The sequence below is a fragment of the Pinus tabuliformis genome, chromosome 2_2, assembly GCF_031772625.1.
Source record: "Pinus tabuliformis cultivar Carrire ecotype Pingquan chromosome 2_2, CPIR1, whole genome shotgun sequence".
Taxonomy (NCBI): Eukaryota; Viridiplantae; Streptophyta; class Pinopsida; order Pinales; family Pinaceae; genus Pinus; species Pinus tabuliformis.
In genome coordinates this window covers 309,860,581-309,932,669 of record NC_142300.1, presented here as the reverse complement: position 1 = coordinate 309,932,669, position 72,089 = coordinate 309,860,581, and the positions used below count along the sequence as shown (strand labels likewise).

The 72,089-nt window shown below is 36.8% G+C and overlaps 1 pseudogene; it reads left to right on the top strand.

The window, feature by feature from the left end:
• Positions 1-22,256: 22,256 nt before the first annotated feature.
• On the top strand, positions 22,257-53,899 carry LOC149192524 (glutathione S-transferase F10-like; annotated as a pseudogene).
• Positions 53,900-72,089: the final 18,190 nt, after the last annotated feature.

Here is a 72,089-nt window from a genome sequence, read left to right as displayed (position 1 = left end):
GAGTATCATAAGAGATATCAACTAAAGGACTTATGTTGAACTTGTTGGCGACACTTTATGGAGTTATGGGCATTGATTCAAAACTAATTATGGAGGCTTACAATATGGTTTGATGAATCAAAGAGGCAAGAATATCTACGAACCCAACATTCACATAGATGAAGTGAAAGAGTGTCATGTTCAAGAGTGACTCGGTGCCATTTATAGGTCAACTACTATGTTCTCCCAATTTCCGAGCCATTTTCGGCTAGTATCTATTTATTTTTGATAATATTTAGGAGGATAACATACTATAAGTTCATCCTTCGGATGAATCCTTCTAAGTATATTTAATGAACCTTGAGAAGTAGTGGTTCAGTATAGTCATGTTCGACAAGTCTAGTGTTGTTTGATGCTTTTACGAGTTCAATGAAGGTGGAACTCAACTTCTTTTTCATGTTTAGAGAGTTTGAAAAAGAGGTGAAAAACAAAAATCCGAAGGTTCATTTTCATAAAATTATATCTTCAGTCTGAAAATGGAGAAAATGATACTCAAGAGAACCTCATAGCTATGTTCGGCTAAGGTATTCCTTTTTCATAAATAGTTTATGTCAGTCTCGAAATGGGTTAAACTTATACTCAATAGACATATTTTCATTTAATCTAACGAGATTGAAAATAGAAGTGCTCAACAATATTTTCATGTTTAGGGAGTCTAAAAAGAGCTGAAAGAGGAGTCTTCCCAAAGGAACGAGTGGTATAAAGTGTTGATCCAGGTGGATCTTTAGATACAATGGCATGGAAAACCTCAAAAAAGGCAAAGTGCTGAGAATGAAGTCGACCCTAGACCATAGAGTAGATCTCGTCATCCTGATACCAACAGCATGAATGGTACTTCAATCTGAGTCTGGATGATGAAGTTATTACAAAAAGAAGGTTGCTTTGTTCCTTAGAAAAATGAGGCATTTTCCTTTAAAAATGGACTTTTAGAGCCATTAAAAAGGAATCGCATCAAAAAATGTGCAGAGGGCAGATTCCACAACCCCCCATCAGCGATCACTAATCTATCGGGTCGAAGGAAGGCAAGCAATCGGGGCGTGATATCAGAACTAGGCAGGACCGAGGAGCGATTACGATCAGTAATCGGCATCGGCATCGACGATTGGTGGTTGGAAAAGTTCCCTAATATACAGGACTTTGGACCTCAGTGACTTGCGATTGCGATATCAAGCCCAGACCCGATAAGTATATATGCCCGATTTAATATTTTTTGAAATCCAGGTAAATAGTTTTTGGTCAGATTTTAGTGTTTTACGGGGTTTTTAGTGTATTATCGCTTCAACAATAAAAAGACTATTATGAAGGCTTCGCTGTACCCGCCAACCCTTCCATTCAAACAACCGCTATTTTATGCCAAACAACCCCCGATTTAAGAGGGATTTGTCCTAACAAAGGCACTATAATGTTTGATGATTGGAAAAAAAGCAAGGGAGAGGAACTTCAGCATGTTGTTCGAGGTAGGAGAGCTTTCAGGTGGCTGATAGTACATTTTGTCTTTTATGGACAAGTTTTAGATGTTTTCAGCCCCTCTCAATGCCCTGGATGCATTGGTGCTTCCCACTTCTCCATCTGAACTGTTCTGTTCTCAGCCATCTTTCAGAATGGAGGTGTAAACCTCTTTTGATGTATTAGATGATTGCATTCTCTTATTTTTATGCCATTTAATATAAAGGCCTCCCCATTGATTGAGCAGGGCTCAGAGACATAGTCCGAGTTGGACGAACTCTGTTATCAAGTCTTTGTGTCATCCTTCATGCTTTTTTATGCGTTTCTTCTTCTTTTCTTGTGTGTACATTATAATTCTGTGTTAAGCTACAATTTTTATATGTGATTCTTATCATACATCTATAAGAAAAAGTATCCTGGATCAAGTGGTATCAAAGCAGGTCTTTTTAGATGTGAATTGCATGTTTGTATGCTAACAAGAGACAGACTTCGAAGAGGCGAAGGGGAATTAGAGCCTTTCGATCCTGAAGTGGGGTGTGCACATCGAAGGAGAAACATAGCAGAAGATGAAGCTCATCTTGAAGAGGAGCGTAATTTCTGCAAGACTTTCTATTCAATGGCAGAGAATATCAGTCAGCTCGTTTTAAGGCTGGAGAAAGCAGAGGAAAGAAACCTAGAAGGACAAGGTTCAACACGTGGGAATGGTGGAGAAGAGCACCCTCCTTCTCCTTCCGGGAGTGAAAGTTATCCTTCCTCTCACCACCATAATCGTAGAAATTCAAAGGATGCGTCTAAGAAGCCTTTCTTTAAATTAGATGTTAAATTTGATCTTCCCATGTTTAATGGTGAAAGCAGTGCAGAACATCTTAATAATTGGATTAGGCAGATTGAGGTCTACTGTAGGATTCAGCAGATCATGGAGGATGAGGAAAAGATTCAGTTGGCCTCTCTACGGCTAAGCAACACCACTCTCGTTTGTTAGGAGAGAAAATTACAGAGCAATAAGAATGTGGGTAAACTCTTTTCCTCATGGCCTGCTTTTATTTCTGCGTTAAAGGAACAGTTTTATCCCTTAGGATACAAGAAAAAAGCTTTAATGAATTGGCAGTATTTAAGGCAAGGCAAAGGTCAGGATTTTCAGAATTTTACAGAGGAGTTTAGAAAGAAAGCACTGAATTTGGGTATTACACTTGATACACCTAAAGTTGTAACTAAGTATATTGGCTCATTGCACAGTTATATTAGGCATTCATTGTTGTTGTTTGAACCAACAACTATTGACTCAGCCAGTGTAAAGGCAATTCATATTGAGAATAGGGGTAAAAATGAAAGTGATGATCATTCTAGAAAACCACCATTCAACCCTCCCAATGACAAATCTAAAGCGAAATGGAAGGGAAAGGAGAAGAAAATAGTAGCAGCCAAAGAAGGGGAATGGCCGTAGTGCAATCACTACAAAAAGGAAGGCCACGATGACAATCACTGTTAGATGCAGCACCCAGAAAAGCATCCAAAGAAGTATGGAGGAAAAGGGAAGGAGAAGACAGTGGAAATAGTGCAGCAAGACCCTGGATCGGATTCGAGAGATGAAGCATTGATCAAAGCAACAGGAACAAAAGGTACTCTTACACCTCATGTCAATTCTGAATCGCATGAAGGCACCAGTTCTGTAAATGAGTCCCTTCCTAGTGATCGAGAGAGAATTGAACTGTTTCATATCAGAGTTGTTGTAAATCATACTGAAGTTGAAACTCTATTTGATACTGGGTCCCAAGAAAACTTAATTGCAGAATCCCTAGTAAAGAAACTGGGCTTAGAAACAAAACCACACCCTAAAGCTTACCCGCTTGGATGGATACATGATAAACAAAAATTGAATGTAACCAAATAGTGTAAAGTCAAATTTGTAATTGCTTCTAAGCTAGTAGACGAAGTAGAACTCGATGTAATACCATTGGATATCTATGGCATGGTGTTAGGGAGCCCATATATGTATGAAAGAAAGGCAGTATTTTTTCGTCATGAAAAAAAATACCATATCAAAAAAGATGGGGTAGAATATATAGCAAGGGCTCATCAATCTAAAATCAATGCTATCCTTGTAAGTGCTAGACAAATGAAAATACTGGTGAAGTCCAGTAAGGGTTGCATGCTTATGGCCGTAAGGGAAAAAGAGGCAGAATTCGTTGATGCATTCTAGGGCTACGATCAAGAACATAAACAAGAATTATCTGAATTAATTTCTAACTATGTTGAGCTGTTTCAAGAACCGAAGGGATTACCTCCAAAGGGAGGAAATCAAGAGACAAGTGCAGGAATTGCTAGACCAAGGGGTCATCAGGCCAAGCACCTCTCTGTGTGTCTCACCGATTGACTCAGTGCCAAAGAAAGATGGAACATGGAGGATGTGCATGGATTACCACGCGAGCAACCAAATTATGGTGAAAAATCACTATCCCCTTCCACGCATAGACGATTTATTAGATCAATTAAAGAATGTTGTTTATTTCACCAAGTTGGATTTACGCAGTGGTTATAACCAGGTCCGAATCACAGAGTAGGACGTATGGAAAACTGCCTTGAAGACCAAACAGGGGTTGTTTGAATGGATGGTGATGCCATTCGGACTTTGTAACGCTCCAACCACTTTTATGAGGGTCATGAATGATCTCTTTCAGCCTTACATTGATGAATTTGTTCTTGTCTATTTAGATGATATACTTGTCTTTAGTAAGAGCTAGGCTGAGCATGTGTGTCATGTAAAGAAAGTGCTTGATGTACTGAAAAAAGAAAAACTCTTTGTAACATTGTCAAAGTGTGAGTTCAGGAAAACCTCTTTGGGTTACCTAGGTCATATTGTTGGTCATGGTCAGTTAAAAATTGATCCCTCTAAAGTTGAAGCAATTGTAAATTGGCCTAATCCTACTAGTGTAACCAAGGTCTGTAGCTTTTTAGGTGCAGTCCAGTAGTGGAGGAGATTTATTGCTAATTTATCTGTTATTACAGCACCTTTGCACACATTGATAAGTGTGAAACAAGTCTTCCAATGGGGAGGAAGATAGTAGAAGTCCTTCAAAACATTGAAGGAAAAGTCAGCACTACACCAGTCTTAGCCTTACCCAATCTCCAACAGCCATTCAAGATTGAAACTGATGCCAGCGGTTATGCCATGGGAGTTGTACTAATGCAAGAAAAGAAGCCGATTTGTTACCATTTTGAGAAGTTTTCTCAAGCTGTGATAAACTATCCCACTTATGACAAGGAGCTTTATGCCTTGGTGTAGAGTGTGAAAAAGTGGAAACACTACCTGATCGGCAAGGAGACCATCATCCATACGGATCATCAGCCCTTGCAGTACCTTCAGTCACAAACCAAGCTACAACAATCTTGTCATTTCAGGTGGATGGGTTTCCTTCAACAGTTTCATCTGGTAATAAAATATAAGAAGGGCACTAGCAATAAAGTGGCTGATATGCTATCTCACCCTCCTAAATCTGCTTTTGTTATTTCACATAATGCTTCATTATCTTTTGAAAGTTATGCTAAACAATATGCTAACGATTATGACTTTAAGGAGGTTTATGCAAAACTAACCCATGGTTCACAGGTGGACAACTACCACTTGCAGGGGAAATTGTTGTATCACCTTGGTAAATTTTGTATTCCCACAGGGGAAAGAGTACATTTAATTCGAGAGGCCCACACCTCTCTTGTGTCTGGACACTTTGGTGTCAAAAAGACTTTATGTCATGTACAAAGATTTTGTTTTTTTCCTCATATGAAAAACATTGTGACTCACTATGTAAAGGGGTGTGTGATGTGTTCTACTTCAAAGCCCTCTAATAGAAAACTCGGGCTTTACACACCACTCCCTATTCTCAGTCGTCCATAGGAAACTGTGTCAATGGACTTTGTAGGATGTTTACCTTTGTCTAAAAAGACTCATGACTATTTGTATGTTTTCGTTGACCATTTTAGCAAGATGTGTATTCTTATGCCTTGTAAAAAGCAGATTACTGCAAAGCAGACTGCTTCTCTTTTCTTTCAGCATGTTTGGGTCCATTTTGGATTACCCACATCTATTGTGTTAGATCAGGACTCTCGCTTTCTCAGAGAGTTTTGTACCAGTTTGTGGAAGAGGATGGACACCAAATTGAAAAGAAGCATGACATTTCATCCGCAGGCTGACAGATAGACAAAGGTTGTAAACCGTACTGTGGTACACTTGTTACCAAGCTATTGTGGGAAACATCCCAAGTTGTGGGATGAACATCTCCCCTATATACAACATTCCTACAACCGAGTAGTGCATTCATCTATGCAGCATTCACCATTTGAGACATACTTTGGTGACCTGCCAAATGACCCTTTTCATGTAGTCTTTGGAATGGAAGATGGCTCCAATGGACGTAATGATAGGGACAAAGCTCAACAGTTCATTCACCGAATCCAATTGATTCACCAAGTAGTACAAGAGCAATTGGAGAAAAGTCAAGCTCGTTACAAGGCTCGACATGACAAACACCGAGTCGACCACCAATTCCAAGTGGGCAACAAAGTGTGGTTCCACATTAGCAAGGATAGGATGAAGGGAGAAGGGAAGAAGTTGTGACCCATCTGGTATGGTCCATTCACCATATTGGAGAATATTGGAAACAATGCCTTTCGTCTTGATTTGCCAGTATATATGCAGATGTACTCAGTAGTGAATGTAGAGAACCTAAAGCTGTATGAACCACCATTGATCATGGACACAGATGAGGTGGGCACAGTTCCTACAGTCGATGATTTTGCACCAGAATATCTTGATGAGTTACTGGAGGACATCATCCTTGACAGAAGGACCAGGACTTCACAGCGAGGAGATGTGGAATACCTTCGAGTGGGTTTTAAGGGAGTGCACCCCAGCAAGGCCAAACGGCTAGAGAAGGAAAACATGAGGGAACAATTCCCTCACTTTCCAATTGACTAGTGAAAGCTTTTGGTAGTCCAAAAGCTCCTCAATGGGGAGGATTGATCTAAGTAGATTTTCAGATATAATGGCATGGAAAACCTCAAAAAAATCAAAGTTCTCAAAAAGAAGTCGACCCAGAACCAGAGCGTAGATCTCATCATCCTGATTCCAACGGCATGAATGGTACTTCAATCCGAGTTCGGATGATGAAGATCAAGAAAAGAAGGTTGCTTTGTTCCTTAGGAAAATGAGGCATTTTCATTTAAAAATGGACTTCTAAAGCCTTTAAAATGGAATCGCATCGAAGAATGTGCAGAGGGTAGATTCCATAACCCACGATCAACGATCTGATCTATTGGGTCAGAGGAAGGCAAGCGATTGAGGAGAGATATCAGAACCAGGCAGGACCAAGGAGCGATTGCGATCGGTGATTGGCATTGGCATCGGCGATCGGCGATCGGCAAATTTCCCCAATATACAGGGCCTTGGACCTCAACGACTTGTAATTGCAATATTGGGCCCAGACCCAATAAGTATATATGCCCGATTTAATATTTTTTGAAATCTGGGTAAACAGTTTTTGGTCGGATTTTAGTGTTTGACGGGGTTTTTAGTGTATTATTGCTTCAATGGTAAAAAGAGTGTTTTGAAGGCTTCGTTGCACCCACTGACCCTTCCATTCAAATGACCATTATTTTATGCCAAACAACCCCCGATTTAAGAGGGATTTGTCCTAACAAAGGCACTATAAAGTCCAATGATTGGAAAAAAAAGCAAGGGAGAGGAACTTCAGCACATTGTTCGAGGCAGGAGAGCTTTCAGGTGGTCGATAGTGCAGTTTGTCTATTTTGGACAAGTTTTAGATGTTTTCAGCCCCTCTCAACACCCTGGATGCATTGGTGCTGCCCACTTCTCCATCTGAATTCTTTTGTTCTCAGCCATCTTTCATAATGGAGGTGTAAAACTCTTTTTATGTATCAGATGATTGCATTCTCTTCTTTTTATGCCATTTAATATAAAGGCCTCCCCATTGATCGAGCAGGGCCCAGAGATGTAGTCTGAGTTGGACGAACTCTTTTATCAAGGCTTTGTGTCATCCTTCATGCTTTTTTATGCGTTTCTTCTTCTTTTCTTGTGTGTACATTATAATTCTGCGTTAAGCTGCAGCTTTTACATGTGATTATTTTCATACATCTATAAGCAAAAGTATCCTGGATCAAGGCTGGCAACTAGATTTGGTCATGATGAAATTCTTCAAAACATGCCAAGGTCAAGAGGCGGGCCAATAAGACCACTCGTCATAGTTGTTCCTCATGAAACGGTAAAAAGCAACCGATTGAAAACATATGATTGGCAAAAGTGATGGTGAGGATGGAATTAGAGAACCAAGGCTCATCTCGTAGAAATAGGATCATAAAAAATGGTAATCAAGTGAATACGTTTCACTTTTATACAAGCTCGAAACAAAGGAAAAAAATATTCTTGAAAGTGGTTTCATTTGTATACAATCTTGAAACAATGAAAAAATATGCCTAAAATAAGTTTGCATGCCCCTAGAATAATGACTCGATCTAGCCACATGCCCCCCAAGCTTCATTTCCTTCACCTAAGTTGATTACTAATTACTAACGGGTGGATGGAATGAAGGTTCATTGACGAGATCATGTGAAAGAATTGATTGGGAATTTACAAGATCTAAGGAACGACTCAAATTGGAAGGGGATCTATTTCAAATTTTAACGAGATTGACCTGAAAAAATAACTATACTCATAGACCTTATTTGATTTTTTAAGGAGTTTGATGAAAGAAAAGGAACTATGCTCGGGGAACATTGCTTAATTTTTTAAGGAGCTTAACCTAAGAAAAAGAACTCTGCTTCGGGCACCTTGATCATGACCTGCATGAGGCCATGGATTATAAGAGGTTCTCATAAGATGGAAGAGAAATTCTTTGGTTGGGATACATATCAAGGGATCTAATTGAAAAATCAAGCACTAGTGATCCTAGTACATGATGCATTGCATCACTTACTAGATCATGAGTAGGTGCAGTCATGGAACAACTTTCCAAATAATTAATGTGTGGTGGGAAATATCCCACTTTCATATAATGACCATTTAGGGAAGTTGATTGATTGGGAGTCAAATTAGGGCCAACCAATGAAATCTCGTCAATGGTCACGATTCTTCCTTCATGTGGGAATCACATCACATGAAAGAGTGAAGAGACAAGAGCTCGCATTTCACAAACATAGTCATTCCCAAGGAGTAAATTAAAATCCAAAGGGCCTTAGACTACCATCAAATTGATATAGACAATCTTTCCTCCCAAAAGAATAGGCCACTCATGAAGGATCCCTAATGGTTGATTGGTTCCTCTGTTAAAAGTAAGCAAATTCTAGGTAATGGGCACAATCATTGTATAACCTAGAGATTTCAAAGTAGTTAATGATAGATACTGATATACAAGCCTTCATATATGAAATTTCCAGGTACTACCATATAATAAGCTTGTACTATGATTTGGACATGCACATAAGGATGAAGATGATATCTTCTGAGTCGACTCCAATCAAAGGAAATGACCATACTAATTCGAGGGGGTGTTATTGGAATGGGAGAGTTACTCTCTTATGTTGTGGTAATGGGAGGATTTCCCCCGTGTGTCATGGGAACGCGATGATTGTTCCCGAGTTCATTGGAATTTGGAGAAACGAGAAGAACTTTTGCGGTATGAAGTTCACACTCTACAGGAAAGGTACGATCAATTGAAGGTGGAGTCGATTCAACCATTTTCTCAACGGATGCTTTGTTGGGAATGAACTCATGGGATTCACATTTAGAGAGAGTGAGATTTACTAGGGATAGATTTTGATCAATTACTGCATCAACTAGTGGAGGAATGGGAGAAAGCTTCTAGTATCTAGACTAAAATCATGGCTAAAAAGTTGTAAGGTTCTCCAAAACTTTTCAGGGTTCATTCATATAAGGAAAAAGGTGAATAGGATGATTCCCTTCACATAACATATGGGGAAAAATAACTTTACCTTTTTTCCATGGATCTTACTATCACTAGGAGATGGTTTATCACTAGCATGATCTCTAGAGGTTGGTGAAAAAGGCTGATGTGAGCCTCTGGACCACACTTCTTTTACCTTCGAAATACTAGGACAATATCCAAGAATGTGGTCACCCATACATAACTTGTAAGGGAATTTAAATTTATGGGTCTCATTGGAAGGTTTCTCCATACTAGTTGCATTAGTAGCAATGTTTGCATGGTTCCCCCCCTACTTTTTTAGCTTCTTCTTGTTCTTCTTTCCTTTATTCCCGTTCTTGGCTTCCTAGTGACTAGAATCAAGACTTTAACCAGGTGAGGAGGAAGAAAGGGTTGAAGAAACAACAAGTGAAGAAGGAAAAGGGTAAAATTTATGATAAACTTGAGGTTGATGATGTTCAGGTGGAGGAGAACTTGGTTGAGAAACAGTTTGGACACTCAAAACCAAAGAGGTTGAAAATAACCAAACTCGTAAACCAATGGTAAATCCAAGAAGGGACAATATTGGCATATAAGGAGGACAAATATTTCCAAGAGAAGGAAAAGGAATAGGATTCCCATAAGAGGGGTTTCCTTGAGTGGTGGACTTGGGAACTATTTCTGTGGCTCTCAAATTAAGATGTGCTAAGGAGTTTTTCGATGGTAAGGTTGTCGTTCCATAGTAAATGAGTTGGTTTTGGAAATTAAAGATACAAAATAAACAAAGGGGTAACTAGGTTGAAGGATTATCAAGTCACTGTTAACTACAATATACCACCTTGATGAACCATGGATTTACATATGAGAAGGAAATATCCATGAATGTTTTGTTCAATGTATCATAGTGTACAAGGCGACTGACCCAGTTACATAAGGAGGGATAGAAACCTAGTGGGGACTTCCAAAATATAACTGGAAATACATGGAAACATAATCCATAGTAGTGTTGTCTAATGTGTCATCATTCGATGAGAGTGTTCCCATATACTTATCATGCATGGAGCACCATTCAATATACCCGAAGGTACGTGGATAATGATCCTATAAACTTACATACATGGAACACGATATCACCCTCAGAATGTAAAGCTGAAAAAGAATGATAATTCCTACATTTAAAGATTCTAGAACACATCTCTAACCTAGACCTCTAGATGTTTGCATTAATGTTCCAAATGTTGCTTAGATTTATTCAATAAATTTTAGAGTCGATCTTTGATTAGGTTTCATTTTTCAAGGCTCACCATAAGTTCACCTGAGAACACCTATGGTGCAACTAAAATGATAAAAATAAATATTTTCATTTTCCTTTTAACAATGAAAGGCCTAACTAAATAGCTATTGTGCTACTACAACACCCTCCAAAATTTCACTACATTTTACTTTTGGATCGTACATCATTGCCATGTCATGTGTCGCCTTGGTCATCAAGTATCGCTTTTTGTTGTTTCATGTGTTTTGAGTTTTCTTAAGTGTCGTAAAATTTATTCGAGTATCCTCATATACATTTCATGATCACGACACCTTTCTTGTTGTAAATGACACTTTGGGGTGGCAGTAACACACACTTCAAATCTTTCACTTAGGGAATGTGCATAAAGTGGTGTTTTTATGTATATTCATTTTTTATCAAGCTTGTCTAAGTATTCATCCTTCAGACTTGTGACTTGTACCCTACCCTGATTGCCTTCTTCCTTAGGGCGCATCACCACATGACGAGGCCACAAAGTTCCTCCTTATCCATCTTTTAGCCTTTTCGAGTGTGTCGTTGCACCGTGAAGATTTGTTTGACATTTCAAGTGCACCAAAAGGACATCATCACGAAAATATGCATAAAACATGGTAGATTAGGATATTTTCACACATATTTGCTCATCATGAGAGATTGCAGAAAAAGGTATTCAAGGAACCTTGTGGCAAGCACACACAAGGAAGATTAGGAAAAGAGGATAAATGAAGTAAGCATAAGAAGAACAAAAAGCACACCTAAAACATGATGATTAAAGTGCCATGAAGACTCCAAACTTTGAAGACCTATTGGAGGGTGGAAGCACCATGAGTAGATGGTGATAAAAAATAGACACAGTGGTAACCATTGCACCACTAAAGTAGATCCATGTCATGAGTACCTGCCATGTCCCTATCCTCCAAGATAGTGATGTGTATAGTTTCATCATATGATGATATGGTATACAAATATGTATTATTATAATCATTGTAAAAGATAAGCAAGCAAAATTACAATATTCATGTGTGAACTCAAGATTCATGGAATTCCAAATGATATGCAATAACAAAATTCATATGTAATTCTGAAAGTCATTTGTAACTTCAAAGGTTGAAAAAGTTGAAGGATCACTAGAAGTTAGAAAGTTAAGAGTCACGAGGATATGAAAGGTCGCTCCTCAAGTTATAAATGGATCCTCATTTCTCATGTAAACTACTTTTAACCTTACTTTGTCCCATAATGCATAAGAGAGATAAGTTAGTACTTTTGGGGAGGAATTAGTGGCTCCAGCGCTCCACTATTGGAGCAAGTGATGTTCATTTTATTCATGCATCCTAGGACTTTGACTTAATAATTGAAGCTTGAGAGCCAAAAAAAATTTGTACATGGATTATGAATGTTTGTAAAACTATTCTATGAATGTTTGTGATTCATGTTTTCTTTTACCATTAATAAGATAGTTGAACTATTTCACTTATTTTAGTGCTTATCTAATTGAGAACTTGTTGTGATTCTTGTGACGATCGTTCCATATTTGTGGACTATTCTACTGGATGTTAGACGAGACATTCGAGTTCCATTACTGAGCTTTTGAGGTCTAAAATGGCCTCCTAAGAAAAATGTAAAACAAATATAAAATTTATAAGAACCAACAGGATTGGAGATGATGATGTTAACCATGAGGGATTATTCACCATTTTTGGGGTAAAAAGTAAAAAGATTAAAAAGTAATGAAATAATGGAATTACTTTTTCAACTTGTATTTTTAACTTATCTCCCTCATGTTTTACTCAAAATTCAAGTGAGAGTACTCGTTGGATGAAAATTTTAATTCCTCATCCAAGGAGTACCCATGTTGCATACTATGGATGGACCCTGCTACATGAAAAATGAGAAATACATGAAAATCATTATTACAATCACATTTTTCATGTATTTCTCATTTTTTTGTAGTAGGGTCCATTGAATGTATGCAAACGGGTACTCCTTGGATGAGGAATAAATTTTTGCATCCAACGAGTGTTCTCGCTTGAAATTTGAGTAAACCCATAGGGAGATAAGTTGAAAATACGAGTTGAAAAGGTAGTTTTTTCTTTTTTCCCTCTATAATTTGATGATGTAATCTAATCTTATTTTATTATTTCCACTATTATTTTACAATTTCCTTATGATGCCCATTTTATACCTCAAAATTCCCCTAATGATATGTGTCTTTATTAGGGTGGTACTATTACCTCCTTCTTAGAGACTCATTTTCTCTCCTCTCTATGGTAGAAAAAGCTTGATTCACTTGCAACTAAATATTCACCAAGCACACTAGCCTCCTTTTCGAAGGAACATGTGTGATTTTACCACTCCTGCTAAAAATTAAAGCCAAGTAAAATATTTAAGTAAATGGTAGTTGGGCCGTATCCGAGATGGGGCTCCTCTCCCAAACGGTGTGAGGTCTAGTTGAGACTGCATATCAGGGACACCGCCTTGAATGTTTACAGGTCCAACATTGTCAAAATTTCTGGCACTAGAATGAGGGAAGCTAGAATTTTATGGCTGATAACTCCACCCACCCACATAATACTTCCTTGAGTCAAGCCAACAACATTCCCAACACTCATTTGATTCATATTCCTCAAGCGGGAATATATTCTTAGCTTGGCCTTGAAACGAGTTGTGAAATTTCTTATGAGCGCATCCAAAAAAATTGGCGTATAACCCATCATTTTTCAAAGGTTATTGAATTTATTCCTTGAGCACTTAATCTTCCTTATTTTCCTAAGAAGAAAGAAGCAACTTCTATAGTGATAATGGTCTCCACAATTAAAGATTTGGTATTTTCTACCCTCGAAGAGCAAGCTAAATTTGCAGAAGCCACAGAAAAAATAGAGCAACCTCCATCTTTCAACAAAGGTGACAAAGACAATGTTGTGCTCTGAGATGATACTTTTCATGGGTTAAGCGGTCTCACAGAATATTCCACAGATTCAGAAGAGGAGGAGGAGGATAGATATCAGAACATGGTAGACCAAGGTCTGGGTTGGAGGACTTGCATTCCACTTTCCCTTCTAGGTGTTTTACACGAGATTCCAAAGCACCCAGAAGAGCTATTAATGAAATATGACCGCTAGTACAAAAAGACCAATTAGTTACTAAAAAAACAACTAAAATTTGCATATAAATGACCATTTTTAAGTCGGTGACCAATAGTAGGTAGTTTATAGTATCTTATAATCCGACCAACTTTTAGTCATTTTTAGCTTAGTCATTAATTGGTTTCCTCAATTTTACCATCTAGTAGTATATTTAGTCATAAATTTGGTAATTAATTTTTCATTAGTTTAGTCATTAAATGTCACAATTAATGACCAAATATACAACAAAATATACTACTATATGAATCCTCAAGAAAACCAATTAGTGACCAAAGAAATATGACCAAAATGTTGGTCGTGTTATAAGATACTGCAAATTAGCTACTAATAGTCATATAGATGAAAATTTTTGTTATCATTTGAAACCAGTTGATGACCAAATAAATATGACTAAATTTTAGTCGTGTTATAAGATACTATAAATTAGCTACTAATAGTCATATATATGCAAAATTTAGTCATCATTTTAATAAAAAAAAATTGTCATTTGAAGTAGTCATTTATCTTTTTTTGGTATTTTCATATTCATTATATAAATGACTTATTTAGTAGTTTCTATTCAATTCATTTAATTTCCTTCATAATAATTATAAACGACTAATTTAGTCATATATTAGTTTTATTCAATTTCATCATTAATTAATATAAACTACTAATTTAGTAGTTTTAGATTGATTTTATGTGTTCATTATTAATCAACACAAATTAATTAGTATAATTTTGCGACTAAATCTAAGAAAAATGGCATACAATGTGCATGTTTATCTGATATGATAATGCAATGCTAGATATGTTAATTACCAGACTAAATAATATCAAGTGCAAACAAAAATAATTTCAACCATATAAATTATATTATATAAAATATCAAGTATTACAATATGAGTTTCCAACTTAATATCGGTTGGACTGCAATTTACACATGAAATATTGTTTCATCCTTTCAAAACATAATCATTGTGTTGCCAAAGTATTGCAAGTGAATTCAAAAACTTTGAAGGCTTGACCATCTGTCTCTATGAGTGTGTCTTATGCAAGATAAGGGATCTAAGGGTATCACTAGATAAATTCTCTTCTCTCTCTCATTTTTCATTTGTCGCTCCACTGTTATTGTTCTCCTTTTTCTTCAATTACTACTTACCATCAATATTGTGTTCCTCTCCTGAAAATGAAAGAAGATACAATGAAAATTATAAGACATCAAAGACGATGAATACTTGAATATAAAATAAAGTAGACTATAAAAGATTTATATGACATATACCTCAATATTTGATAGTGGCCACTATGCGGCTAGATGACCTGTATAAACAAAGAAAATAAAATGTCGCCATAGAAAATAACACCTAAGGAACTTAGTATTAAACCTTCAGCAAAATATTAGGCACCGTCATAAAAACTAAGTTACATGTTAAAATTGTTAGGCAATAGATAACTTGTGAAAACAAATGGAAAAAAAATCAAAGTAAAAAATATCCTTATTGCTTGTTCTAAAAGTGTCATATTCCTTAAATTTGGATATTCTTTTGCCCACAGTAAAAGTTCCTCACTATTATGACATATGTTTTTAGGATCACGAGATTGATGCTGCATCATATTGGATTGTGGAGACAAAATGATTCAACTTTCCAGGATGAGTATCTCACTTGGTTGAATGAACGTGCTAGTTATGAGTAGTGTCAAAACCTTAGTGAAGAAGAACACTAAGGCCTAAGAAAATATATCACCATTTGTCCACTAAAACAAAAAATTTGAAACCCATAATTGCCTCTGGGAGTACATTTCGTTGGATGGATATCACACTCTAAGAGATGATTGCCTAATACAATGAGAAGTGTACATATATTGTCACAATGCCCCTCACAATCAGACCCTATAGTTTTGTTCTATAATATTAATCATTATTATACTATTCAATTATAAGTTATGACTATCAAATAATTATTAGTTTGAATAATTAGTCTGAAATTGTGTTCTTAGTATTTTTGTATACATGAAAATATTCATAAAAAATGTACTTTTTGTGACTAGTTAATTTCGAGTGAATCTAAATACACAAGAAGTTATGGTGCCTCAATGTTTCTCTAGTGGTTATCCGCTCATTGTACCAACTTCTCCCATGTCCTCTACTTCTTTTGGTGAATTCATCTATGATGATGTCCAGTGCGAATGCAATGGACATTTATCCTCGATGTTTTTCTAAGCTAAAGGGAAGCTCCACAAGTAACAACCAAAAAGTATCCTCAAATATATTATTGCGGGCCAAAATTTAGTAATTAAATGACAAGTCAAGAAAAGTTGTATGTTAATCATCTTCCCTTTAATATTGATTAATAACTTATTTACTTGATCATGTAATACTAAAGTGTCAAGTAAGGACATTTAAAGATAGTCATCCATCAATATCACTTTCAAGAGTGCTTAGTAGTTAATACTTCCTATTACACACACAGTAGACCACCAACTTCAAGGATAGCAATATAAACGCAACAAAAATGAAATTAAGAGAAATGATAGGAAGTCAAATGCGACTAATCTTGAGTCAAGAAAATACCAAGCCGTTCACATTAGCAAGGCTTTGTTAGGCAGTAAAACAAAAAATCCTTCCATTCAATTATTTTCACCTTTTCTTTAATTTCTTTAATTGAAAACATAAATTTAAGAAAAATATTCATTGAAAAAGATCTCAAAATCCTAACAAATGCTCGAGTGATTTTCATATTAATTAAATAGAAAGGAAATCGTTCGATATGCTTTTAACTTGTGGAATATATTGAATAATATGAAAATTTGTGATCCCTTACTCCTAATAAAATTGTAATCCGTGGGTTCCAATCAAGTAATCAATTTCCCTCCAGCATAGTAAACAGATCACTTTAGAGAAGGACTTCCAGAAGCATTGGGATAGTAGAAATGGAATTAACTAGGAGGAAAATAAAGCACTTTAGTGGGTGCTCCAAAATATTTAAATGCAACTCAAAATGATTTTATAATCCCTCCACACTTTTTAAAACTAAAACCATTCAGTTGCATCTCATTTATTTTCCACCTTTCTGTAATATGTAACTCTTTGAGCAAGAATAGAGAATTCATAAATATTTTCATGAAAGAGGACTCTTCATAATCCTATTAAGTTGGTCTCTAACAAATAAACAATTTCATGTAGTGAATAAATCTTACATGGTAGATTTCAATGATTAAAATGACAACTTTATTCTTAATCTCATTACAACAAAAATAAATTCAACTGTAACAAAAACCTACCCAAGATCCCACTTAAGAATTCAAAATGTTGCAAATAGGAGATGTCTTGAAAAATATCAACTATTTAATTGCATAATCACACTCAAATAGACAAATATTTAAAATGTAGAAAAGTGTGAAAAAAAGGGAGTTGGAATATTATAGTTATGTTAGGGTAGATATAGCTGTTAGAGTTGGTATGGTCAGCCCTCCATCAGAGATCAAAACTCTTTATGCATTTCATTTTTAGGTGTCCCGCTCCATTCATTTAGCTGCATTCCACTAGGGGCATGCCATGATCTAACGGAGAAGGTCATGCTAGTCATCTCCCCTTATGTTTGGCTCCTGCTGGCTTAGGTCTTTTGTCAATGATCACCAAAGTCCATGACAGTCAAGGTCTGGTACTTTAATGGACAAAAGTCATTTTCGGTCATTAGGTCTAGGGATTAAATCAATTTGGTCTTTAAATATGTCCAGTAAAGCCATGCAGGCCAGAGTGATGCCCTTGTAAAGTAATGATTAACAAAGTTTCATCGTCATATTGATAAACTTCTACTGTTCTCCAAAACTCTGTTTTGAAGAAAAGTAAAACAGTGTCATGGGTGATAAAATTTTCAAAAAAGTCTTCAGGTATAATCATGGTTTCCATGGCCAAATGTCCTGTCAAGCAATCGCTACAAAGAGTGTCGAAAATTTCGTCACTTGAGCCAAATTCAGAGGAAAAGTGAAAATCAGGGTTGTTTTAAAGTCAGTGAAAACGTGTCAAACATAACATTAGAAAGTGGGTTTTTTGAAAAAAGCAAAATTCAAATCATGACCTCCAAGTCCATATATACAAATTCCCACCAAAATCAAAGTCATTGTGCAATCAAAGGCAGAGGGAAAACATTGCAAAGTCGTGGAGAGTGCAATCGCGTGGTTTGGAGCAAGTTTGGAGGCCATTACAGGCATGCGGCGCATATAGGCAGGGGCGCGGCGCACACACAGGGCCCAGCGCACACAGAGCCCGCCCGCAGTGCAAATTCCTAACTGGCATGGCGCACACCCAGAGCGCAGCGCACACAGACAAAGCATCAGAAACGTGCCAAAACTCCCTCAAAATTTTTGTGAAGCACATCAATTGCAAGATATCAAAAACAACACCCAGCTTCACCATCATCAAAGGGCAGCCTTAATACAGTATATAAACAATAGTCATGGCATCTGCGGGTTCATCAGAGTATGAGGTGGAAACTCACAGTGATACAGCTTCAGGAGAACAGGCCCCCAGGAGACATCACAGGAGTGGAAAACATGTTAGGGATGAGCCAAACACCCTCACTGAATTGCAGGCATGCCCTCTTGCTATGTCATGTTTCCAGCACCTAGCATGTTTTGAATTTTGTCAAAGGGTGGCAAATGTTAGAGTTCATCATGAGTTGGCCCGTCTTTTCGTGCTTCACCTACATGGTGGTCAGTCTATCTTGGCCGGGGTCACCTTCACATTGACACCTGAAACTATCTCAGTGGCAACAGGAATACCAAATGTTGGAGAATAGTGGCAGAGAAGAAGAAGGTGGATAGGCAATACTATGAACTTTACATTAAGTCCAGTTGTTTGAGGCATCTCACAAGAGTCTTCCCATTCAGATATTTGAAATATGAGTATGCTCCGCTCATGAAATTGATCAGGAAGTACTTCAGTTGTGAGGGGAGGTTCTCTCGCCTATATGCCTATCACATCAGGTTGCTCATGCACTTTACCAGGGTACGGATGATGAACCTCCCATTTTTCATTTGCAGGAACATAGAGAGGATGAACAATTTCATGCAGCATAAGACCCCTCAGCAGCAGCTTAACAGTGTTTATCACTTTGCTCTTGTCCGGATTTTGGTGGATCATCAGTTGGGATTGCAAGGCATTTCTTGGGAGGACTTCATCTCCTGTGACTTCTTCAACACTCCACAGGTAGTATCAGAGGCAGAGCATGAGATAGGTGGTCCTTCTCATCAGTATGAGCACCATGAGACTGCTACTAACCTATCAGAGAGGCAGTAGACATTTATTTGTAGTGGCAAAGCGAGTGTTATCTCCACCCGGGGTGGAAGGGGCCTCGCTTCCTCCATCAATGACAAAGGAACAGGACAGAGGTAAGGAGCCAATGCATCATGAGGGGCCTTCAGGTGAGCCACCAGGTGAACGAGAGATAGAATTCGTTCTCCTTCATGATGATGAGACAGATACAGAACTGACAAATGCAGAGCTTAGAGAGATCATCCAGGATCAACAATCAGAGATTGAAGACTTGTCCCTTGATTTAGAGAGAGCCAAATGGAACATGAAATATCTGGAGCAGAGGAACAAACAGCTTGAGGATCAATGAATGATCATGGAGCTACAAAACATTTGTGAGCATCGCCAAGCTGCACAAAGGAGAAGAGTTGAGCTCACGTGATTGGAGCAAGAGATCAATGAGGACAGGGAGGCCAATCTTGAGAGAGTCAACATCCACTTGGAGAGACTGCTGGAGAAGGGTGACAGAGACAAAACCATAATGAGGTGGATGGTTTATCATTACAGGGCATGAAATATGAGTGTAAAGGCCCAGATAAGGAGCTTGAAGGCAAAATTGAGCAAAGCAACAAAAGAGGCAAAAGAGAAAGATCGGCTTAGAATCTTGGCTGAAGCTTCTGTGGCCCAGCATAGTGCCTCTTAGAGAACCTCCAGCCCAAATTTCAAGAAATTTGGGGCAATTTTGGTCACATGACAAATTTTTGGGCAAAACACAGGTTTTTTATCTCGCTAAAAATTGGGAACTCCAAATGAAGAACGGTTTGCATTTTTGGATTCAGCATGAAAAATCACGACTACTGGTGCTTGGAAAAGAAATTTGGGCAAGGTTTGAGTCTCCAGGAGGTCAAAAACACCCAAAAAATGACCTCTCTGCCCCTATTTTGACACACAGAAAGCAGTCCTGGGAGAATGAAGATTTGGAGGGGCAGATTAGCACCAAATTTAGAAATTCCACTTGGGTTGGAAAGTAGACAGGACAGTATTTCCAACAAGCACACTTGGGCACATTTTGGACTCTTGCAAGTGCCTCAAGACAGGCTCCAAAGTGGCACGGTGCACACAGAAAAGGGCGCGACGCATATAGGAAAAAAGCCTAATTTTACCTCCGTTTCACGAAATTTCGATTCACTACTTCTCCAAGTGGGCCCGTTCATCTACATTTCAGTTTTTTGGCACCTAAGGTGGCATTTAAATTATTTTCTCTCCAGATTGGCTTCTATCTAAGTGGCAAAGGAAGGCAAATGGTCACCCAAGCTATTTGTCATGTTTGTAACCCTGCACCTGTAGCTGATGGTTGGCTCTTCACCTCCATTTTGTAATGATTCGAGTAACTCCCCAACCCTTGGGCATTCTATCTCTTCATAGCACATTCTATATATTGTATGCAAACCATTTGCAAAGCGTTGGTTGGCTTGTAACTTTTGGGAGACTGTGGGAAAGAAACTCTGCTTCTTCACTGTATATTTGTGACAGAGAATTAATGAAAGGTATCGGCTCTGTTTCATGAGATTCATGTGGTTGTGAGTGTAGCAAATGTGTCTCTTATGTTTTCATATGTATTTCGTTATGTTTCATAATTCAATTCATGTTCATTTCCAGTGAAATTTTCTGAGTTAGATAAGATAGAATTCAATTTTATTGCTCTGCCTGTGGGAAAATTTCATGTTCAGTGTTCTTGTTCTGTTGAAAAGGATTCATGTTCCTATGCCCTTTTCACTCTCTTAAAAAATCTCTCCATTCCATGTTATTTCAAACTAAATTGCTACACTTTCCGCCTGCCTTGACTCATGAAGTAATCTGTGCCTTTGTATTAAATTCTCTGTTCTTTGCTGACCGTGGGTCCCATACCATCCCCGAAGCTCAGTCATTCATAAAAATTGTTTCTTGTATCCCTATTCACTTACTAGCCTAAGATCAATACTTGACTGTAAGTCATCTCAGATCGTTTTTTGTTTATCTATTCACTGAGCATGACTCGGAGAGAGCCCTCTCCTGTTCTGGTAGGGCTAGCTACCAGACTGAACGTGATTTGTGGTTACCCGGAATTTTGCCTTCCTTTAGCCTAGGGCAGATTTAGATGCTAACATAGAGGCGACTCCACTGGGGAACTGAAATCAAATCCCCTTAATTCTTAATAGTTCTAAGCTTCCGGATGATAAGTTTAGGATTGGATAGGCTGAGTAAGTTGTTCGTGTCCTGTGATTTTTCTCAATAGCACGCTGGCTTCGAGACGATATACTAGAGCCAATCCAGACCCGGATCCTCCTCATATTTACGAAAACCCCAATTTTATTCCGAGACTCCTTCGTCAAGAGAGCACCATAACTCCCGTGTTCAAACCCCATTCATGTCCTAACATTTTTGAGTATCTTGAAGAGCTTGAGTTTGATGAATGGTTTGAAATATCATTGTTCGAGTCTAAATCCGAAAGGGTTGTTGACTGTACTATCCCCAATCCACAATTTCCTGTAGATTTAGAAACCGAAAGAGCTAACTGGTTAATTGATAATTATATTGCGACACAGCCTCAAACTCCAATTGCTAGCCCCTTACAAACTATGCAAACTCCTCCAACACCTCCAAGGCCAAATCCACCAAGAGTGATGGCTGCTCGTTTTGCACCCCTTGTTCTACCTCAAGTTCTAGATGATATGCCCACAGATTATCAAGGCAAAATCCCATTTTTTGATGGCACTCCTAACAACATTACTACTCAGCAACATGTGGACAAAATGGTTGATTTCTATGAACTTCATGAGATCGATGTGGAGAATGTGGCAATGAGACTCCTTGCACAGACATTTGCAGGTGATGTGAGGAAATGGTTCAGAGGTTTGCCGGCGGCAAGTATCGCTACCTTGGCCGACCTACAAAGACAATTCATAAACCGATGGGAAGTGAAAAAGAATCCTCTTCAAATTCTGGCTGAATATGAGCAAATCGAACGAAACGCTGGTGAGTCGGTCCAAGATTATTGTGTTAGGTTCAATACAGTTTATAAAGAAATTCTAGATCATCTAAGGCCACTTGTGGGACTAGCCATGGTGAAGTTCCCGGATGGTTTTGATGCTGACATGGCTTATCAATTAAGAGAGAGAGAACCGACCATAATGGAAGACATGCAGAAGATAGCAGTCAGCTTTGAAGCAAATCTGCTGTCCAAAAGAGCTAGAGCAATGGCAGAGAAGAAGGTCACAGTCAAGGAAGAGTCTTCCTCAATGGATCAATTGCTCAAGAAGGTAGAGCAGATGCTTGAAAGGGTGAAACTTGATAAACCAGAGCCACAAGTTAGAAATCCTAACTTTCATGGTCAGCAACAACCACAATATAGAATAAGACAGAGAGAACAGTGAACCCAAGAGCAGATAGCACAACAGCTAGTACAGACACCTTTGCAACAAAATTTTGTGCATGGACCGGAGTCAGATGAGGACGAGAATGTAATAGGTGAAGAAAACCACCTCTTTACTCTAGATGAGCTACCTACTTACATTACTGAAGAAGAGGAGTGTGCGGTGAGCTCAGGTACACACCAAGATGCAGATTTCATTCTAGCAAGTGACACTGTTTTACAAGAAGAATAAGAGGAGTACCAAAGGGGGTATATGAATGCTCTGTCCACACAGCAGCAGTGATATTCACTTAGAAACATAGATGTGTCGGCCAGACCAATTAAGAAAAGGAAGGATGTTGAGGCATCAAAGAATGATTCATCAGCTACACAAAGGAAAGGAAAAGAGGTGGTTGGTCCGGAGAGCAGCAAATCAACATCAGCAGAACAATCACATCAGCAAGCTGCATCAAAAGAAAAGGAAAAGAAAGAAATCCCAGTCAAAGAGGTAGAAAATATTCCTGCTTTTAATTTAGAGAATGAGATTTCCAAATTAAAAGTATCCATCCCCTTGACTGAAATAATGAAGAACAGCAATTATAGAGGACAAATATCTAAGATGTTGAATTTGGACCCAATGTCTGACATGGTGAATGTTGAAGACGATCAGCCTAAAATGATTTTTGGACCAGCATCGAATGGTGAGTCTCCTAATAGTGATGTGCCACCCTTTTACATCAGTTTAAGATTGCATGATTTTGTGTTACACGATGCCATGTTCGATTCCGGAGCCTCTCACAATCTCATGCCCAAGGCTATCATGGATAAACTTGGTCTGGACATCACCCGACAATACCACGATCTCTATTCATTTGATTCCAGCAGAGTAAGATGTATAGGACTCATCAAAGACTTGGTTGTGAGTCTGGATCAGCTCCCAATGAAGAATGTTTTGATGGATGTGGTTGTAGTAGATATTCCTCCCAGGTTTGGCATGCTTCTTTCCAGGTCTTGGGTAGCGAAATTGAAAGGGACACTACAGCTAGATTTCTCCTATGCAACGATTCCGGTGTTTGGACAAATGAGGAAATTGTATCGGGAACAAAAAATGAAATACATGATCACAAGCAAGGAGAAACCAATAAATCATCCAATTAACTATGTACATATAGATTTAGAGTCTTTTGTTTTGTATTTAGATAGTTTAAATGATATAGATAGTCAATTAGTTGAAGCAGATAACATTCCAGAAATAACAGAAAATTTCAGAGAAATTTTAAAGAAATAAGGACAAGAACAGCAGAACAATGTTGGTCAATCAGCTGAAAGTAATGGATAGCAAGCATACAAGGCACAACAAACAGATTTCCAACACTTGCAAGAGGAGGAAGAAGTTTTGTGGACCATGGATTTTGATGGAGCAATGGGAAATGATGGCGCTAGAATTGGAATTTGGGTACGCAGTCCTTTCTCCACCCCAAACAAAGTGCCTAGTAACGTGAGGGTTTGCTCTTACAAGTTGGCTTTTGAGTGTTCAAACAATGAAGCTGAGTATGAAGCTCTGATTGCTGGCCTGAAGATTTTAAGAAAGCTGAATGCTAAGAGGATTTCGGTATATGGCGACTCCGAATTGGTAATAAAGCAGGTCATAGGCGAGTATCAAGCAAAGCATCCTAGGATGCGGGCCTACCGTAATGCAGTTCTAGACATCCTAAAATTATTTTCAGAATACACCTTGACATGTGTGCCTCGTATACAAAATAGTATTGCTCATGCTCTTCCCAAGGTAGCAAGTAGTTTGAAGATCCCAATGAACTCTAGCAATAAATTCGAAATCCATGTCAAGCATCGTCCAACCATTCCAGACAATCAGAGATATTGGCAAGTGTTTCAAGATGATGAGGAGATTAATGATTTTCTGCAAAACAAAGGCAAGTTCAAAGAAACCTCAATAGATGTAGAAAATGACGATGGTAAAGGGAATGGTATAGATGAAGTACAGATCAATGAAATGGACGTGTTGTAGCTAAAGAATAACGTTATTCCTAAAGGCTTGATACCTTTAGAAGAAATTTTTGATCAAGATGATGTAGCCCGCAAGCCAACATTGCAGCCAACAGAGAAGGGTGTAGAAGAGGTCAACATCGGAACAGCTGCTAATCCTAAGTTGGTAAAACTGTCCAAAGCATTGCTACCAAAGATCAAGGACAAATACATCAGTTTGCTGGCTTCATTTGCAGATATGTTTGCTTGGGACTATTCTGATTTAAAGACATATGATACCAATATAATTCAGCACACTATACCCATCAAGCCCAATCAAAAACCATTCAGACAGAAGTTGAGAAGGATAAATCCAAAGTTGCTGCCATCTATTGAAAAGGAGGTAAACAGGTTGTACAAATCAGGGATCATTGTGCCCATCAGATTTTTAGATTGGATATCTAACTTGGAGCCCGTACTAAAGAAGATAGGTGAGATCCGCTTATGCATTGATTTCAAAAATCTCAATAAAGTTTCATTGAAGGATAACTATCCACTACCCAAAATGGACCATATACTTCAGCGAGTAGTGGGGGCATCTCGTATGTCACTACTTGATGGCTATTACAGATATAACCAAATTTCTATCCATGAAGATGACCGGGACAAAACAGCATTCACCAGTCCATGTGGAACCTTTCATTACACCAAAATGCCTTTCGGTTTATAGAATGCAGGTGCCACATTTCAGCATGCAATGGACTTGGCTTTTGCAAATGAGAAGGATGTCTTTTTGGTGGTGTACTTGGATGATTTGACGGTGTTTTCCAAATCTGATGAAGAACACATGCACCATCTAAAAACTATCTTTCAAAAGTGCAGAAAATATGATTTTTCGTTGAATCCGAAGAAGGGCTTATTCGCCATGGAGGAAGGCAAATTACTCGGGCATATTATCTCAAGAGATGGCATTCGTATTGACCCAGCATGTGTGCAAGCAATTCAGCAAATCGATCTGCCCCAGAATAAAAAAGAGATACAATCGTTCAATGGTAAGATGAATTTTCTACATCGCTTTGTGCCTAATCTTGCTGAACACTTAAGAGAAATGAAAAACATGCTTAAGAAGGACAGCCAAGTGAAATGGATGGAGGAGGCTGTAAAATCTTTCAATTTGGTCAAATTGTCTCTTTCTTCAGCTCCTGTTCTAGTCAGCCTGGACTACACTCAGGATTTCATATCGTTTTCGTTTGCTTCGGAACACACTATGGCAGTAGTAGTATTGCAGAAAGGAGATGACCATGAAAGACCCATTGCATTCTTAAGAAAAGCTATAAGGGATGCAGCCTTAAGTACAACATCATTGAGAAACAAGCCCTGGTACTTGTGAAGGCATCGAAAGATTTTCGGGTATATATTCTACATTCTCATATTCTGGCCTATGTACCTAACGCTACTGTAAAAGATGTTTTAGTGCAGACCGATCCTGAAGGAAGAAGAGGCAAATGGATTGCAGCCTTGTTGGAATACGATGTGGAAATAAAGCCCACAAAGCTGGTCAAAGGATAGGGATTGGCAAAGCTAATGGCCGAATCAAACTTGCATGCCTTGGACATAAACCTGATCGCTGCTATGTCCGATGAGAATGAAGAATCATCATCAATGCAAGTATTTGAAATGTTTTCTCTTTCTCCATGGTATTCAGATATCATATATGTGCTTAAAAATTTGTGACCACCACCTGGCATGCCTAGAAACAAAGCGAGAACACTCAAGTTGAAAGCTGCCAAGTTTTGCATTTTAAATTCTGCGTTGTATTGGAAAGATCCCGGTGGCATTTTGTTAAATTGTTTGGCGGAAGAGGAGGCAAAGAAAGTCATGGAGGATTTCCACGGAGGAGAGTGTGGTGGTCACCTTTTTTGGAAGTCAACAACAAATAAAATTCTGAGAGCAGGGTACTATTGGCTGACATTGTTTGCTGATGTATATAAGATGGTCAACCAGGATAATCTTAGGGGCGAATGTTCACCCTTTGGTGAAATTAAGGGGTTTTAAATTTTTAGTGGGCGAATATTTTGTATCATAGTACATTTTTACAAATCACCTCAAATAGCCCACCTTATTTTAAGGGAGAGGGTAAAAAAGGTAAATTTAGCCCTTGAAATTAGGACTTACAAACTTCCATTCGCCCATTTTCAAGAATAGGTTTTATTTAAGTGAATCCATTCACCCATTTTCAAGAATAGGTTTTATTTAAGTGAATCCTATGGGCCAAATACGATATTTATAAAAGAGGTATGGTAAATTAATAAAAATATAAATAAATGAGAGGTATGGTAAATAAATAAAACATTTTTTATATTTACTCCATAAGTCACCTTATATACATGTAAGGGTGTAAACAAATAAAAATATAAGTAAAGTGGAGGTATGGTAAATAAATAAAATGTCTTTTCATACTTACTCAAAAGGTATGGTAAATAAATAAAAATATAAATAAACTAGACGTATCGTAAATAAATAAAACCTCTTTTTATATTTAGTCCATAACCCTCGTTCTATTTATGAAGGCTCAAGAAAGAGGTTTTATTTAAGTGAATCCTATGGGCCAAATACCATATTTGTAAAAGAGGTATGGTAAATTAATAAAAATATAAATAAACAAGAGGTATGGTAAACAAATAAAACATTTTTTTATATTTACTCCATAAGTCACCTTATATTTACGAACACTAAAAAAATGGGTTATATTTAGGTGAAACCTATGGCCAAAATACTATGGGACAAATACCATGGACTAGATTGTTATTAATACCATGCAAAATACCATTTTTAACCCTAATATTAGAATTAATAAAAATAATAATGGCACATGGTATTGACCCATGGTATTCACCAAAATGGCACATGGTATTGACCCATGGTATTCACCTGGAATGTAGCCTATTTAAATGGGGGAATTAAACCAGCATGTAGCCTATGCTAAGATTCACTAGGACTTTACAAAGTTTTATTATTTAGTGAAAGACTCGCCAAGATCTTACAAGATTTTATAATTGAGTAAAATATTCACCATGCCTGGTGAGAGATTCGCCAAAAAATTATATATACATATTATATTATTGATAAAATTGCCTTCCATTTTTCCTATATACCATGGAGATTCGCCCATTTATTATATTTATAAATTTAGGGGGGGTTCTTAAAATTTTCCCTGATGGTCAAGCGCTGTCATAAATGTCAGATTTTTGAAGGAAAACAGAAGTTACAGCCTTTGCCACTTAAGCCTATTGAGGTGAGCGCTCCTTTCCAGCAGTGGGGGTTGGATTTCATTGGTGAAATTCATCCTGCTTCTTCCGGTTAGCATAGATGGATCCTCACAGCGACAGATTATTTCACAAAATGGATTGAGGCAACTCCCACCAGACAAGCTATAGATACGGTAATCATTTCATTTCTTGAAAATAACATCTTGTCTCGTTTTGGTTGTCCGAATAAGCTAATCACCGATAATGCAACAGCTTTCAGAACAAAAAGGATGGTAGAATTTTGTCATAAATATCACATCATTTTGGGTCACTCATCTGCCTATCATCTGCAAGGCAATGGATTGGTGGATTCATCAAGAAGTTTCTGGAAATAAATAAAAAGAGCTGGAATAAGAGGTTGGTCTATGCGCTTTGGGCAGATCGGATCAGTCACAAAAAGTCCATTGGTATGTCACCGTTTGAGCTTGTTTATGGATTTGATATAGTATTTCCTACCTCTCTCGCTATCTCGGTAGTCAAACTTCTTCAGGAGGCCAGCAGTGCAGAAGATCACGTGCAAAGAAGGTTGAATCAATTGGTCCACTTGCAGCAAACAAGAGAAGACGTTTTCAAGAACACATCCAAATTGCAGGAGAAGATCAAGAAAATTTATGACAAAAAAGCAAAGGCAGATAAATTTTAGTTGGATGATGTGGTGCTGAAGTGGGATGCAAGGAATGAGGAGAAAGGTAAGCACGGTAAGTTCGAGAATCTTTGGAAAGGTCATTTCAAGATTGCAACATATAGGGGTCAAAATGCCTTTCTTCTGAAGGAAATGAATGGGGAAGATTGTCCAAGAGGGCCGATCAATGGTCGACTGCTCAAGTGGTACCATTTCTGAGTTATTAATGCTGCTTCCACTGTCATTGTAAATACCATTTTTATTTCAGTTTGGTTTGAGTTTGTCAAGTTAGTTTTTGAGTCATTTCAATGTCAAGTTTGAGTCAATTTTTGCTCATTTTAGTTTCATAAATGAGTTAGAGTCCTGTGTTGTTTTTTGAAAAATGACTCCATAGCCCAATGGATGAAGGCACTATCTAGCTCTTCCAGAGATCTGCTATTCTTGGCACCTCTAAGGAGCTACCATCCTTCATTGGAGCCAATGTTAGAGTCGGTCTGGTCAACCCTCCGTCAGAGATCAAAACTCTTTATGCATTTCATTTTTAGGTGTCCCGCTCCATTCATTCAACTGCATTCCGCTAGGGGCATGCCATGATCTGACGGAGAAGGTCATGCTAGTCATCTCCCCTCATGTCTGGCTCCTGCTGGCTTAGGACTTTTGTCAATGACCACGAAAGTCCATGATAGTCAAGGTCTGGTCCTTTAATGGACAAAAGTCATTTTCGGTCATTAGGTCTAGGGATTAAATCAATTTGGTCTTTAAATATGTCTAGTAAATCCATGCAGGCCAGAGTGATGCCCTTGTAAAGTAATGATTCACAGAGTTTCATCGTCATATTGATAAACTTCGACTGTTCTCCAAAACTCTGTTTTGAAGAAAAGTCAAACAGTGTCATGGGTGATAAAATTTTCAAAAAAGTCTTCAGTTGATCTCTTCACCTGTAATCATGGTTTCCGTGGCCAAATTTCCTGTCAAGCAATCCCTACAAAGAGTGTCGAAAATTTCGTCACTTGAGCGAAATTCAGAGGAAAAGTGAAAATCAGGGTTGTTTTAAAGTCAGTGAAAAAGTGTCAAACATAACATTAGAAAGTGGGTTTTTTGAAAAAAGAAAAATTCAAATCATGACCTCCAAGTCTATATATAAAAATTCCCACCAAAATCAAAGTCGTTGTGCAATCAAAGGCAGAGGGAAAACATTTCAAAGTCATGGAGAGTGCAATCGCGTGGTTTGGGGCAAGTTTGGAGGCCATTACAGGCACGCAACGCATATAGGCAGGGGCGCGGCGTACACACAGGGCATTGCGCACACAGAGCCCGCCCGCAGTGCAAATTCCTAACTGGTGCAGCGCACACCCAGAGCGCGGCGCACTGGGTTTTGCACGCGGCGCACACAGACAAAGCACCAGAAACGTGCCAAAACTCCCTCAAATCTTTTGTGAAGCACATCAATTGCAAGATATCACAAACAACACCCAGCTTCACCATCATCAAAGGGCAGCCTTAATACAATATATAAACAACAGTCATGGCATCTGAGGGTTCATTAGAGTATGAGGTGGAAACTCACAGTGATACAGCTTCAGGAGAACAGGCCCCTAGGAGACATCACAGGAGTGGAAAACATGTTAGGGATGAGCCAAACACCCTCACTGAATTGCAGGCATGCCCTCTTGCTATGTCATGTTTCCAGCACCTAGCATGTTTTGAATTTTGTCAAAGGGTGGCAAATGTTAGAGTTCATCATGAGTTGGCTCGTCTTTTTGTGCTTTACCTACATGGAGGTCAGTCTATCTTGGCCGGGGTCACCTTCACATTGACACCCGAAACTATCTCAGTGGCAACAGGCATACCAAATGTTGGAGAACAGTGGCATAAGAAGAACAAGGTGGATAGGCAATACCATGAGCCTTACATCAAGGCCAGTTGTTTGAGGCATCTCACAAGAGTCTTCCCATTCAGATATTTGAAAGATTAGTATGCTCCACTCATGAAATTGATCATGAAGTACTTCAGTTGTGAGGGGAGGTTATCTCGCCTATATGCCTATCACATCAGGTTGCTCATGCACTTTACCAGGGTGTGGATGATGAACCTCCCATTTTTCATTTGCAGGAACATAGAGAGGATGAACAATTTCATGCAGCATAAGACCCCTCAGCAGCAGCTTAACATTGTTTATCACTTTGCTCTTGTCCGGATTTTGGTGGATCATCAGTTGGGATTGCAGGGCATTGCTTGGGAGGACTTCATCTCCTATGACTTCTTCAACACTCCACAGGTAGTATCAGAGATAGAGCATGAGATAGGTGGTCCTTCTCATCAGTATGAGCGCCATGAGACCGCTAGTATGCTAGTATTCATCACCTATCAGAGAGGCAGTAGACATTTATTTGCAGCGGCAAAGCGAGTGTTATCTCCACCTGGGGTGGAAGGGGCCTCACTTCCTACATCGACGACACAGGAACAGGATAGAGGTAAGGAGCCAATGCATGCTGAGGGGCCTTCAGGTGAGCTAGCAGGTGAACGAGAGACATAATTTGTTCTCCTTCATGATGATGAGACAGATACAGAACTGACAAATGCGGAGCTTAGAGAGATCATCCAGGAGCAGCAATCAGAGATTGAAGACTTGTCCCTTGATTTAGAAAGAGCCAAATGGAACATGAAATATCTAGAGTAGGGGAACAAATAGCTTGAGGATCAGCGAACGATCATGGAGCTACAAAACATTCGTGAGCATCGCCAAGCTGCACAAAGGAGAAGAGTTGAGCTCATGTCATTGGAGCAAGAGATCAATGAGTACCGAGAGGCCAATCTTGAGAGAGTCAACATCCACCTGGAGAGACTGCTAGAGAAGGCCAACAGAGACAAAACCATACTGAGGAGGATGGTTTATCATACAGGGCACGAAATATGAGTGTAAAGGCCCGGATAAGGAGCTTGAAGGCAAAATTGAGCAAAGCAAAAAAAGAGGCAAAAGAGACAAAAGAGCAAGATCGGCTTTGAATCTTGGCTGAAGCTTCTATGGCCCAACATAGTGCCTCTTAGAGAACCTCCAGCCCAAATTTCAAGAAATTTGGGGCAATTTTGGTAACATGACAAATTTTTGGGCAAAACACAGGTTTTTTATCTCGCTAAAAATTGGGAGCTCCAAATGAAGAATGGTTCATATTTTTGGATTTAGCATGAAAAATCACGACTACTGGTGCTTGGACAAGAAATTTGGGCAAGATCTGAGTCTCCAGGAGGTCAAAAACACCTAAAAAATGACCTCTCTGCCCCTATTTTGACACATAGGAAGCAGTCTTGGGAGAATGAAGATTTTGGAGGGGCAAATGAGCACCAAATTCAGAAATTCCACTTGGGTTGGAAAGTAGACAGGACAGGCTTTCGAACAAGTAGACTTGGGAACATTTTGGACTCCTGCAAGTTCCTCAAAATAGGCTCCAAAGTGGTGCAGCGCACATAGAAAAGGGCGCGACGCATATAGGAAAAAAGCCCAATTTTACCTCCGTTTCGTGAAATTTCGCTTCGCGACTTCTCCAAGTGGGCCCGCTCATCTACATTTCGGTTTTTTGGCACCTAAGGCAGAATTTAAAGTATTTTCTCTCCAAATTGGCTTATATCCAAGTGGCGAAGGAAGGCAAACGGTCACCCAAGCCATTTGTCATGTTTGTAACGCTGCACCTGTAGCTGATGGTTGGCTCTTCACCTCCATTTTGTAATTATTCGAGTAACTCCCCAACCCTTGGGCGTTCTATCTCTTCATATCACATTCTATATATTGTATGCAAACCATTTGCAAAGGGTTGGTTAGCTTGTAACTTCTGGGAGACTGTGGGAAAGAAACTCTGCTTCTTCACTATATATTTGTGACAGAGAATTAATGAAAGGCAGTAGCTTTGTTTCATGAGATTCATGTGGTTGTGAGTGTAGCAAATGTGTCTCTTATGTTTTCATATGCATTTTGTTATGTTTCATAATTCAATTCATGTTCATTTCCAGTGAAATTTCCTGAGTTAGATAAGGTAGAATTCAATTTTATTGCTCTGCCTGTGGGAAAATTTCATGTTCAGTGTTCTTGTTCTGTTGAAAAGGATTCATGTTCCTATGCCCTTTTCACTCTCCTAAACAATCTCTCCATTCTGCATTATTTCAAACTAAATTGCTACACTTTCCGCCTGCCTTGACTCACGAAGTAATCTGTGCCTTTGTATTAAATTCTCTGTTCTTTGCTGACCTTTGGTCCCATACCATCCCAGAAGCTCAGTCATTCATAGAAATTGTTTCTTGTATCCCTATTCACTTACTAGCCTAAGATCAATACTTCATTGTAAGTCATCTCAGATTGTTTTTTGCTTATCTATTCACTGAGCGTGACTCAGAGAGAGCCCTCTCCTGTTCTAGTAGGGCTAGCTACTAGACTAAGCGTGGTTTGTGGTTACCCTGAATTTTGCCTTCCTTTAGCCTAGGGCAGATTTAGGTGCTAAAAATAGCTATGTAAAGTGTAACTTCTACCTCAAACACATAAATGTCACTTCTATAGCTACCTGAACTGTAACTTCTATATAAAAAAATGGAGTTGGAATATTAGCTACGTTAGGGTAGTTATAGCTACGTGAAATGTAACTTCTATATAACATTCTAAATATCCTTGTTCAATCATTTAAGAGAATAACATTTTTTTTTATCTTTAGTTAATAACTTAATACTCCACCAAAATAGCATTGAATTGGTTCTTCACCAACCAAGGGAAAATTTTCAACCAGTGTGAAAATGCTTACTCATTCCCTTGCCATATTTGTGATATTTTGTTTGTGTGTGGATTTAAGCTAGTGTAATGTAACTTCTACATATTTGACAATTTAAATGTAAAAACTACCAATATGGGAGTTATACAATTAACATATGCACAATAAGATACAATATGCATGAGTTATAAGTAATATGACATTTACATGTTATATCAAGACAAACGTTTTCTCATCTCATCAACTCTTATCTTATAGTTGGTGATGGATATAGCCTTTAAAATTATGAGACATCCTTGTCATATCTTATATTTAATCATGGATATAGCTTTTAAAAGAATCAACCTTGTTTATTATTTTATGTACGGTCAATTTAAATGCAAGTGTTCATAATTTTATTCAATATTATTTTGTACAACTGGAAATAAAATGATGTGGGGGTGGTGTTTCTAGTGATTTTAAAACTTGTTTTAATTACATAAATTTAGCCTATTTAAAATAAGCAGGGTGGTGTTTCTAGTGATTTTCAAACTTGTTTTAATTACCTAAATTTAGCCTATTTAAAGTAAATATTTGCATTGACCATCTTATCTTGAAGTCAGTAACTTTGCTTGAGGGTGTCTTCACGACATCCACCATCTCTGAAAATTATGAAATATTAGTAGTATCTTGCACTAAATAGACAATGTTGGCATAGAATATTTTATTTTGTTTTTTACTTCATGTCACATATTTATTGATCTTTTATGATTCTTGGTTTCAATTTTGATGATAAAACTAGATTCATCATGCTTGCTAGGATTTTTAGTTGTGCACACATCATATTGCTCAATTATAATTGTATTAAAAATAGAGATTATGCGCAATGACATTTAGTGATATGTGGGTGTCTATTTTACTTAGTGATATGCTTGATTTTTTTAACCCATTACAATCCTACACAAATGAAATGAAGAGAGATAAGGACATAAGAATGACTATGAGTAAATGAAATTAGAGACTTTAGAATGCAACTCAAATTGTACCTAAATGTAACAATAATTATTTGCAATTTCCTGGTCATCGATTAGCATTGAATCACAATGTGAACAATTCCTTGCATTATGAGAATTTGGTTGCACCTGCATTAATCGTATGTAGTAGTTCCTTGACTTTCCTATAGATATAATTTTAGAAACAATCCTACTCCTGCAATTCTTCCCTATATGGATCATCTTTGCCCCCCCCCTGTTGATAGCTATTTTCAAGGAAATAGAATAGAACTCTCCAATTGTATCATGTCCTTTCAAAACAATGCTTGATTATTTCCAGGTGATTATTGAACAAGTCTCTAATCAGGTCCATGAAATCCTTGATTTGTCTCCATTGCACAAACCTATTTTCATAATAAAATTATAAATCCCACATTTGCATTCCTCGTCCCTAACATATGAATTATTTGTAGTGGAATACTTTATCATTTCTCCCTCAGTCAAATAGAGATCCACTATTGTGGCATCGAGATAATTGGTGTCATAACATGGTGTAGTGCATCCTTCAATATATGTCACATAACTCCTCTCACCTCACAAAACTCCTCTCATCTACAAGAATAGCAATCCTCTCAAAATTTCTGGTCTCCATCTCATTCATCCTTAAATAAGTGGATATTTCCATGGGTGAAAAAGTGTGCTTTTGGATTTAATAGAAGGAGCTATCATTAAAAAAAACTACAATGGAGCATAATAGTTATCAGCAGGAGGAACAACCTTGACAAGCTACTTCCTAACTAGATCAAGGTACTCCCGAATTACCGCTTATAACAAACAAAAGATAACCTCAACTGCATATAGAGTATACCTATGCATGGTAACAATGAAAATGATGTCATAAACAACATCTATCTTCTTCTAGTCAAGGGCATGCCTAGTTTTTGAAAAGTATCAAGCAAGTGAGGGTCCACCCCATCCACTCTCTTCTTCTTCTACTCTCTGTGTTTAGGTTCAGAATAATAGCAAAGGTCTTGGAAATTGATGGGTGGGTGGGTAAAAGTTATCAGACCATTTGGGTTCTTTCATTTTTAATCATTGTCTGTAAGCATTGAGTCTAAATTGCAAAAGGCATTCAGGTTCCTTCTTTTTAGCTAAAATTAACCTAATCTTTGGAGAGGTGTAAGGTTTAATGGATATTAGTATATTATACTTAAAATATAGTAACATGGTTTAAAACAATAAGCATTGATATCATAATCTAAGGATGAAACAAAAAATATTTTATGTTCATGATTATAAGAAATTTTAATTTCATGTAACAAAGTTTGAGGAAAGTCTAGTATTTTCATCCTACAAGAAAATTTTCCTTCATCACTCGAGCCCTTAGTCCTTTGAATTTGGGCATGGTAGAGTCCATTACACAAATAATCAGGCACTCAAAAAAGGTGAGAAGAAAAAATAAAATTTCATGCATTCTGACCCTAGAAAAGTTAGGGAGGAGCGAACTGATATGTACAATAAGGAAATGAAAAATGCTTACTTGTCCATTGTCTTTTGATGAATTGTTGGCCACAATCAAGATCTGAATTATCATATTATTTAACCCTTTGTACAATAAGGACATGCAAAATTATTACTTGTGCATTGTCTTTTGATGAATTGTTGGTTGCAATCAAGATCTGCATTATCATAATTATTAAACCCTCAACTCTAGATGAAATTGATTCTTTGATCATATAAACCCTCGAAATTGTTTACCCATAAGAACAAAAATCAACTTTAGTAAAAAGGAAGAACTCTCTAGAGACCAAATTCATACCCATGTACAAATGGCCAAATTATCCATGCCCAATGACCTTGCCCTTCCTCCATCTAATCATTGATGCTCTCCTAAGGTGTTCACCATGGAAACTCCATATGGGATTCGAATCCCATGAAATCCATAAATCATGTTGATGGGCTTTCTTCTTTTGGCATTTCCACACAAATATGAACAAGGTAGAGAAAAATGCAATGCTACAATGTGATGTTGTAAACTAGAAATGAAAAAGAAAAGAAATATTTATAATGGAAAAAATAAAAGAAATATTTATAATATAAAATAAAATATATAAATTTTAATTGGGTTAAATGATTTATTTTTAATAAGAATTTTTTATTTTTGTGGAAGGCGCTAAATCAAAAAGAAGAATACGAAGTTAAAAATTATATTGGGATGAGTGTAAACATTTAAATATGGCCTCAATTAACATTAAAAACTTAAATTAATAAAAATAATAAAATTCAATTTGTTATATTTTAATTTTGTTATTAACTTGTGAATAGGCTTTGTTAAAATACCATGGGGCAATACAATGGCTTATCAATACTACATGTCCAAAAACCATAAGTTATTTCAAAACCAAAAGATTTTATAACAATATGACAAGATTCTTAACTGTTCGCCCCCATATTACGGTAGATGTTATTAACTTATAAAAAACAGCCTTTGTTACAATACAATGGGTCTATACCATGGATTATCAATACCACATGCCCAAAAAACATAAATTATTTCGTAATCAGAATATTTTATAACAATATGACAAGATTTTTAACCATGGATATTCACCCTCACCATACCATGGATATTAACTTGTAAATCAGATTTGTTACAATACCATGGATTATCAATACCACATGGAAAAAAACCATAACTTATTTCATAGTAAAAATATTTTATTTTAATTTAATTTTAAAACTTTTTTATAATTGAATCTAAAATGGAAAATGTTACAATTTGAAATATATCTAAACCCTCTATCCTCACAACTGCAAAAAATATTCCCATATTAAGATTTTAATAAAATTAAGCTAAGATGGACCTATGTTGTTTCTTTATATTTATTTCCATCTTAGTTAAGGATCCAAGTAATAAGAGCAATTAAATTTACTAATTATGATATATTAAATATAGTGCATGTCTTTTTAAACTTTTTCATTATTTTATTTTCTTTGACATAATTGATCCAAAATATAGGTTTAATATTTTACAACCAATTAAGTCTTTTTAATTTAGATAATTTCTTAAACACAATACAACGCGATCAAATTTAAAAGAGACTTGGGGAGGGGGTGGAGAGAGGGAGGGAGATAGTGAAAAAATTGGAGGGAAAAGAGATAGAGAAAGAGAGAGTGATAGGGTGGAGAGAGAGTGAGGTGGGAGAGAGGGAGTGAGAGGAAGGAAGAGAGAGGGGAGAGAGAGAGAGAGATGGAGTTGGAGTTGGATTGGGATAGAGAGGGAGGAAAGAACAAAGACATAGATAGATAGAGGTGGAGAGAGAGAGGAGTGAAAAGGGAGAGATGGAGAGAAAGTGAGGGAGAGAGGAGAGGAGGGAAGAGAAATAAAAGGAGAGGATAAATATAGGGAGAGAAGGGGAAGGGAGAGAGATGTAGACATACAGATGGAGAAGAACACGGAAGGGGGCAGATAGTGATAGAGCTAGACGGAAGAGAGAGAGAGGGAGAGGGAGAGTGATTTGGGGGTGAGAGATAGAGGGAGGTGGGAGATAAGGGATAGAGAGGAAGGAAGATAGATATGAGGAGAGAGAGATGGAATTGGAAGGGGTAGGAGAGGGAGGGAACAATAAAAGCATAGAGGGAGAAAGGTGGAGAGAGAGAGGGGGTGACAAGGGAGTCATGGAGAGAGAGTGAGGGAGAGAGGAGAGTGGGAGGGAATAGAGAGAAGGATATAGATACAAAGGGAGAGAAGGGGAAGAGAGAGATAGACAGAGAAGGGGAAGAGAGGGAGAGAGAGTGTGTGTATGTTTCGGGGGTGACATAGAGAGAGGGAATAACAAATAGACACAAATAAAAGTATAGATATTATATAGTATTATTTAACCAAGCTAGATTTATATTAACCCTATAACTATTAAGTACCATGAGGGATCCAATCTCTCGAGGTGAAAACATTTCCCTAAGTTTTTCACTAGAAAAAAACATTTGCACCTCGAGAGATTGGATCCCTCTCGACGATGTATAGATCTGGGGTTAAAATGGATCTTGGTCAGTTAATATGAAACGAAAGTAGTTTTTATTTGATATTATAGTCTTAAAAATTAAAATTTCTCTTCCAATTAATTTCAAACTGGAACTAGGTCCAATTAGATTCAATGAATAGATTTTTAAAAAATACATAAAATATTTTTTTTTATTAAAAAATATATTTTTAAAATTACAAATTAATAGAGATAAATAATGAAAAGTCGGCTCACCTATACACCATGTGAGGATGAAGAAGTGATTAAGGAAGGATAACCTTTCAACCAATCTTTAAAAACCTTTCAATCCCCTATCACTTGTAAGTTTAGATCGTTTGACACAATTAAGATCAATAACATAAAAAATTGATTCATATTATTGTAGTACTTGTGAGGTAGTTGTATTTCTATTCTTAGACTAAATTAGTAATTAATGTTAGTCATTTTTTAGTTGTATTACTTATTAGCTAGTCACATATTTTAACCCGCGACTAAATTACTGATTTATGTTAGTCGTTTTTAGTTCGATTTCTTAAGATTGTTCATTTTTGGTAGTATTTCACTTGGAAAAGTTGTGGTGACTAATGTTTTTAGTCACTTAGTCACTACTTTCTCACGTTCTACTAGTGGACCTTGACAAGGTGATCAAAGTGGAAGACCATTTGGAAAACTTATACCTACACCCACAGATGCTCGAGCTATGTTATGACGATGTTTCATGTGCACTCTTTCCTTGTACCTTAGAAGATAGAATGATCACGTGGTATCATAGCTTTCCTACAAATTGAATTCAATGTTTTAGGTGGTTTAGGAAGTTGTTCCTAGAAAATTTCAGAAATGACAAAACCCTAACCATGTTATTAAAAGAGCTAAGGAACCTAAAGACGAGGAAAAAAAAGAAAAGGAAAAGGACTTTAATAAGAGGTTTAAATGGGTATTGAACCAATTTTCTCTAGATACAATACCTCATGTCTCCATTAGAATTGATTACTACAGTTCTGCCTTGCCAACAAGCATATCATAGTTTGGGAAGAGGGCAATGAAGCAAAGTTTGGCCCAACATTCTAAAGAAGCCATTGTTGTTGAGAAGGACTTGTGTGCAATTGGATTCGTTGTTGACGATGAATCATCCAAGGACTCTAATGAGATGGGTAAAAGGTATCAAGCCTCTTCAAGAAAGGCTAAGGACAAATAAGCTATCGATCTAGAATGCTCAACCCACACTATCAAGAATATGTCTAATGAATTGGCAGAAATAAAGAAAAAGGGACAAGAAAGACCGATTTAGGAGCAAGCCGTCAAATTTTAACTTCCTTAAGAAGTTCAATAATAACAACAACAATAATAGTCAAGATTCAACCATCCAAGTATGCACATAGATCAAATTTCATGCTGAATGTCAAAAGTATGGGCATGGACCAATATTATTCTTTTCACCAAGAATATCGTTCAAAAAATACATGCCCATAGTGGAATCACAACATGAACACTCTAGATAAGCATATTATTGACAAGGAAAATTTTAAGGATGGAAATTTATCTTAACGTTTAGAAACATTGGTGAATCTCACTAGTCCATGATATGACATCTATAAAATGGTTGGTGGTATTTCTATAAAAACATTCAAATTTATAATAATTTTATATAGTCTATCTATAAAATTTTAGCGATTTTTAAGGTAAAATAATTTTATAATATAAATTTTGGGTGAAACATGTTTTGAAAAAATAGAAATTAACGAATCTTTTTTTGTGGTAAACACATGCAAAATTAGCACGCTTGCGAATATTAGCCCCTAAAATTTTCCATGATTATTGACTCAATTCTTACAAATGAGCAAAATAAACAAATAAAATAAAAGGACAAATTCAAGGGAGTTGATGAGACTACAAGTGTCAGACACACAATTAATACTTTTGGTTGCTTGTTCAATGTTGTGAAGAAAAACACTGAAGAACCACCATCAAATGAGGCCTTGACTCAGAAGAAAAATAATCAATATAAATTGAGAAGTCAACGGTTTGTTCCTGAACAAGAGCTCATAAGGAAATGGTTGAGAGAACATATTTTAAGAAAAATCACTCCACCAGTCACCCAAGATTCAAACAAATCTAGAGATGTTACCACAAGAAAGAAGAATGTCTCCAATAGTAGAGGTAAGACTATCATGCCGGAAGTGCCAAACAAGGTCACTCCTCCAAACACTTCAATAATCCTTACTACACTTGATTGCGGAATAGTCAAAGATATGAAGAAATAACATGTAAATATTTTGATATTTGACCTCACAAGAATAGCAAGATAGCAAGAACTTCTTGTCTGAGGCCTTGAGCAGACCTCATAAGGTAATAATGCTTCTTCCCATAAGGTATATGGTAAGTCATTTGCTCCCATGGAGTCACTCATTCACACTGTAAGATTATAAGATAATACTCTTTGCCCTCTATTTCCATTGACTTTCAAATTTTTCAATTACAATGTTCACAATGTTTTAGTGGATTAAGGTGCATCCGTAAATATAATTCCATCAATTGTTGCAAAGAAAATAAATTCCAAACTGGATAAAAATAATGCACAAATTATTCATCTGGATAGATCACTGGTCGAGGCTATTGTTGAACTTAGATATTTGCTTATATGATTATCTAAACATGATTGAGTACATCAATGTATAGATATGATAATTATGGACACACCAGAAGCATGTGGTTTAATCCTTAGTAGAAAATGGTCAAGAAAATTAAAAGGGCATTTTTCAACTGACTAGTCACATTTGTGGCTTCCATACATGGGCAAGAACAATTAGATCCAAGTGGAAATAGAACCTTACATGAAATACATTGTTACATCCTTCGAAGGGAAAATGAGTTAGTCGCTTTTGTTGATCTAACTTTTGGAAATTACTTTTTTGAAGATGACCTTAGGTGTTATCTCACACAACCATCATCGATTCGACCAAATACACGGGTGGAGCTCCTTCCTTGCTCTCTAGAAGGTGAAAATGATTTATGTAATGTATATGTACATATAATTACTAGTAATAATAGTAGTAATTGTTTAGGAAATATCTTTGTAGCTTATAATTTTTTTACTCTTCACTTCAATGGTTATAAGAATTAGCAAGGTTCCAGAGCCAGTTGTGTCCTCATGGACCCTCATAACAACAAGCATGTAATTTCATTCCATTTGGAGTTTGATTGCACTAATAAAACTATAGAATATGAAGAAATCAAACTTGGATTAAATAAATTTATAGGCCTAAAGTTACTGTTTATGAAGGTAATTTATGACTCAGAGGTAGTCACTCATCAGGTACAAGTTACTATACATTGTGTTTCACCTCATCTCAAAACCTACCAACACGAGGTGTGGAATTTGATAAGTCATTTTAAAGATTCGAATAATTTTTTTCCAAGAGTTAGAAACACACTAGAACATACATCAGAAAACTTTGTTTTTAGCATGTCGCCATTGAAGAATGGTTTTTCTATTGAAATTATATATAAATTATCTTTACTCGACAATGTAGCTAACTTACACATTTTGAAAGACAAACAGAAGATACTACACTTTACGGTGAATATTGATGTATTTAAAAACATCACCATAGAGGAGGATGAGCACGAGTATGCTCTTCAAGAAGCATCTCAAGCACTAAGAGAAAACACTATGAGAAAAGGTGTGGTGTCCCTAGAGAAATTATATGACTTGCATAACCAGTTTAGAGGACCAAAAAACAAAAAGACTCAGATTCCAAAGCTCGCATCTGAATAAGCCAATTTGGGAACCCCACAAGATAGCAACTATGTCAATCTTTATACTTTTTGTTCCCTGTAGGAGTGACAAGAATTTATTCATCTGTTCAAACACTATCAAGTTGTGTTCCCTTGGACATATGATCATTTAAAGACTTATGATACCCACATCATCCATTAGGTGATTCCTGTAAAAGAAGCAGTAAACCATTCCAACATAAGATACCCAAATTTCATCTGAAACTGGAGACCCTTGTTAATAAGGAATTGAGAAATTTGTTGGATGTGTGGATCATTTTCAAAACTAGACATTCCACATGGGTTTCCAACTTCGTCCTGGTTAGAAAGAAGTCCATAGTAATATGACTACGTTTTGATTTTGAAAATCTTAACCTGGCTTCCAACAAAGATAACTATCATGTGCCATCTATGGAGAAGATACCTCAGATAGTGTATGGGTCTAAAATGTTTTTTCTACTAGATGGATTTTTCACGTTATAATCGAGTGCTAGTAGCAGAACCTAATAGATTGAAAACTACATTCCAGACTAAATAGGGAATGTCACCTTTCAGAATAATGTCGTTTAGGCTAAGAAATGATGGTCCAAACTTACAAAGAGAAATGAATATTGCCTTTTGTGGCCTTATAGATCAAACCATTGCTAACCACTTCAATGATGTCATTGTATTTTCGAATAGAAGGGCAGATCATGTACATCATCTAAAACAAATATTTGAGCGGTGTTGGAAGAATGAAATTTCTCTGAACCCCAAGAAGAGCATCCTTGGTGTGTCCAAAGGGATCCTTTTAGGGCACATCATAGGAAAGAGCGGTATCAATATCAACCCCGAGAGGGTCAAGGCTATCACACAAATCCCATTCATAGTGAATAAGAAGGCCATGTAGTCTTTCTTAGGGAAAATCGATTTCCTCATAAAATTCCTTTGATTACCCACAAATAGGAAAACACATATATGAAATGTATAAGAAATATGTATGATATGAGTGGGAAAAATGGGAGAATGACACTTTTACCTAGATTAAACAAGCTATTGTCGACGCACCTATAGTTTTTAGTCTCGATTGCAGTCAAGATTTCCTCCTCTATACATTTTCTTCAGATTTATCCATTTTCATGGTATTAACTCAGAAGGACAATGGAGGAAATGAGTGGCATATATTTTTTATGAGCACCAGTGTAAAAGGACCAAAATTAAATTACCCTGCTATTGATAAAAAAGCGTATGCAGTATATAAGCCAGTGAAGTATTTTAGGCCCTACTTATTGAAAGCTCACACCATTGTATGTGTACATCACCCAACAGTAAGAATGTTACTTTTGCAACAAGAGCTACACAAGAAGAGGGATAATTAGGTGATATGTCTTCAATAATATGATCTAGATTTGAAACTATTTCATACTATAAAGGGTTATGACCTATGCATACTAGAAGTTGAAGAAAAGGATGATCCAGAATAAGATCTCTTAGGATGGGATCAGGAAATTTAAATGTGCAATATTGATGCCATTCCTCAGACAATGTAGTGCCTTGGTATGCAAACTTACGACAATTTTTGGAACATGGCACCTTACCCTCACATTTATCAAGTAAATAGAGTAGGGAAATCCATTTTAAGGATCTATCATATCAACTGGTCCATGGGGTGCTTTTCCAAAAGCACCACAATGGAGTCCTGCTAAGGTTCATTGAGCTGCAATATATAGAGAAGCTTCTAAAGGATATACATGATGGACCAGAAAGTGGCCACTGTGGAGGAGACACCATAACACACAAAGTTATGAGGGTTGGTTATTATTTGCCCATTATTTTTAAGGATGCTCAATATTCTGTCTAGAAGTGCCAAGTTTGTAAGAAATGTGTTTGTCATGATTCAAGTTCAACCACCCTACTACTCCTAGTAGCAGTCGAAGAACCATTTCAACAGTGGGGCCGTTATGTTATCATAGAAATCCTTCCACACTTATCAAAGAAACACTGATATAACCTCATAACTATAGATTATTTCACTCGGTGGTTGGAAGTAGTTCCACTCAGATAAGTAAATTACTAGGAATTCATTCACTTTATAAGAAAAACATCATCAATAGATTTGGTGTACCTACATCACTTGTATTGGATAATGAAACTTAGTTATCATCATTAAAAATTTATGAGTTTGCATCGGAAAATAAGATTGTTCTTAAGAATGCAGGTAATTATTATCCGTGGGAAAATGGTCTAGGTGAATCCACTAATAAAAATATTATTCAAATTATTAAGAATACTATTTTATTTTAAAACAAGAGCTGATATACTTCTTTGACTAATGCACTTTGGGTTGACTATGTTATCCCAAAGCCTTCCGTGAATACCTCATAATACTTTCTGGTATATCGTAGAGAAGTTATCTTGCCTCCAAACTTGTACCTCCCATCCTTAGAACTCTCTGAAGAGTCACAAGGTAAACCTTGCTTATTGGTTCAGAATGGGATATACACTTTACTAAAACTCGAGCAAGAGCGGCTCAAAGCCAAGGAACAATTTGTTATTCATCAGCACCATATAAAGCATTGGTTTCATAGAAAATGCATAGGTGTGAAGAGATTTTCTATCTGTGACCTACTTCTTAGATGGCATAAACCCCATGAGGACAAAGGTAAACATATAAAGTTCCAGCATTTGTGGATTTGATCATACATAGTAGAAGAGAAACTCCACGACAAGGCTTTCAAGCTCAAATATTTGGACGAGATAACTGACCCACTACCCGTTAATGGCCGAGACCTAAAATATTATTTTCAATTACAGCTATGCTTTGTACTCCTTTTACATATTGTCTTTGCACTATCTTTTATTATGTTTAAGTCACTTGTGTGTAATGTTATTATTATATTATGTTGATTCATGTCTAATTGTTGGTCATTATACATAAATAAGAGCTATGTGTAAAATTTCATGGCCCAAGAACTTTGTAGTGTTATTAAAGAGAAGTGTGATAACAAAAGTGCTTGGTTTTCTAATTATTCCCCATTGTTTGGGAAAGTGTCATTAGTTGAGGTAAGTCCAGATGTAAAATACGATATTCTAAAGAGTGAACCTTGAGGGAAACTACTATACCCATGCTTATGATAACACCTGAACTAATCAACTTGGAATTTTTCTACTTGTGTATTAATGCTTGTCCAATCTAGTATATAATGAATAAGGGGAAAATATAAAGCAAGAAAACGTGAATCAGAGGTCTCAAAATACTTCTTTAAAGGGGAAACCTCCTCTACTCTAAAAAAGTTTGGATCCCTCTTCTGACCATTCCAAATAATAAGTGCCAATGAATAGTTCTATTAAATAAATAAATAAAGGGCAAAATAAGAGAAAATCTTCTTGTGTAGGGAGGTGAAGCAAGTGACTTCACTAGGGTACTATCCAGGCTTGTTAGTAGTGAAACAAAATTTGCGCTCCTAAGGTGACACCTCTGGGGTATTGTCGAGGCTTGCTGGTAGTAAAGCAACTCCAGACATGAAAGATATATACTCTAAATATTATAAACTCACCTTGCACATTACCCTTTCCTAAATTAAATCAATTGTGATACAGTGTATCCTTGTCTGAGGTCAACCAAGTAGAGAAAATAGAATCTGCTATGTATGGAATTACGACAAAAGGGGGAACTTGGGGTGATCAATACTTCCTAAAGGTCTTACCCCTAACTAAAAGTTTATTCCAGAATAAAGAATTTGAAGTTAATCTAGTGTGCTACTAAGTGTTGTTGTTGCTACAACACCCTTCAAAATTTCACTACATTTGAGTTTTGGAGCCTACATCATTGTCGTGTCAAGTGTTTTTTTGTGCTGTTTCATGTGTTTTGAGTGTTCTTAAGTTTTTTTGTATTGATTTGAATATCCTAATATGCATTTCATGATCGCAACACCTTTCTTATTGTAAAATGATGCTTCTCAGTCGCAGTCGCCCAAGCTTCACTATTTGTAATTGGACAATGTGCATAAAGTTGTGTTTTGATGTATATTCATTGTTGATCAAGTCTGTAAAAGTTTTCTTGATGAGTGAGTATTTGTTGCATGTATTTTTATGTCCATGAATTATATTGGTCACCCCTTTTAGAGAGCACTATGAAGCCTTGATGGGTGACCCTTTGTTATTAGGAAGTGCACGTTGCGCTCTCTCATAAAGCTAGGCACACTTTAAAAGCACGAAGCCCATTCTCTATTGTCAATTGTGCCCTCAAAATGTGACTAATTCTTCCTTGATCACACTCATTTGAATTGAAGAAGTAAGCCCTCCTTGAGCTCACTCGCATATTCGGAAGACCCAAGCCTCTACCCTTCAACCTTATCTGATGTGCCATCTACCCTCATAAACTAACTTGAGTGCATTATTGTGCCCTGAAGGCATGAAGCCTCAACCTTTGATCTTCAATATTGTGCTCTGCGCCCTTCTTGAGGCCTCTTAGGTGCATGACAACACCTGAAAGGCATAAAGCCTTAGCCTTCAACCTTCAAGAGTATGGACTGCATCCTCTCTCCCTCCCTTCAGTGCATATCGCACTTGGGAAGCCCGAAGCCTTCCCCTTCTTCCTTTGAACTTGCAACATGCGCCCTGCCTTGTTTTCTTTATTCCTTAGGGAGCATGAGTGCATGTTTAAGCCCTAAAGATACTTCTCCTCCATCCTTTAGCCTTTCTCAGTTTGAGCTTAGAACCTGAAGCTTTATTTACCATTTTAATCATACTAAAAGGACATACACAAGAAAATGTACATAAAACATGGTAGCATAGGAGATTTTCATATTGATAGTATCTCGTCATGAGTGATTACAAAAACAGGTATTCGAGTAACCTTACGAAAAAAACACACAAGGAAGATCAGACAAAGAGGATAAATGAAGGAAGCACAAGAAGAAACAAGAACACACCTAAAACTTGATGATCAAAGCACCATGATGACTCCAAGGTTGAATACCTATTGGACGGTGGAAGCACCATGAGAAGATGATGACAAAAGATAGACATAGTGGAAAACATGTCACCACTAAAGTAGATCCATTTAATCAATCACTACAATGTCTAATTCATCTAATATATTGACATGTAGAGTTTCATCATATGATGATATGGAAGAAAAAGATGTATTATTGTAATCATTGTAAAATACAAACAAGTAGAAAAGTCACGAAATTCCAAAGGATATGTAATACCAAAAGTCATATGTAATTCTAATAGCCATTTCGAACTTCAAAGGTTTCAAAGGTCCAAAGGTCACTAGAATTTAGAAGGTCAAGAGTCATGAGGATATGAAAGGTCACTCCTAATGTTGTAAATAGATCATCATTTCCCATGTAAAGGAATTTTAAAATTTTGGGGAGGAATTAATGGCTGCAACGCTCCACTACTGGAGGAAGTGATGTTCATTGTATTCATATATCTTGGGAAAGCTACTTAACAATTGAAGCCTGACGACCAACAGTTTTTCATACATAGATTATGAATGTTTTTAATGCTATTCTATGAATGTTTGTGATTCATGTTTACTTTTACCAATACTAAGATAGTTCAACTATTTATGTTATTTTAGTAATTATCTAAGTGAGAACATGTTGTGATGCTTGTGACAATCTCCACACCTTTGTGCACTATTCCAATAGATGTTAGATGAGGAATTCTTGTTCATGTGTGTCTTTATTAGAGTGGGACTATTACCTCTCTCTTAGAGACTCTTTTTCTCTCCTCTCTATGGTAGAAGAACCTTGATGAACTTGAAATTCAACAATCATTGGGCATAGTAGCTTAATTTTTTAAGGCACATATGTGTTTCTCTCTCTTTTGTTGACAATTAAAGCAAAGGAAAATGTTAAAGTAAGTGGTAGTTGGGACATATCCTGGATGGGGCTCCTATCCCAAACAGTGTGAGGTCTAGTTGGGAATCCGTATCAAGGAGATCCCCTTGAATGTTGGTAGGTCCAACACTCTCAATAATAGGGGAAGAAGAAATAAAATAAAAATGCAACAAACAAATGATGCAACAATTGATCTCCTCAACTTCGCTATTCCAATAAAAATTAAATCCCTATATGCAATCAAAATAATTATTTACCTATATGCAATGAAACATATGAAAGAAACTTGATTGCTGATGAAAATAAATGACACAGACTATAGCTGTAATGTAAAATTACTTTTCAAATTTAACAATCAATATATGTATACAAACTCGAATTGACAAGAAGAAATAAAGAATGAAATAAAATCTGATCAAAAAGGTGATGAGAGTCAAATTCCTATAAGAGATATTTGTTATTTTTCTCGAATTTCTAAAATCAACGCACCTACAGAAGGGAGAAAAATGTGCTAACGAGCATTGGTGCCTAGGTATGTAACATGTGTTGAGTGTAGGTGGTCAAGCACGCAAGGTGCGTTAGGGCTAAAACAATGTTTTCGAGAAATTTATCCCAAAATCTAAATTTTTTTATAGAGGTCATGTTTAGAGATTTGTGAAGGGATCATGACATAGTGTTTAAGGATCTTAATTTATCTAGTGTTTATGCCTATTGACCAGTTGTGACAAAATGGCCTGTAAAACCTTGTCATTATTGGAATGAAGATACCTTTTTTGAAACAATGGTAACACTTTAGGTTGATATATTGGCTACCAACAATTATTAATTTCCATTTGGACAACCAATCTCATTATCGGTAGGTGGATTATTACTACTTCCCTTTCAAGTGCAAAATTTTCCATGAATGTCGGAATTTTGAAAGAATGAGGAATAAGAGGAGGAATGGAACAGGCAAAGCAAAGGGTGACAATCAATAGAATGGAGGTACAAAAATCACTAAAGGTAATGGATCAGGGCCCAAATCTCCATTGTTGCCACTAGAAAAATAAAAGGACCTGTAGATCAAGAAAATCAATTTGAAGTATTGAATCAAATGGAGGAATAAGGTAAATCCCAAAACCTAAATCTCAAGAGAACACCATTGAAGACCTCCCCGAAAGAGATATGAATGTAAACTAAAAATTAGACTTCATTTATTAACTTAACACAATAGAGTTTTTTTAGTTGTTATCCATTAAATATAGGATTCTTTCATTTCTTGAATAATCCTCGATTTTCACAATACAAGTAATGAACCTAGCCAACTATTCTTGAAGAAATAGAACCACTCATTCATCATTGTCAGAAAAGGAGCCTTGAACATAACTTGATAGAGAAGACAATTTTATAATTAATTTCATGGAAGTGTGCATGTTTATGAGATGGATAGGCCATAGTCGTGATAACTACAGGTCAACACTACAACAAGCTTTCACATTGAAGAAGGAATAATCCATACTAGAGGATTAAAGAAGGCACGATAATAATTGAAGGTTGAATGTAACTTATAGTATTGCATAATCTATGTGAATTCGATCTGTCATTAAAATTTTCTATATTTTGCATTTTATATGTTGTCCGAGTGTCAACTCAGATTCAATACATCTTAAGGCTTTTGCATTAGCTTATAAGTGAACTAGAAAAATCACAACATAAAATACAATACTTAACCAAGCACACATGTTTACAAATATGACACAATAATTTGACTTAGTAACTTGGATCCCTTTAAAACCCTTTTTTTCTAAATAAAATAAAATTTGTCTTATTGAGAATTTACAAGGGAAGAACTCACATCATTGTAGAGGCTAGGCAATATTTTATCTAGTTTAGTGTTCCTATACAATTGTTTGTATATGCAAGACTTGCGAAAAAAATAACAAATTTCTCTTGTCTATTGCTTGTAATCTGTAATTACTACAAAAATAAAGCTTATTACATATAAATAAGGGTGGTTGTTCATGTCCATCATAATTCACCATGACTGCATGAGTATAACAATATTTTCATATATGAATTGTAATAACACACAAGGAAGTTGATCTCCTTATTCTTCTCCAAATACCCAAATAGGTTTTAATAATTTCCCTTGCTTCAGAGATAGTGAGTGAATGAATAATCAAGTGATGGGGGTGTAAGTCATCACTTTATATGGATTTGAGGTTTGGGGACCCATCCATCATTGTATATAGTTGTCTTGTATATATAGGGTCTAGAATTGTGATTGAACACCTTATTTGGTGAGGATGTATTCATAATGATTCATCATTTTATTTTGCATCATCATAGAGATCAATTTATATGTAATTTTATATACATACACATAATAAGTGTTCCTAAAACAATGTTCATCCTTGTGAGCCTTATACCATTAAATTCCACAAATCATAAATATATGTGATTTAGTGTGGGTTGATTAATTTCATCGTAGGAAAACTAATATGTGTCTACAATGTAAATCGTAAGAATAAAGGTGCATTGTACACTGCGTATGGGGTCATAAGAGATGCATCTTGTCACTATACTAGGGATATAAATAGAAATGGGTATAAAAAATGTTAATGAAAAAATGGATATATACAATACCTAGTGAAAATAGGGTTTCTAAATTGAGAAGGTGTATTTGGTTTGTATTGGTAGGGGTTTAAATAAATAAATTTTTAGACGTATTTTCGAATATGTAGTTAAATTAAGGGTACTTCTTAGTATTCCATGAACACACGTGATATGTCAAATGTTCACTGAGTGAAGCCCCCATGTTTTGTATCTAATACATATATAATTGAACGCATACTTTCATATTAACCTTCAAAAATTTCATCGTAATCAAGGCTTTTGTTCATGATATGATATTGGAAATCTAATTGCTAATTTCTCAACTACATTTCATATACTTCACCTTGATTTTGGGTCTTTTATCTAGGTGGTTTACCTTTCAGCCCTTAATGTCCTTTCATATTATTAAGTGAGCCTTTAGTATCTCTATCATGATATTCTAAGTTCTAATACCAATCTTAATGTATATTTGTAGAGATAATAATTATGAGGTTACCTGCTTCCCTATGTTTTCTTAATAATACAATTGTTTCAACCTAGTTATAGAGATAGAAATTACACAATTTTCTACATACTTATATTTTCAATAAAATTAATATTAACAATAATAATACAACTATGTATTTTAAATTATATAGATAGTATTTACCAACATTACTTGTATCATTTGTTGTTTCTAGTTGTAGTACATGTGGGCCCCTTTAGGAGTAGAAAAATAATAATAATACTTGTGTATGCCTGAAATTGTTCCCTTCGATTAAACATAGGGAAACATCCCTATGATATTGAAATCCCAACACAGTTCCAACTATACATCCATAGTTACATTCAAATTCTCTTTGATGTTTAGACTCACAAATAGAGGGAACTTTCATACATTCTGGTTTGGTTTTATTCATTTCTCATCATATCATTCTTCGTGTATCATAAGGGTTTCTAGTATATATAAGTATTCCATAGGATCCATGTATATTCACTATCACATGTATTATATTCCTTATTGGGGTTCATAATTTGACATGTACTAAATAGTCTAGTTTGATACGAGCCTACAATCCTTTCCTTAAACTAGGTTCCTCAACCCTTGTTAATTGTTATTAATTTTATAGGTATCTACAAAACAATAGTATGGGTTCCTTTAGGACTCCCCGAAGGGTACATAAAAACAATGAAGAAGTTGTACACATAAAAGTGTTATACAACATGGCCTGATAAGTTTTCCCACAGAGAAGCTTTATATTTTTTCATGCACAATCTTCCAACCATGGTAAACATATAGAGATGTTTTGATTAGGACTCTTACATACTATTGTTAGAGAATCATAGTTATCTAGTTTTATAATATATTTCTCTTTGTCCTCTCTTACAACCAACTTCAACTTGCATAATAGTAAAAAATTCCTAATCAAACATGAAAACCTAGAGTCTGAGCATTAAATAAACTTTTTGTATGCAAGAAAAAATGCATCAATAACAGTTATCTCTTATCCCAGTGGTCTAAATACTCATTTTCCGTCTCGTTGAAACCATTCTATAACCAAACTGTTAATTAACTCTCACTAGTTTAACATGACTAGTTATGTAAGATACAATTATTCCAAATATTCAAATCAATACTCCAATTCAAAACATGTTCAATCCTACTCTTTAGTACAATAACAACTAATCTGAATAGAAAGAATTCCTTGGGAAAACTATGGGAAGTGGCATGTTCCTCCCAACTAAGAAAATACACGAAGGAAAATCCCCCAAAGCTCAGACTTCATTCCTCCTCTTTTCTCTAATGATTCAAACAATTATCCATCATTGTTTTCCGTCAATGGTATTTAAGGTTTTTTCCCTACAAATTTGATCTAGAAATGTTTTTTTCAAGGTCTACCTCTTTTCTTTACTTGGATATTTTTCTTTTTAAAGGTAGGAAAAGCCTCTTTTCTTTTCCACTTCATAAGCACACATTTCCATTGAGTTGTGCCTATGTTTATATTTTTACCTAACTTATTATTTCTCTCCATCTAATTTTATCGTTCAACCCAACATAATATTTCTCTCCAATTATGTTGTTTCCCTCATCGTAAGGTTCACCATTTGGATTTAACCACTTAACAAATTCTTAGATAACAAGAATCCCACGTCACTCATGTATTGTTTCTCATATTATTCTCAAAATTAAGAACATTTATTCATCATAAAATTTATTTACGTAAATCAATCAACTTAAGTCATGATCCCATGACTAGCAAGTCTAAATAATATTTATAAGTAATATAAAATAATCTATATTTTATGTAGTTTTCCTAAAACAACCTAATAGGAGGTCCTATGGATGAAATTTATAATGAGCAAGGAAAAAAAGTTCCTTCCTAAAAACATGATTTCAGGTTTCATGTTTCCATATTTCCATGTTTAGTATTGTGTTTCATGTTTCCATATTTAACTACATGCTTTAAGGTTTCTTTATTCATTGTGTTTCATGTTTCCAGCCGTTTGGACAAATTCTCGCCATTCAATATGGGGCTCTTACCTTAATCGGCAATGCAATATTACACTATTCTTTTATAACATAATTTAGGTTTGGACTAGCCTCAATATTGGAATTATGAGATAAACATTGAAATCTTATATTACATTATATTAATGTTGGTTTCTTTGCTTTTAGTTAATTAAGTATATTAAAATTGTTAGTTTTTTTATTGGAGGGAAGAATGATCAATTCAACAGTGAAATGTTATATTACATTATATTAATATTGGTTTCTTTGCTTTTAGTTAATTAAGTGTATTAAAGTTGTTAGCCTCACTATTGGATAGAAGAATGATCTTTCCAACTCTGAAATGCTATATTACATTATACCAACTTTGGCTTCTTTTATTTTAGTTGTAAGTGTATTAAAATTGCTAGGTTTAATATTATATAGAAGAATGATTAGTCTAACTGTGAAATGCTATTAAAGTTTCTAACCTTAATATTGGATAGAAAAATGATCCGCCCCAAAAGTGACATGCTATATCACATTATACTAAAATTAGCCTAGTTAATTAAGTGTCCTTTTAGTTAATTAAGTGTATTAGGGTTTTGTTTTGAGAAGAATTCATGTGGTTGTTGATGTAGAGTCGAGAGAAATCTTTAAGTATTTGGCTAAGAAATTCCATGGTAGTAGCTACGATCTTTTGGAGAACAATCATAGAGAAAGCGATGGTTGAACAATGGTGCGAGGTAGAGTCGCAACAATTCAATCCTTCATTTTGTGCAATAATGGAGAAGGTTTTCATAAATCCGATGAAAGGATTAGGCCCCACAGATGAGCTATTGTTGGATAGTAACATGGACAAGATGGGTAAAGTATTGGATGTGGACGATGAGTGGATGTCCATGAAAAAATATTTGGCTAGAGATTCGTTTACCCTCGCGGGTCTGCACCATCTTCCTTACCTACATTATGTGGTGAATGTTGTTGGAAAGGGCCATACCATTTTGTCCAGAAGAAATGTGCATACATGGTGGGAAGACATCTCTTCTCGCCCACAATATGAAAATCCCTTCCCTTTCATGCATCGCATCATAGAAGTAATTTCCATGAAATTAATTGGTTGTGTTCATATATAATGTGTGTTATTAATCACGCATTATGATTCATACATTATGTGTATTACCAACGGACTTGTGCCTTATGGAGGTTGTTTCTCTAAGAACATTCCCATCAGTGTCGCACTATTTTAGTGATTCATACGCCTTTCCTACATTGTATTGCATTTTAGTAATGGATTTTTGTTTAATTAGTATTTTTAGATTTTGAAGCTTCTTGGAATATGTAATCTGCATATACTTTTAGTAAATGGTTTTTAATTTATAGAATTTAAAATTTTTATTTATAGGAGATATTTTTGGCATCAATAATTTCATGGCAAAATTACATGTCTTTTAATTTTATGGCAAATTTACATATGTCTTTGTAAAATGTCTCTAGCATTTAGAATTAGAATTTTTTTTTTTATATGACTTTTTGTTGAGTATGGTTTTATGTCACATATCTCTTTGGCACTACACCGGCAACTACCTACTATGCTTCATTGGATCCATGATGTGGACCTTTAGCATTCACTGATAGACTTAATGACTACAGTAAGAAGCAACAAACATTTCCTATGCATACATTACCACTGAGAGGAAAGAATTAATCATGGGCATCCCACATGATGAGATTATGCATTTAGATCTTTAGTACTTTGATGAATTCTCACAAGCATGAAAGAAAACATTAGCATAAATACACTGTAGCTAGCATTGCAGTATATCATGGTCATAATCCTAAGGTGATAGTCAAATGTATTGCTAACATATATATCTTATTTAATATGAAAAATTAGCTAAAAGAGCCTCATTGGAGTCAATTTCCTCCATGATGTATAATGTATAGCATAGTATTGACGGTGTTGGACCCACCAAGATGTTAGGGGATCTCCCCGGTAAGAAGTCCTAATTAAAAATTAGACCATTTGGTGTAGGAGTCCTAGTAGTGGGTCATACAGTAATGCCTTGAGTGCGGTTTCACACAGAGCCAAGTAAAATGTCCCTATTGGTAGAAAGGGTGTGACGACTACAGTAAGTCAAGGAAGGTGCATGAGAGGTTCTAACACACTGAGGGTGAGGTGAATGCGCCCCTTGGAAGCCTGTAATAGTACGCGGCTTGGAAGGGAGCACATGAGCAAAGATGCATCACAAGATGGAAAAAAAGTTAGTGAGCAATCTAAAGTGGTAGTTAAACTAACATCACATTTTAGAAAGATTTGTACATACTTATATAGAATACTCCATACATGCATGCATAAGCAAACAAATACATATATTATTTAGAGTAAACTAGATAGCATAGAATACAATACAACATATGCATGAAACATGTTGGATCTGTTATATTAAGAAGTGCAATTTCCAGTCATACAATACATCCATGTCTAACCACTAGTTTCTACAACAGAACATTATAGCCACAATTGCTTGCTCCTCCAAAGAGATATACTAGCTCTGCATAGTGGAGAAGCCAAGGCTCGTTACAATACTATTTAAGCTCTCTCTAAGATAGTCCTATCGGAAGCTTGGCTCACCAAAGGCCTTTACAATGAGTTATGAGATTCTATTTATAGTAAAGGGTGGGGTGACCCTTGAAATTCCCCTTTGTGAAAATTCATCTACCCTCATGACTCTTCATCTACTCTATGACTGTTACATCCAACTATCGACACTTGAACTTCCACTTCCCAAGATGTGACATTAGAATGCACATGTGCGCATGTGATACAAAAGGGCTTGAGCAAGCCATGTAAGACATCACTAATAGTGGGTCCGTTGTGGTGAGACCAACTCTTTGACATGTTTGTGATGGTGAAGGCGGTGAGCTGATTCCAAGCTTGGTCATCTATGATGGTGTTCATGTGCTCCATGGTGACATCTTGCTGAAGTGAACTCTTACCTCTGTTGCATCCTAGTGCATTGGTATGGCTCCTCCATTGAACTCGTCTACTAGAATCCGCATGGTCTTCTTGGGTGTGGCCAAATCGGCACAACACTCATGCATAGTGTATGTGCTGATCTTCCAGTGTGTGCTGGTGGTCGTGCACATCAACTGTCAACTGTATGTTCAGCTCCAGTCGGGCTTGCTTCTTATCTTTTCCTCAGTGAGTGTGCTGAATGGGTGGGATCACATAAGTGCGCATAATGACATGCATGTTGTTGAATTCCCTTGCATGTGATCAACAACACTACTCACCATGTCTACTTAGTGCCTAGTACTAGGATGGATCTATAACTTGTGCAAGTGTAGTTTCATCTGTGAGTGCATGTTGCGCCCCCTGATATACCTGTTCCTGGTGAAATTCATTTTTTCATCTATATAGCTCCTCTTATTCCTTGAGTTGCTACTTCAGCACATGCAACCCCTTCTTTGTTCCATTTTATGCCTTCGCGTGATCTTCATGTCATGTCGTCACCTCATAGATTGAGTCTCCAAAGTTGCTTTCATTGCAAGTGGATCTGCTTGAGCTTGAAACTTGGTTCTGCCTCTATGTTGTCAACAACCTTCCTCTTGCATTGCATTTGGTATGATGCCTTCAGCTGCTATTCATGGTGCTACTTTCTGTGATGCCATTGCTGTCATATATCAATGTCGTTGTCTATGAACAACTTGATGTATTCATGGGTAGGCAAGTTCATAGACACTTGATCGACTACATCCCCAAATGTGCTCTGAATGGTGTCTTCGACTCTGCTCTACTGGAAACCATTGTACCTATACTGTTGAGAGGTAGATCAACACCTGAGATACTTGGAGACATGGAAACACTCATGGAAATCAATCTATGATTTGAAAACCAAAAAGAACTTGAGAAATGACTTGCAACATACCTATGTGACTTATCATTAAGGTCATGCAATTTCCACCTGGAGGTTGGGAGACTGACTGTCAAGACTGTGTATGTCATAGTCTGGGCTCTTAGGAGGTTGATTGACTACTGGAAATGCACAATGCATAGTCCATCCTGGCATGTTGAGGACTGAAACTACGCAATGCACAATTTTAGTTAGCAATGACATGCAACCAACAAATTGTATTGCGCAATTTCTAGGGCCAATAGGACACTGCCTCCAAGAATTGTGCAATGCAAGCCTAGAGGTCAATTCTTAGTTAGACTTGTAGAATTTCTAGAGGGAAGGCAGAGTCTTCACTTCTAGAAATGCATAGTGCTAGCCAAGCAAGGCAGCATCCAAGCCATGGCATCCCAGTCTGGTTGACGAGTGACTGAAAACATGAGAATTCTGAATGCATGAAAAGATGAGTGCAAAAGAGAGTGAATGATCATTCATGCAAACAACAAGTTCAGGATTCAGAAAACGTGAAAGCATGCATGTGTGTGAAGTGAGTTTCCGTAACGATGACTCTCCATGCAAAACAGTATCATACACGTGATAGCAGTGAGATGCAAACAAAAAATGAAATGGTGCTAGTAAAAGCTTGTATGCATGAAAATGACGTCAAGTGCTCACTGAAATCAAGTAGAAAATATTCATACGAAGTGAAACACAAAAAGCACCAGAAACATAGCACAAGTCATGAGCAGCAGGCTTACCCCAAGCCAACTGAGCTCAATGTGTCGAAAAGTCCTAGATGCAATGTGGGATGCCAAAGATGTGAGGTTGATGTGAGGAATGAGCTATGCAACGTTGTTATATGGAATTTGTATCTATAGATAAACACATTTTCCCTAAGTGGTTAGCTGCACTTAGAATAAAGAAAGAAGGTAGTTTAACCTTTTTCTATAGTAGATATATGAGATGAAGTAACTTACTTGTAATATTTCACTTCTTTGACCTCCTTTGAATTACTCCCATTGCTCCACATGAAATGAATCCACTCAATTTGTACCTATGTCAATAGAAATAGAAACGACAACGATCAAAGCATACATGATCTATCTACTATAAACCAATGGAATCGACAACATTGAAACACATAATCATCATATATATGAACAAGAATATGAGAAAAGGAATAAACAACTCTATTATTGTAGAAGGAAGAGTTACACCCAATTCGGTTCGATCCCGTGTCACTCATCCAGCTTCAGTCCAACCCTCGTCACACCAAAATCACACCTATCCAGTAGCATAACATTACTTGACATGAACTCAAATCTCAAACCAACAATAGTTCTCTATAATCGTCAAATTCTAGCCTCCCGATCACTATGATGAGTGGTCAATTTATAGGTAAATGGAGGTGGTTTTGTCATAAATGATGGTATTGAATGGTTTTCCAAAATTGGAGTTTGTTTCCATGGAGCAAGGGATGAGAGTATAAAAGGTTAATTGATCAATATCCTATCCAAAGTCGACCTCATTAGATGAGATAAGAGCTGGGAATCCTTCTAGAATGCTCTAGAATCAGAGAATATTTCGAGAATCCAATATGAATTTTGCTCATTCTCACCCAGCATAGGTGAAAGAGGGCCTAAGGGAACTGTAGTGCAGTTACCCCTGACCAAGGCTACGTTGGTGTCTCAAGAAGGCTTTTCAGTAGGGCTCAAGCTAGGAAACTTTGATGGATGGAAGCATTCAATTTGATTACTTGTCTAGGGCATGTAACAACTGAATTAGGATTTGATGAGCCCTAATTGTAGTGATCTGAATGTCAGGAGTGTTGTGCCCAAATAGACCTGTAACAGTTGCCCCTTAAAGCATGAAGTAGAGAATGATAATGTCGAGTGATATGCTTTATGATGTGTTGAGGAGGATCTGAAGCGGATGGCCACCTTCCTTGATTACAATACATAACATCACGATATTTTGCATTTTTTCACGAATTGTTGAGCAAAGGCATACCCATACTCAGCATATAAACTTTTCGTTACATGTACCTAAATCAAATAGCCATCTACAGATATAGATCCATGATAGGATGACCATCTGTGTAAAGCCATCATACAAATGATTTAGTACTCCTCTGAAATCGCAGCCCAGATGGATGAAACTAGATCCGGGGTCTTCTATCTCATCCAATCGGTCGCTCAAGTACCAATCTAACAATGTGAAAATGTGATCTGAGGTCAAAAATGGGAAGACACCATCTGATTACTAACCAATCATGTAAGCTGTTAATAGATGTGAGAGAGATCACTGCTAATGATAATGATTCTCAAGGTACTACAATACATTTTGCAAGTGTGAATAGATGTTTTGATGTCGAACACCATACAAAGTCTTTCGGTCAAAGGCCAGTGATGTCAACTTGTCACCGAAAGCGAGAAAATTTCCATTGATGTATGAAATCCCCAAGGTACTGGAAGGGTGTTTTTAAGTCAACTTCCTAGATGATGTGCTGATGTTGACAACAAGCGAGTCGTCGCATGAGGGCCTTGATGTATTCCCCATCAATGACATGAGACAAGTATAATGATTTTGAAGACATAATTTGGTTCACGACACAAGGCTCAGGAATGGCGGTCATGAAAATGAAGGTTTATGAGTATTGCAAAGGATGAAGTTTATTGAGTTACTTCTCTTGAACATGTCAGTGGCACTGAATTAATTAGCAACATTGAACCAAAACCAAAAGTGATGGATGGTGTGATAGACCATAGGTATGATAACCATCAAGCAGATAACCCAACCCAAGTAGTCATAGAGATGAAGTGAAAGTGTCATGTTCAACAGGGACTTGCTATCATATAGTGATTTATCCCTTTTCCCATTTTCCCCACTCATTGCTGATCAATACCTCTTTATTTTTTAACAAGCTTGAGGAGGATAACATATGCTTGTAGTATAATTCCACCCTTCGAATGAATCCATCATTATGTGATGTTTTAACGGGTCTAGCGAAGGTGAAACTTGGTCTTGTCATGATGGACAAGTTTGTCGCTATTTGATGTTTTAACAAGCTTAACGATAATGAGAACTCAATCATTTTCATGTTCAGAGAGTTTGAAAAGGGACAAAAAGAAAACTCCACAAGTTCCTTTTCATAAATTTGTCTCTCAAGTCCAAAAAAGCATAAAATAATACAAGAGAGAACCTGTTGACCATGTTTGATCAACGTATTCCTTTTTCATAAGTAATCTATCTTAGTCCGGAAAAGGGTTAAACATATACTGAGTAGATGTCGTTTCCAATCCATTTATGAGTTGAAAAGCACAAACGCTCGGCAATCTTTTTATATTTCTCAAGTCTAAGAAGAGCTTAAAGAGGACTCTAGGGGGGTTCCTTTTTCGATGTTTAATAGAGCTCGAAAAAGAGATAAAAATATGCTCTCTGGTCAAAAGTACAATTCATGATCATGCACGTCAAATTCACTTTATCAGTTGTGAACCTACTCAAAGAAACACCAAACGGATTAAACATACCTATTTGATTGGTAAAAATAGGTAAAAACTATATTTTATTCATTTAATGAACATGAAATAACCATAAAACAAGAATTCACCAAGTCCCTTTCACCATTTGATATTTACCATTCAGTTTTATGCTCTGAACTAGTTTTTACCTCGAGCTTTAGCAATTGATTGCAGGAGATTCTGTGTATCATTCTTCATGACGTTAGGACCAGGTAGGAGATCTACCTTTTCTCTTTCATATAAGTTCATTCTTTTTTAGTTTCAGGCAATATTTTTAGGGTTTTCGAGCCCCTAGGGCAAATATACCTCACCCTAGGATCAGCACAAAATAACACATCGAAAAATGTGTTGTAGTGCAATCAAGCAGAAGGGTACCTACTATGCAGTCCATTGTCTCAAGGCTAGGGCTATGCTGGGCGAAGTTTAGAAATTTGTTTCTTCTGTTTTACGCAAAAACTCTCCAACTTTTTGCATGAAATGGATCCTAACTAAGCCTATGGTTTGATTTCGGAGTTTGATCAAATCATAATGGTTATTACTTAGTGTGAAAGAGAACATGAAGAATAGGATAGGGTTTCCCTATATGATCTTGGTACTGTTGAGGCCCTCAAAGATTGTGGGTTATTCAAATATTTCAGGTCGTTCGGGATGAGGCAATAGCTAGAACTATTGCAGTTCTTGGTTCATTCATGGGATCTAGCAGAACAAGATTTTCACGTAGCGGGCAAAGTGCTCCCTATATTGATCGATGATATTTACATCCTTACACGATTTTTGAGATGTGGTGCCCCCATATCTCTTTCAGGTTCTTCCTGTGGGGTGAATTAGTGAGGGACTACATTCGTCAATTATGTCAGCCAGGTACACAACCTAGGAAAGATGGGGAGATAAACATCAGGGATGCTCATGATTTTCCCTCACAAACAATCCTTTTCACTATCACAAAGTTGGCGGGCAGTGTGACACTTCATCTGGCGAACATACCATACATGTAGTATGCACTCGAATTTCTTGAGCCAACTAAATTCAACTAGTGTGGGACAGTTCTCTCTTCAATGAAAGAGCAACTAACCAAAGTAAGGAGTGGTAAGATAAATAATAGATATTGTTCAATCTTTATTGCCTTTACTTTGGAGAGAATTCCATTGAGGAAACCTCAACATGTGTCACTGAGTTTGACTTTTCGTAGAGATCCACGAATGCAGAGATGGGTTGAGTTGATGGCTTGACATGCTAGTCAATAATCAATCTCATTTCCTTCGGCATTCTTCAGTTGTCTCAGTCGACAAAACATTGACGTCAAGGAGCATCCATCTGAAGAGATAGAATTTCGCGGAGATCCAGATTTGAGGTTACTAGTGGGTGCTCAATGGGGTGCTTTAGGTAAATTGTTTTGACCATGTGTTTTGATTTTATAAGGTTTTCAATGTTTTTGTGTTTCTTGATGTTTCCAAGACTAAACTAAAAATGTTCTCATGCATGCAGATGTTGGTACTATTAGGCTAATGGGTCATCAACAGGATGCGGGTGAACCAGCACAAAGAAATGTCAGAAGAGGAGCTCTCCAAGATTTGGACTTGACTGAGACACTGGTGGGGTTGTAGGATCATATAGAGGGGTTAACCGTCGCTATACCGGATGTCCGGATCGAGGAGTTACCGATGAGACTGCAACGCCATACTATTGGTGTACCTAACTGTTGGATGAGGCTATTCCTCATGATAGCTTAGGCAGTGACCTGTTATCATGAGCATCATTAGGTCTACTTAGGATGATTTATTGTATACATTTTGAGTTTTGAGGTCAGATGACCAACATATCTTGGAAACAAATTTTGTAAAAAATTTAAACATCTATCTATTTTACTTTCAGTGTTTTTGTATGGTTATGTGCAATCCTATTTAACTATTTATGTGAATTGAAAATTTACTTTTACATGTGTTGTAAATGTCTGTTTAACACATATTTTGCTAAAGAATCAGTTAGCATGTTAAAGTTCCTGCAATTAAAATGTCTTTCCAAGAGACAAAATCTAGGAACATACAATAAATAGTTAGATTTTGGACGATATAAACATTTGTAAGTTGTAGTACGACAAGTTGTGGGTCTAGACTAATGATGATTTGTCAAATACCAAGCGAAATGGTATCAGAGAGGAGTTCGATCAATGTGATATACTCAACGATATTGTTCGTAGAAGGACCACTACGAATCCCTTGAAAACTCACTAACTCGCCACTTGGATCGAATATGGCCCATGCTGCAGAAGATATGTTCTACGTACTATGACTAGCACCATCGGCATAACCAACAAATGGTTCTAGAGATCAACATCTACAACAAATGCAAAGCAGATTACTTAACCACATAAAAACTCTAAAAGTCACACTGTGACACACACACACACAATCAAAGCATATATACAGTGTTTTTTACTACGTAAAATCAAGCATATTAGTGTTTGAGATACAACCTGTTTCAGGGCTATGACAATGGAATTCCATCATAATCAACTAACTTGTAGGCACCTTTTGCCAAAAAATTCTTGACAATATAGGGGCCCATCCATAATGGTTCAAATTTCCCTGCTCCTAATTTATCATCTTCCCATAAAGCAAGACCAGGTCTCCTTCTAAGAATATGCGAGGCTTGAAATTTCAGTCGTATTGCACCTTAATTCATTTCTTATGTGCTTCGTTGGCCAATGCAGCTTCACGACGTGTTTCATCTAAATGGATGAGTTCTAAGAAACATGCTTCTGCATTAGAAGTGTCGGGTAACAGGTCAATTGCAAGTTTTAATGATGAAATTTCACATTGTACAGGCAAGATTGCCTCTAGACCATACACCAATTGAAAAGGTGTGAATCCAGTTTCATTTCTCACCGAGGTTCGGTAAGCCCACAAAGTTGAGTACAGGATCAAATACTAGTTTCATTTGTGAACTCCTATCATTCATTGAGGCATTCACTTAAGGATTTTTTAGATGGCCTCAACTTGTCCATTAGCTTGTGGATAATAAGGAGTAGAACTATCATGCGAAATTTCTAACTTGGCAGTTAATTCAGTCATCATATGGTTGCGAAAATGTGAACCATGATCTGTAACTATAGCTTGTGGTACACCAAACCGTGCAACCACATGGTTGAAGAAAAAAAGAGCAGCCATCTCACCACTGTTGTTTAATGTAGGCATTGCCTCAGCCCATTTCGTAAAATAGTCCACGGTGACAATATTATACCCATGCCCCCTGGTCGATGTAGGGTTACATGTCATGAAATCAATGCCACATTTTTCAAATGGATCAAAAACGACAATAGGATGTAGTGGTGCAGGTGGTAATTGAGTTTTACAGTAAAAAATCTGGCATTCATGACAACTTCCCACAACAATAATGCAATCATTAAATATAGTTGGCCAGAAGTAACCAGCATAAAGAATCTTTTGCGCGGTATCATAACTAGATAAATTTCGACCACAAGCACCAGAATGGAAATCATTCAAAACTTTCTAGGCTTCCTCATGTGTGAGGTAGCTCCTTAAAATTGTATCGATACCACGACGGTAAAGGGTGTTGCCAATGATCAAATAATCTTTGGCTTGATATCGAATACGTAGTTGATGGAAGCAAGAGGTATCGGGCATGAATGTTTGGGTTTGGAGATAGATCAATATATCTCCATACCAAGCATTAGATGATGAAATAAGAAATAGAGAATCATTTGGAATTGATGGCTTCATTGTTGATTCGATGTCGGTAGAGTGAAGGTCACAACGAATCTCGACAAAAACTATAGATTTATTTGACTTGGATTTGATGAATTCCAAATCAAGCTCCTGAAAAATGATGTTCCATTTTGAATATTTTCCCCCCAGCAATTGACGTGACAAGATATATGTCATAGGGTTGCAATCTGAAATGACATTGGTCTTTCGGAGCAGGATATAGTGGCAAAATCTCTGTGCAACTTGAACAGTAGCCAAAGCTAGTTTTTCGACGTAAGAGGACTTAAATTTTGTGTCATTGAGATTGTGACTCAAATAATATATTCTATGTTCAATCCCATCTTCTTCTTAGACTAAAACCATAGCAATGGTTGTATCTACAACGGCGAGATACATGGAGTAGTCATTTTGATAATTAGGGGCATACATTAATGATGGTCAGATCAAGGTACCTTTGAGAGCATTAAAGGAAGCTTGCACAACCTCATCCCAATGGAAGGGAATTCACTTTTTCAAAAGATGAGTAAATCCTTTAGCCATTTTTGCATAGTTGGGAATGAATCTCCTTACAAAGTTAGCCTTCCCTTTGAGTCTTTGTAACTACAGTAAATTGGAAGGTGGAGGCAGATCAAGAATTGCCTTAACCTTCAAAGGGTTGAGTCGAATTCCTTCTTTAGTCACTATGAAACCAAGCAAATGACCAGAACCAACACAAAACACAAATTTATGTGGATTGAGTCAAATTTTGTAGTGTCCACACTGTAAAAAGATGGCTCTCACATGTTGCGAGTGATCAACCCATTTCCGGGAATGAGCAGGTAAATCATCTAGATAGGGTTGAACAATGTGTTTGATGTCATGGAACGCATAATTCATTGCCCTCTGAAAAGTTGCACCAACGATCTTCAAACAAAAAGGGAGTTTCCTATATAAGAATGTGATCGAGGGACAAATAAAGGCAATTTTATATTCGTCTTCTAGGTTGATATTGATCTAATTATAGCCAGAAAAGCCATCCATAAATGAAAATATTTCACATCTGGCAGAGTCATCAATTATCTGGTTGATAAAGGGAGTGGGATAGTTGTCTTTTGGAAAAGAATTATTAACATCCCTATAATCAACACACACTCATATTTTTCCTTATTTATTCATGATAGGAACAAGATTGGAAACCCAATCGGTAAGTGGAATGGGGTAAATGAAACCAGCATGCAAAATTTTTTCAATTTCTACTTTTATGGCAGCAGCCTTCTTTGGATGAATAGGACAGAGGTGTTGTCATACTCGTTTGACATCAAGATACATTCTAATTTCATGTTCAACTATACTAGAATCAATACCTGGAATTTCCTCATATGACCAGACAAATATATCATGGAATTCACGAAAAGAGCATGGTAAGTTTCAAGTTCTGATGGAGAACAAGATTTTCCAACATGGATGTTTTCTACAATTCCAGGTTTGGTCGAAATATTGATATAAATGGTTTCTTCGATATTTGATAAGTTTCATTTGGAATCGACTATGTCTATAAAAATAGAATTTGAAAGGAAATCAATAGTTGAAGGGTGATTTAGTTGATCCGAAATATCTTCTATGTGATCTGGAAGATGGGATCGATGATGATAATCTGCCCATGGTTCTTCTTTTGTCATCATTGATTGGATGATTCATTCATCAATAGAAAATGTACGTGGAAAAGGATCAAAAGAAGTACCATATTCTAACGAATGATCAACCCATACAATTGGTGATGATGGATTTGGATTTTTCGTGCAAGCCAAAAAGATTGATTGCTATGCAAGCTCAATGGGGCTTAGCAGCATGGTTTCATTATGCATATCAACTTCAAAATTATTGGAAATCTTCCATGAATGAGATGAAGTGGAAGATATCATGTTACAAGTCTCAACTTTTGCAACTTCCGCCATTTGTGATGGTGACGGTAGCGAAAAGGTACCCATTATGGAAGAATCTTTGAAGAGACCTACTCCAAAATTCTAAAGAGATAGTTGGGGTACGTGAACTAACGAAATGCTTCGAGTTGCCTGTGAACTAGAGGTGGAGAAGGCGAGTTGATCAATTAATCTGATTCCTCCTTTATGAGGGAAAGTGATCATACGAAAGTATGTCGAAACCACAACAGCCATAGTGTAAACCTACGGTCTTCCTAGTAAAATTTTGTAGTCAAAGGGTTCGTCAACGACCTCAACTTCAACAATTATAGTTTTTTCCCCTAGTTCTATTTTCAGGTTACTTAAAACTCCACAAGGTGTATAAGTGCGACCGTCAAAAGCTTTTAAGGTTGTAGGTGAGCGTGACAAAGGTGGTGAACCAAGTTTTTCTAGCAATTCATTGACATGATACAAGTAGATGCACCCTCGTCAACAACGGTTCAGTGAACAAGTTTATTCAAATCTTTTACTTGGATCAAGAATGCCAACTGTGTTGGTAATTGTGGCGTATAACCTGCATGGTTAAAAACCACAAGATTGGAATACATTGGATCAATTCCACCAATTGCTGACAATAAAGCATGCTTCTGGGAGGGACAATTTTGAAGCCCTCAAGCGTCGACATAGCAGAAGGTGACTGAGCCAAATATTCTACTATGGTATAATTTTGCACTACTCGAGCTCGAGGGTTGAATGTATATTTATGCACAAATCCCTTAGGCGGTTTTATTGTTAACTATGGTGTAATAGGTGGTGGAATGGAATCAAACAAAGTCAAAGTTGAAGCATTGGGTTGATCTGTAGCCTGGTTATTCAATGATGATGATGGATTACCATAATGTTTACTTCGTGTAGTCACCAAAAAATGAGTTTTAGGCTTAGTGGCAGATAGCATAAGCACTTGGGAAGTGGAAGCATGATTTGTAGCAACCAAATAAGTTTCTGGATTTGGAAAAGGGTCTTCCAACACAATGGATGAACTAGAAGTCTTAAGGAGTTTTGAAACTTCAGAGCAGTGAGGATAGTCTCCTGTAAAGTGCTCGTCATTACAGATTAAACATGGGTAATGATGTTTCCTATCCAGAGAAGAGGAATCAGATGATTTCTCTTGAGGTGGAGGATTTTGTTTCTTTTTAGCATTCCCCTTTTTCTTGTTTCCCTGTTGCTTTTGATTTTTACCTTTGTCCGATGACATGACATTTATTTTGGAAGAAAGTGTATTATCAGGTGCACTAGAAGTTTGATTTGAAATAATAAGTGTTTGACTAGATGGTCTACTTACTATTTGTGTGCTTGAAGAACTAATCACACCGTCACTGACATGAGAGTCCTTACTAGATGGAGGTGGTGGAATAGTAAAAGCTAGTCTGGGTGCATTTGGAATTTTGTCATAGAACGTGCCAGACTTAATATAAATCAAGTATAATTATTGGGAATGAGAAATTACTTGATCTTCAGTAACAACTCCTCCTTTAGCCACATCCTCAGTGATAGATGGAAACAAGGATTTGATAAACCACTCAGCTAAAATTAGATTAGGAAAAAAAATTTGAGCATTCAATGATGACGACGCCACTCATGAATATGATTAGAAATTTGAGTAGCAGTGGTCTATTTAAATTTAGTCAACAATTCCATTCCAGTTTCATATGTGATGGGTAACTGGAACTGGATTAAAAATATGGTGGCTAAGGATGTGAGGTTGTCAAATGAATCTCATGGTAATTCAATATACCACTTTGCAGCAGGACTAGTGAGTGTTCGCTGGAAAAATGTAGTCTAACTGAATCATCATTTAGGGAGCTGGATGAACATCATAAATGAAAAGTCATAATGTGGTAGGAAGGATCTTCTCCAAGGTTTCCATTGAAGTTAGGAATATCAGAAGGCAATTTGTGAGGAATCACTGACCACCAAGGTGCATAAAGAATTGGATCATTGGTAAGCTGATTTAAATCCAGTAATTCAAGTGTTGCAACAAAAGGAAACTGTCGGTTTAGGTCGGGTTGAGCATAACCAGGGTAAGATGGAATTTCCTAGGCAATAGGCCTTTGCATACCGGCATAAGGAATATGTTGCTGGTAACCTTGACAAGGGTAGGTTTGTTGAGCATATCCAATATAAGGTGGTTGTTGGGCACCAGGATAAATTTGTTGTTGTCCAAACCCAGCATAGGCTTGTTGAAGAGGACCTGGGTAAACTTGTTGTTGACCAAACCTAGCATAGGCTTTTTGATCAAGTCGAGGATAAGTTTGGTAATATTGGAATTTTTGTTGTTGATATTGTGGTTACCACGGTTGTTGATGTAATTGTTGTTGCCCACCAATGTAAGTTTGACCAAGTTGTGAATAAATTAGACCAGTATAAGTCTAAGTCATTCAAGTTAATGGTAAACTGGCCAAAGGTTGTTGGATTGCAGGCAGAAACGGTTGTTGTAAAATGGCCTGAGAAGACTGAGTCTGTAAACCTGAAACTTGAGGGTCAGAGGTTGAAGGACCAACTTGCAATGGTTGAGATACAATTAACTAATCTTGTGACTGTGGTAAAGTTGTAACAACAGGAGTAGTAAGTATGGATGAAATAGATTGCATTGGTTGTGATGGATACACAGGCCTTGGTTAAACAGGAATTGTAGGTTGCCACTGACAAACAGTCATTCCGGGATGACCTAAAGATGGAAATATACTGCCATATGACTGCCCCCCAGAAAATGGAGGATAAGCAGATTGGGCATATTTCTCTCCATATGGAGGTAATCCAATGAAAAGTGGATACATTAGACAGTAACCAAATGGACCAAATTGATATTCACTTTATGTATCAAACTATTCAGTATCTATAAGTGAAGGAGCAAGTAAAATTCCTGTGGATGACATGGGTGAAGACCATGGACTAGAAGCAACATTGAAGTGAGTTCCAGATAATGATTAGTAACCTGGTGGGATGGAAAGAACACCATGTAGATGTGACTCAAGTGTTGTGGTAAACATCGTAGAAGTAGCGATAGTAGATTCTTCTGCAACTGTAACAAATGGTACAGTTTGGGATGTTGGTTTGGCCATAGTCAAATGACCCAAGTTTCCTAATGAATCAACGAGAGTTTGAAGTAAACACAATCAAAAGGAGCACTAAAATGAGGAGTATAAGGATAAAGATAAAGCCCTGGTAAAAAATGAGTTTGAGTTCTGGATGTTTCTTCTTCAGATTCCTCATCAATAGCAATCAAACAAGGTGGAAGGATTTCACCTTCAGGTCTGTAATAGATTTCTGGTGTTTGACTCTGCGGTAAATGGGAAGTCCCAACAGTTAGAGATGTCTGAGAATAAACTGGCCAATCGTCTTTCCGTATGGGAACAACTTGTGATTATTCAACTTCAAGATCCAAGTGTTCTGGTAAAAGAACATTGGGTTCAGGATGAGCTTCTTGAACAACTTCTGGTTGAACTATGATAGGTTCAACATCAACTTCTAGTTGAAGAGATTCAAGTTCAGAAGTAATTTCTTGTTGAATAACTTTGGGTTGAGGGTCAACGTCTTGTTGTACAGTTCAATTAGCATTTCACTAAGTTCACTTTTAGTGTCCTCAAGTAATTGTAAAGGTTCCACTTCAGTAGCAGATGTACTAGTAATTGTAGGAGTAACTAGGGTCACAGTACTTACCGGTATAGGTGAATCTGGTAAATTAGATGAAGAACCAGAAGTTTATGATGTACTGGACTAAGTTAAATGAGACGGATTTTGCCAACTAGGTGTAGCTTCAGAGTGTAAAGGTTGTTTACTCACTGTCCTCTACAAACAATGGGGTAAAGGTTGATGTTCCTCCACAATTACTGATTTATTTTATTACAAAAATAAATAAACAAAAGGAGGGTAATATAGGCAAAAGGATTGCCAAGCAACTGTGAACTACAATATACTTCCTTAGTAAACCAAGGACTTAACATATGTGCAGGCAATCTCCCCAAATCCTATGTTCATTGTATCACAGTGTACGAGGTGGCCGACTCGGTTACCTAAGGATGAATAGCATCCTAATGTAGTCCTCCCATATATACCCAAAAGTACGTGGAGGCCCAATCAATGTTAGCACTGTTTAATGCGAAACCACACGATGGGAGCATTCCTTTATACTTTTCGTACTATAACACCGCCCTATATACTCGAAGATACGTAGATGAGCTAAGATATCTTACGTACGGGGAATGAGCTACCACACACATAATGTATCAAAAACAATTAATTACCGTTGTTATGCTTAACAATGTCGGAACATGTCTCTAGCCTAGAACCTCTAAATGTTATGCGTGAAGTTACAATGCTCCATTAGGTTAATTGAGATAACTTCTAAGTTGATCTTGTTTAAGACTTTGTCTCTCAGGTTCACCGCATGATGTTTCTGAAACTCCTAGAATGCAACTAAAATGAGAAATGTTCCTTTCATTTGATTGGAACAATGAAAATCGTAACTAAAAGGGATAGAGCAATCAAAATCTTTAATCAAAGAGCATAGAGCACATCTAATGCAACTTTCCCTATGTTATTCCTACAAGCACACACAAACCTCTAAATTCATAATGCAAGTTTTTTCTTTTCATTTCCCTTAATGTTTAGATGAACAAAAGGAAAGTAAATGCACAAATAATCGATCAATACTTTTTGTAAGAAATGAAGACTTTACGAAAGTTTCTTTTTCAAAGAAATGAAGACTTTAAGACACCTCCTTTTCAGAAAAGACTAATCGATTATAAGATAACTTTAAAAATGAATTGATAATGATAAAGAAATCGCTTAAGAAGAATTAAACAATCAAGGGTAAAGTAGGGCTAGGAGAAGAAACACAAAATGATTTTAGAACCATAAAAAACATTGATCTTTTAGCAAACAGAATTAGAAGAAAATTTGGAAAAAACCAAGCCAAAGGTGGGTTTTTTAGCCTAACAGCAAATAGCGCAGCCTAGAGTGGGAGACAATGCGCTAAGTGCACTATCTCTAAGATAAGGCTACTCTGCAGTGTACTGTGTCAAGACCAACACTACGCTGCTACCAAAGAGCCCAATCAGGAGACATCTGATCACAATTTTTTGACCAAAAACACTTCAAAATGAATGAAATATGATCAATGAAGTCAAGAAAAGTCTACTAGGATGTAATATAATAAGGGTAAACTAGCAAGAACGATGGTTGTCCCCTAGTATGGTTGCCAATTTGTTATATGGAATTTGTATCTATGGATAAACACATTTTCCTTAAGTGGGTAGTTGCACTTAGAACAATAGAAAGAAAGTAGTTAAACCTTTTCCTATAGTAGATAGATGAGATGAAGGAAATTACTTGTAATCTTTCTCTTCCTTGACTTCTTTCGAATTGCTCCTGTTGCTCCCACTTGAACTCAATCCACTCAATTGGTACCTTTGTCAACAGAAACATAAATGATAACGATCAAAGCATACATGATCTATCTACTATAAACCAATGGAATCAACAACACTGAAACACATAATCATCATCAATATGAACAAGAATATGAGAAAAGGAATAAACAAGTTAATTATTATAGAAGGAATAGTTACACCCAATGTGGTTTGATCCCGTGTCACTCATCCAACTTCAATCAAACCCTCGTCACACCAAAAGCACACCAATCCAGCAGCATAACATTACTTGACATGAACTCAAATCTCAAACCAATAGTATTTCTTTACAATATTCAAATTCTAGCCTCCTAATCACTATGATGAGTGGTCAATTGATAGGGAAATGGAGGTGGTTTTGTCATAAATGATGGTATTGAATGGTTTTCCAAAATTGGAGTTAGTTTCCATGGAGAAAGTGATGAGAGGATAGGAGGTTAATTGATCTATATCCTATCCAAAGTCAACCTCATTGGATGAGATAAGGGTTGGGCATCCTTCTAGAATGCTCTAGAATCAGAGAATATTCCCAAAATCCAATGTGAATTTCGCTCGTTCTCGCCCATCAAAGGTCAAAGAGTGCCTAAGTGCACTGCAGTGCATGACTGAATGGGCTTGTCTACTCTGCAGCGTAGTTACCCCTAACCAAGGCTGCGCTGGTGTCCCAAGGAGGCATTTCAGCAGGGTTTCAAGCTAGGAAACTTTCATGGATGGAAGCATTCAATTTGATGACTTGTCTAGGGCATCTAAAAACTGAATTAGGGTTTGAGGAGC